This window comes from Centroberyx affinis, unplaced genomic scaffold, assembly GCF_046629955.1.
Source record: "Centroberyx affinis isolate AG114_WGS23_722 - 3 ecotype Tasmania unplaced genomic scaffold, CSIRO-AGI_Caff_v1 ptg004862l_1, whole genome shotgun sequence".
In the NCBI taxonomy this organism is placed as follows: domain Eukaryota; kingdom Metazoa; phylum Chordata; class Actinopteri; order Beryciformes; family Berycidae; genus Centroberyx; species Centroberyx affinis.
Window position 1 is genome coordinate 2,105 of NW_027282378.1, and position 72,089 is coordinate 74,193.

At 42.1% G+C, this 72,089-nt stretch overlaps 2 protein-coding genes across 2 annotated transcripts; one reads left to right on the top strand and one right to left on the bottom strand.

Annotated features, from left to right (window-relative positions):
• Positions 1–915: 915 nt before the first annotated feature.
• On the top strand, positions 916–59,429 carry LOC139666197 (contactin-associated protein-like 2; the record flags this gene model as incomplete). The annotated part of the gene is made up of 13 exons (XM_071545328.1): positions 916–987; positions 3,435–3,582; positions 11,922–11,974; positions 12,763–12,913; positions 13,762–13,946; positions 17,207–17,350; positions 18,890–19,151; positions 38,479–38,628; positions 48,748–48,910; positions 54,392–54,498; positions 56,811–56,930; positions 58,014–58,129; positions 59,345–59,429. Coding segments are annotated over exons 1-13 (1,756 nt in total), but the record flags the coding sequence as incomplete, so codon positions are not given.
• Positions 26,954–30,645, bottom strand: LOC139666198 (collagen alpha-1(X) chain-like). Its single transcript, XM_071545329.1, has 5 exons — positions 30,363–30,645; positions 29,488–29,613; positions 28,159–28,221; positions 27,339–27,467; positions 26,954–27,231 (listed from the first exon to the last, which is right to left on the bottom strand). The coding sequence occupies exons 1-5, from the start codon at positions 30,643–30,645 to the stop codon at positions 26,954–26,956; spliced, it is 879 nt and encodes a 292-aa protein (XP_071401430.1).
• Positions 59,430–72,089: the final 12,660 nt, after the last annotated feature.

Here is a 72,089-nt window from a genome sequence, read left to right on the forward strand (position 1 = left end):
TCCTCCTCTCCTCTTCCCTCCCCTTCCCTCTGCCCTCCGCTCTGCATAGCGATGCCTTTGAATTGAGCTGTTCATTCAGCCAAGCACAGATAAGTGCAGAATAGCGGGATGAACACAATAGAGAAATAAAAGAAGGAAGTTGGCAGAGGGGGGAGATGGGTTTTTTGGATGGAGACGAAAACTGGTTTTGTTCTCTCTCTCTCTCTCTCTCTCTCTCTCTCTCTCTCTCTCTCTCTCTCCCCCCCCCTCTCTATCTCTCTCTTTTATACCTTGACAAGGGCAAGGAGAGAAAACTGTTGGCTGGACAAAAAGAAGTGAAATCTTCCGCATGCAGTCAGCCGAATCCTCAGTAGATATATTCAGTGTTTTTTTTGTTTTTTTTTATTATTTTATTTCTGACAATAGAATGAGCTTAAGGGGGATACTGGGTTTTAAAGTTGCAGAAAGGTTTAAAAGGCAAGAAGGACGGGTGGTGGTGTGTGTCTGTGTGTGTGTGTGTGTGTGCGTGTGTGTGTGTGTGTGTGCAGATGTGTGTTTGTGTGTTTGTGCGCCTTAAATCCTAAGCCAGTACCACAGGCATTTTGGATATAGAATAGTAGAGGACAGACATGGAATAGAGAGCACAGGACAGGCAAGAGGATTGAGCCAAATACAACCGGAATAGAGGAGAGAGAGATGAGATGAGGAAGAGACAGAAAACAACAGCTCCACAGGGTGGTGCTAGCCCAGAGCGTTAATAGCGCTTGTGAATGGAAAGTTGGCAATTCAAATCTTGGACCCGCAAAGAAAATATGGGGGAGGAATTTAACTAAAGCGCATTTTATACTTTAATGAAAACAGCGTTTCTGCACGTAAACTGACGCTATTTGACACGCGGAGTCGCGCACTCTGATTGGTTGATCAGAGTGGGCGATCATGACGGCATCCAACTCTTCAAGCTCCAACTGCTCCAACACATCCCAGCTGCGTTGCTATAATCGCGTCCGTGTTCGTTTTTACCGGTGATTGTCCTCACGTCTGCTTTCCTGTTCCTCTCTCTCCCTCTTCTTCTATGTTTCATTTTGGTGCGATATGATTTTTTTAAAAACACTGCCACCCTCTGTACGGGATTTCAACAACATGCTACGTACACATCAACGCAGAAGTATAAAAACTTAAATGAAAGTGCTGCCACATTGTTTACATTCGTGATTTACATTACTTACTTACTTTACGTTTACATTATGTTCGACAGTAAAATGCACTTAAGAAATGCTCTCCCCACGCTCAAAAACTACCACTGATAATGATATTAGCTGCTATAGGAAAAGTTGTGTATTGCTCTGTTTTCTCACAAGCAGTTTTTATTGCTGTCCGTGTATTTTTCACATGCTGAGTTGGGTGAATGAGTTGCCTCTCTCTCCCTCCCTCAAAAAGCAGCAGCTACTGTTCAGGTGCCCTTGAGTGAGGCACTTAACCCCCAACTCCAGCGGAGCTTCCGACAGCACTGTGCACTGAGTACCGGACTTCTCCCAGATGACAACATGTACAACTGTCTGAACATGAAGCGGGGCTCTAATGAAAAAAAGTGCATGTGTGCTCACTTAACCTTTCCTGGATAAATCAAGATGGAAAAAGAGAGAGGGGAAGGGAGGCGCAGAGGAGGTGTCCACTCCCTTGCTCCAGTGCAGCTCCAGTAGGTGTGAGCCTGGTGTGAACCGTTGACCATCTTCTCCTTTGTAGATAGCATATCTTCAGGGGTACATGCTTGGGTCACTGAAGAGTCAGCTCAAAGCCGGCTGAGTACTTCTTTTTTTCCCTCCCCACTCATCTACTGCCCACCCCTGCCCACTTCAGCACTTATCTAGGATAACACAGGGCGGTGGTGTGTGTATGTGTGTGTGTATGTGTGTGTGTGTGTTTGAGGAGTGAGAATAGTTGAAGGAGCGCGGCAAGGTGGATTAGTGAGTGGGTAGTGGTTCTGTCTGTCACTTGCCAGGTCAAGAGAGAGGAGATGAGAGGAAAGGAGAGGAGAGGAGAGGAAAGGGGAGGTGAGGAAAGGAGAGGAGAGGAGAGGAGGAGGGGTTACATAAACTAGTGCACTTGCTGGGAAAACTGTCGATGCTGTTTTTCCAACTAGCACCAACTCCATGCTATGCTGTGAAACAGATGTCGACTCCATTCCATCTCTCTTTCCCACCTTGTGACTAATAGGAGAAAAATACACATATCCCAAAGAAAATGTTTAGCAGGCGCTGGAGTCTAGTAGCTTACAAGGAATGCTTAAGCAATGCCTCCAACTATATTTTCAACTATTTCACAATGTTTCAGCCCTGTGTCTTTATCAGGTGTCTGCTGTAGCTAATGCTGATGTACTTTGGGATTGTATAGTGTAATTTGTAATCTGAGTTCTATGCCAGGAGGTGATGTCATTGATCGGCAGAAGCAGTACCAAGATGAAAACCTAGGGTTGAAAGGTTGCAAAATAGCTGAGCATTGCAAGCAGTGTGTGTGTGTGTGTGTGTGTGTGGGCGTCTCCTTTGTCACGACTCTCTTCCCCACCACCCCACGGACACGCAGTCAGTCGAGACCTTTACATTGATGTCTCAAGTTTCTCAAGTATTCATCCTATGAGAGTGCACCACCTCTCAGTAAAGAACAGGAGAATACGACTGGAATAATTTTTTTTCTCAAAAGAGGGCATGGCAGAAAATCCCGCTCAAGTACTCACATCAGCATCATAAAAGTCCGATTTTTAATTCACTGTGTAACAGTGAATCTCTGCTGTGTTGTCGCTCCTGCCCCAAGATGGATTGTTGTTCATATCTTGCTCTCTGAAGGTGCAAGGAATGCAGGAAGCTGACAGTTGGATATTTTGCCTCATATTCTTTTTTGGAAGTGAAATCCAGATAACAGTGTGGTTAAGTAAAAAAGCAAAACAGGCATTGGACCTTTTTACTGAGACATGCTGTGTTCAGATGAGTGTATGCCTGAGAAATTTAGCTCACTGTGTCGGCCCTTAGACTTTTGACTGTATTGTTTTCTAGAGGTTGGGATTTCAGAACCCACACAGTCTCTAATCTGCTATAGTTCAGTGTGATCCTCTAGTCTACTGTAGCACTGTAGGTGCAGAACACAGCGCTAATATGACTAATATTACATGTACGTGTATAATAGATTCTGCAATTTCCTCTTCAAATCCCCTGCAGTGAGCTCGTCTTATAACAGGCGCATTAAATATGTAGACTCATAATTATTTTGTATGTTTAGTGTGTGTACACCTGTAGGGCAGGATGTGGTGAGCGGAACAAATACTCATGCTCCAAGTCCCAGGGTTTGTTTCACTGCAGGCTTGTGGCTTTTGCAGTATTTAACTTCATTGTGTGTGTGTGTGCGTGTGTGTGTGTGTGTGTGTGTGTGTGTGTCTGTGTGTGTGTGTTCGTTTGTGTCTGCAGGCCTTCTCAGGGAACTCCAACTCGGAGAGTGCGGTTCGCCATGAGCTGCAGCAGGGAATCGTAGCCCGCTTCCTGAGGCTAGTCCCACTGGACTGGAGTGAGGAGGGACGCATTGGTCTGCGCATTGAAGTCTACGGCTGCTCCTACTGTGAGTGCACACACACACACACACACACACACACACACACACACACACACACACACACACACACAGACAAACACGGTCTCGCAAATTTGGCCCACTTGCTACATTTCTATTCTTCTATCTCTCTTTTTATTTCTCTTTCACATACACACACACAGCCTCACTTGTAATCTTCAGACATTAATTATTAAAACAATCATATCACAAGATTAAGATAGTGCTATTCATTTACATATTAATAATTTTAGCCACTCAGTGGCTTGTGTCAAAAAGTAGTCGATGATATTAGCCCTCCACACACACACACACACACACACACACACACACACACACACTCACACTCAGCCTGTTCATACTGTAAAAATATTACAATTACGGATCCATAGGGAGAGTCTAATGATGGTTTGTCAGCTCCAATCAAGTCACGGTGGGTATTCCATCATTATGAGCTAATTTTATATAGGAATCAAATGAAGATGGAAGTGATGTGCAAACATGCATAGACGTACACATGCACACACACAGGCAAACACATAAACACACAATGTGTGCATAAATATACAGTACACACTCATAGATAGGCAGACACATACACACACACTGTCTCTCATTCTCTAACGAATGTATCATCCAGGGAACTGACTCTCTTGCAGCCTCTTAGCTCTCATCCTATTAAAGGCTGCCAAATTGATTTTGATAACAATTTTCAATTAAGGCTCTGCATAAATTACTGTTATAAGTGACACACGTACATCTTTCATTCCAGAGATGCAATTACACTGCGTGTGTGGATATGTCTGTGTTTATGTATGTGTGTCTGTGTGTTGTGTCTGTCTTTGAGCAGTCTCAGTGTGTGCATGCGAGTGTGTGTGTGTGTGTGTGTGTGTGTACATGAGCATATTGCATTCCAGTCAGTCCTGAGCCCTTTGATTATATTTCCCTTGTCTCATTTCTCTCCCATGTTGAAAGAAAATCAAGCCAGTGGAGATAAGGACTTACAACAAGATGTGGCGCACGCAGCACACACACACCAACCCACACACGCGCGCGCTCGCACACACACACACCCACACTGACCGCAACAAAAACACAGACATCCAGCCTACATCCAAGTCTATACACAATACCCCTCCCCTCACACACAAACACTACTGCACTAACAAACAAACTTTGACTGGGAACTGATTATTTCACCATGATACACTGATCACTTTTGTGTTTAGATAATGTCAGCTTGTTACTGTAGCCAGTTCATTTTCATCAGCCACTGTGGCCAATTGAGGACATACGCTGTCTGACGTGTTTCCTCTTTTAGTTCAAATTGAGACATGAGGCAAGGACAAATCTTCAACTAGCTTGTGAAAACTAGTAGTAGTGGTACCAGTATGCTCTCCAACATTGTTTTTGCTTTCCTTACATGTGCGTGTCAGAGAGCTCAGTCTGAATTGAGAAAACTGAATTTGAGAGTATTTGAATGCAGAAGCATTACAGAACCCCTAGTGGCCATGTTGGGAGACCACAGTCTAGTCCGACATGCTGCTGTCAACACTCGAACACTATGGTCAACTTTTGTTGTATGGTTTAGAGGTCCGCAACCCGACCCGAACCCGACGGGACCCGAGACTGTATGTCGGGTATTGGCCGTGTAGGGCTTGGTTTTTAAATGAATAATTCAGGCTCGGGTCAGGTCGGGTCGGGCTCGGTTGTTTTATTTTTTAATGCGTGGAAAAAAACACAATGTTTTATGCTCCTGGCTTTCTCCTGAAGCTCTGTGTCACACAGGCTGGGCACACACAGCCCGCCCCCCCCCCTCCGTCTGCTGAGCGCTGTGAAGCGCCACTCTCTCTCTCTCCACTCCTTTCCGCTCTGTCACTTCTGGTGCTGAAAGACGCGCAGCGGCTACAGTACCAAAATTTTTGTTTTACTATTTCATTTTCTGTTTTACAAATGATAAAGGGAAAATCAAGTCCTTTATAAATGTTGTAGTATCTGCCGTTTCTGACCAGGAAAACATTTGTGGATTTTGAAATGAAAATCAAATCACCATTTGTTTTTAATTTTTTAATTTCTGTTACTGAAAAGAAAATAGAATGACCAAAAAATAGACAGACCACGAGGCTATGACTTTTAAATGGGAACATTTTGATTTCCGGTTTCAGGTCGGGTTTGGGCTTCAAATGTTGCATTAGAGTCGGGCTGAGTTTCGGGTCAGGCCTGAACGTTGTGGATTCGGGCTGGGCTCAGGCTTAACTTCCAGGCCCGTGCAGACCTCTAGTATGGTTGCCTGCTCAAATTAGGCAGACAAAACGGCCAAGAAGAAGGCATTTTGTAGACTTCCAAAAATTGGCGCACATGAAAGAGAAAACAATTATCAGAAAAAACAAGATGACGATGGATACTCTCAATCAATCAGGCAGGTAGCAGTCAGTACAGGGTGTCAGATCATTTCATATCCGGTGAGTAATTTTCACTAAGAATAGCTTTCTAAATATTTAAATATAAGGCCAGTAAGAGTTAAGAGTCAACAAGAAATGTTACTCAATTTTAGAGAAAGAAATGTCTGAATGATTGCTAGCATACACAACAGCAGAGTTGGCTGTCACGTAAGGTCACTTGTAAACATAATTTGTCTGTGACAGCAAGATGGACACATAAAGAAGTAACTTAACTGAAACACTTGTTGAAGTGTTGACAGTTACATTTACCCATAGAACTGGTAAAGTGGATTGAAGCTAAATTGTCTAGCTAACACTGGCATGCCTTTGTTAGACTTTCAGCTAAGCTAGCAGCACGCTCACTTTGATAGCTAATGTTAGCTTGTTGAAAGCAGAGCAGCACAACAAATATTTACCCTTGCTGACAAAATATTATTCCACTCCCGATCACCACATTTGGTTGTCTGGCCCATCCAGATGTGAAAACCCAGTATGCCTGCAAACTTTTAGCGGCTTTCAGGTCCTCCATGGTGCAAGGGCTCAGGCCATTAAAGACTAGGTAGTTAATGATGTCAGGTTATGTAATACATGCATAAATTGTAACATTTTCAGACCATTCAGCTTTTGGGATGTGTTTTCAAACCGGGAGGCAATCAAATGGCTGCCTCTGGCTCCACGAGGTCTCGTTATCCAACATTTTCTGACGAGAAGTTCTCCAGACCTCCTTTAGTTTGAGACAGAGGTCTGGCAATGTGAGATTAGTGGTCTTCCAACAGGGTGTCATGCATGGGTGCTATGGTATTTAGAACACTCCTGTAAAAGGGCTTATTCAAATACAATCTATGCTGACAGTAATCCCCTTCCAAACGTGTCCTATAGGAGATTTGTGCAGTGAAAATGTCATCTCTTCAGGTGAATTTATTCATTGTTGTCCATGTATTTTTCACATGCTGCAATGCAGATTTATTTATTTTTTATTTTTTTCAAATTTGTGCACTGGGATGACAGGTGCCATGTAATTAAAAAAGTCAAAACTGGATATTCAAGGTTTCTGCAGGATACCAACAATGTATTTGTGTGCAGATTACATAAATCTCTATTTTTCTTCCATATAAATTTCCCTTTCAGCCCTCACATTTACTGTAGAGAGAGAGAGAGAGAGAGAGAGAGAGAGAGAGAGAAGGTAAACTCCAAAATCCCCCAACACACACAGCGGCAGCGTTAGCCTAAATCTTAGAGAATTCTAGGAAAATCTGGGCAGACAGTGATTTGTACTCTCTCCTGCCTCAGTAATAACAACCACTGCTGAAGTGCCCTTGAGCAAGGCACTTAACCCCCAACTGCTGCAGTGGAGCTGCTCAGCGGTCAGCAGGAGGTGGCGGTTATAATGCCCAGGTGTGAATGTATGGAAGCAGTTTGGAAAAGAGCAAGTTTCCTTAATTTCCATGGTATTCTGCCATTCAAAGAAAGAGATAGGCCGATGGGTAGATAGTGTCTGAGGTAAAAAGCAATACTGTTAACAGAGTGCTGTGCTGTTCCTGGGCCATTTTAGAGTAATGACAGAGCAAGATGGCTCGACCCGCTGTGTTTATGTTTCTGACAAATATGAATATTGCTTGCCACGCCTTGACGTGTGTCAGACGAGACACGTAATAAATACACAATCAGGCAAACACATGCTTACGATTACTCTCAGGGAAACCAGTGATAGAACACAAACACTCACACAGACACACACACACACCTACACACTCACTCCCCTTGGCCTGGTGCATCATCATTCAGAGTTGTCTGTCAGCTGTGTTTGAAAGCCCGCAGTGCTTTCTCATGATTATGCTGTCACTGCTCCTATCTTCGCCATTCACTCAGAAAATGAGAACTCATATATCCATCTATTCATCCGCCCATCCCTCACTCGCCAACTCTCCAACTCTCTTACAATCAACTTTGCCTAAATTTTTATCCATGCTTCCCATGCGGAAAGATAAGGGAGGGAGGAAGTACAGTGTTCGAGAAAGACAGAGGAAAGAGGCGGCGAGATAAAGACGCAACGAGGAAGGAGGAAGAAAGAGGATGAGAGCAATAAAGAGAAGTAGTAGGAGGAGGAGGAGAAGGAGGCAGATAAATATAGATGTTATGTTCCCAGTGTAATCACCAAATATGTAGGTTTCAGACGCTAATTCTGGGTTTTGAAAACGTATGATAATTAGATGCAATACCATATTATGACTCATCCAGAACTGTGTAATATAAGACTGTGTGTGTGTGTATGTGTGTGCGTGTCTGCTTGTGTGTGTGTGTGTGTGTGTGTGTGTGTATGCGTGTGTGTGTGTGTCAGAGATAGAGGCTATGAAGGAGTCGTGATCCACCGTGCTGTGGCATTAACATGCTCATTTCCATTTTGATTAACACAGGATCAACAGAAAATCAATTATTTCATAGATGAGGAAGGAAACAGAAGAGTCAGTGTGTGAGAAAAAGGGGGAGAGAGACTTAAAGGGGAGTGAGAAAGAAAGAAAGAGAGAGGGTGTGCAAATTAAATTTTCTATACAAATGCAATCACCCGCATACAAGTAGATTTTCAAAAGAACGCAAGCGTATCATAATATCTGACTTCAACCTGTGGCCTATTTATACTGACAGTATGCTTTGTAAATCTGTTGTCAAAATAATCTATCACCATAATCATCTGTTGAGTCTAAGAAATGTATTTATGTAGATTTTCTTTGTGGATATCATCTGTTGCTGTAGCGAGACCAGAGATGAAACAGTACGAAAACCAAAACAACAACTTTGCAGCTTTAAGCCTCAGGGGGGCTGCAAGTGGGGGGAAAACATGCCATACAATATGCTTGAGAGAGTGAGACGTTCTCCCTTTTGTCTTTGATTCAAGTTAAGACACATACACACACACACACACACACACACAGACAACAAACACACACCCTTGCCCTCTTACAATACAGTCAAAAGAAATAAACTTTACAGTCAAGCAATTTTCCAAAATGCTCACTATAGACTCAAACGCAACATAACATGTGTAATACGTCAGGTTTTTTTTCATGTCAAGTGGAGAATGATTATGAATATGATGTGATCATTATCAGTTCAATCACAAACTTTATTGTCAACTGCAATCACATCAGTTTGAAAAGATTTAATGCACTATGTTTTTCATTATCTTAAAGCCATTTTGATCTAAAATATCTTATAGACAAATATAACTAGTGAAGTTTTGATTTGTTTTGAGCACTGCATAATTCCATTTGTGTTATTTCATAGCTTTGATGTCTTTACTATTATTCTAAAATGTGAAAAATAGTAAAAATAAAGAAAAATGTATATGTCCAAACTTTTGACTGGTAGTGTAGCAAAAGTTTACACCTTACTGTACCGAAGTTATAAAAAATTACAGAAGTCACACACACAAGATATTGATGAAAATGGGTATAAATATTTCTACTGACATTATATTATTATGTTGAAGCCATAAAAATGTTCACCTATGCAGCTAACACCCCCACCACAGAGCAGCATGGTACGTCCCATCTGTTGACATTATGTGCTGACATCCAGTTCTAGCTTACAGCCTCTGATGAGTAATAGCTGGGACTCTCCCTGAGTTGGAGATGCTAGTTATTCTCTGTCACGCAGTGCTCCACATCTAGCCTCCCTCCCTCCCGGTCCATCTCTGTCCCTCTCCGTCGCTTCACATCTCTGGTGGAAAAACGCCATCTGGGTCAGGCTCTCGTCCGAGAAATCTCAGCCATCTTGAGTGTGCGCCGTCACAGCTGTCCTGGCTGGAGACCAAAAAGTCATACTCCTCCCTCTCTCTCTCTCTCTCTCTCTCTCTCTCTCTCTCTCTCTCTCTCTCTCTCTCACTCTCTCTGCTGGTGGTAGAAAAGCCCTCCATCCTCCATGAAGTTTCCCTCCTGACAGCGAGCACTCGGCGGAGCTGGCAGCCCCCTTTCTGTGTAGCACACCTAGATCTGCAATATCTCACAAAACAATTGGAAAAATGTCATCTACCACCACTGTTTGGACCATAAACATGACAGAAGGAGATGATGAGAGGGAGAGGGGGGGGGGGGGAGAGAGAGAGAGAGAGAGAGAGTGATAGAAGAAGGGGAAAGAGGGGAAGCTGTAGAGAAGAGAAAGAAAAGAGAAGGGAGGGACAGCAAGGGGGAGTGATGGAGAGAGACATAAGAAGGAGGGAGAGGAAGAAGAGAGAGGGAGAGAGCAAGAGAAGGAGGTAAGGGAGTGAAAGAGATGGAAAGACATGTATTTCTACCTGTGAGAGGCAGCGTGGGATCATTTCAGAAGCACTGAAGTTAGAACAAAGGGAGTAGATGTAATTTCCTCCCTCCCCTCCTCTTTCGAGTTTTATCATGAAAGGACAGGTTCTGTGTGTGTGTGTGTGTGTGTGTGTGTGTGTGTGTGTGTGTGTGTGAGTGCGTGCGGTGCGTGCGTGCGTGCGTGTGTACTGTATAGGCTTGTATGTGAGAAAGCAACAGAGCATGAAAGAGTGAGAGACAGTGTGTCTGTGCATGTGTGTGTGTCTGTGTATAAGATGATCCGATCATTCCCAAGTTCTCTCATCTGACCCTCTCCTGTACACGTTTCTCCTCTGCCCACTCTAACCAATCTCACACACACACACACACACACACACACACTCCTCTCCACTAACCACTCGAACAGTTGGGGTGATAATACTGAGATTGAGGAGCGACTCAAGCACTGTATTTTATTTCTCCTCTTTAGATCTCCTGTAGCCTACATGCTCCACTCTCCACTCTTCCCTCCTCCTTTTTAAGATGAAAGGTTTCATTCTCAATTGCTGCATATCCAGTTTAGCCAAAAAAGATTTTACTGATGAAAACTAGCTGTCTGTCTGTGAAGCTGACCAACAGCGTAAAGTATCAGTATATCAATTGTATATTTACAATTTACAAGAATTCCCAACATCTAAGTTACGCTGATGACAACATCACATAAACAACATAAGTAAAGAAGACCCAAGGCAACCTGCTTAGGCCTATACATTAATTTAGATTCACTATAGCATATGTAGGCATAGAATAGCAACTTCTAGCTAATGTAGCCTGCATTAGCAGAACAGGAGATAGCCAATTCTGATATTGGCCATTTACTTACATTCCTGAATCATTTATGCATAGCTTTCCAACCTGTGTTTCTACTGTTTTCTCAACGTTAGATTCTTGCCATGATATTTTTAGCATGGCAATATAACATATAAGTACATAAGTTATCACTACCAGCCTATGGCTTGCTAGTTTAATGTTCCTAAATCTATTCATAGATTGATAAATGACATAATGTTCCTAGTTTTACATGAAAATGTGATGTTGACATTTTTGTTTTTTTCATAATAGGTATCTACACATTTAAAAAAATATGTTAAATAATGACAAATATCAAATCATTATTTTGTGCAAAATGATGAATATACCATGCCATTATTATTATTATTAAAATAAAACATTGATTCTAATACGGGTCATTTCTGATCCAGTCTTGACAGAGAGCTTCCAGTAGCCTGTGCATCAAAGGGTTAAAATAATGGATATGTCACTTTGGGATGAGAGTCTTGATTTATTTTCCTTTTGTATTGATTTTTATCTTCCATCTTCTCCACACCCTCCAGTTCGCTTCGCTGGCCAACCTGCACATGACTTCTCCTTATCTGCAATCTCAATTTATCACTAATCCCTCTCCCGCTTGCTCTCTCTCTCTCTCTCTGTCTCTCACTGTCACCATCTCTCTTTTTCTCACTCACTCTCTTTCTGTCTGTCTTTCTCTTTTGCTCTCTTTTCATTCTCTCCCTGTTTGTGTGTCTCTATCTCTGGCTTTCGCTCTGTTTCTCCTACTGTCTTTCTTTCTTAGGGGCGGACGTGATCAACTTTGATGGACAGGGTGTAATCTCATATCGTTTTAAGGTACTGCATTTGCTATTTTGATATGTATTTTTATAGACTATAATTATAGACAGTATAATCAGTTTTAATTAGGTCTCTTATGCAGTTGGTGAGAGCTTCAAAATAGACAAATAGCAGGAAGCCTTCACCACTTTCACAGGCATGAGAAATAATATGATTAATTTCAGTATTTAGTATATATAGAGTATATAGATCCAGCATGAAACTTTTAATTGCTTCTATTTCTAAGTCCTTACAGTTGAAGCTAAAGGTTATTTTTTAATAACTTACAAGGTGAAAATTGAAAAGTTGATCTCTATTTTTCTCTGTCAAAGTTAAACAGCAAACATTTAACGACAAGGCCTGCATCTTCTACATAAAGGCACAAGCACACAAATATGGTATTAAATGGAATTAAAAATGATGTTCGTCAGTTGGCAAATCACCAATGATACAGTATTTCATTCTTAAACTTATGTGTCAAGACAGTTGACTTTTACACACATTTTCACACATATTGCTAGAATTGTTTAAATGCTATCAGATAGTCCTTGTATTGTGTCACATTTCACAAGTCAGAGGATTATCAAACTTGCGAAACACATGACTTCATAGATTATTGATCTTTGTAATCAGAGCTTTAAAATGGTATATTACATAATAGGCATCAATAATTTATTTAGTTTGAATCATAAGTTTTTGTAGAATCAAACAGTTCATTTTGATCAAACCTTTTCTGCTTGAGAATGGGTCTCCTGTGAAGTGAAATGAGCCTGCAGGGTTCATGGCGTTTGGTCACACTTGTGCAGGTGAAGAAGATGAAGATCATTAAGGACGTGATCGCGCTGAAGTTCAAGACGTCGGAGAGCGAGGGCATCATCCTCCACGGGGAGGGCCAGCAGGGAGACTACATCACCCTGGAGCTCCGCAAGGCCAAGCTGCTGCTGCAGATTAACCTGGGTGGGCAACGCACATGCACACACACACACACACACACACACACACGGTTGGAAAATGCTCAGCCACAGAGGACAGAGATCAATGAGCAACGCCCATGTTTGAGCTATTTTTAATGTACAGTGACGGAATGACAATCAGATTAAAGTGAAGAATCTTTAATTTCAAAAGATTTTCAGTCATATCGGATGAGCAGGACAAATCTTCAGCTCATTTGGTCCTGGTCCCCCTTTTCAGTGTGCCAAAAGTATTTGGACAGATGGATATTATAATCTATTATATAATGTAGTCTTTTTCACAGAAATTCTTACTGTGCAATGACTTCTAGACATCTGAAGGCCATAAACATCACAATACAATCTAGTTTTCATGTTCTCTTTTAATCGTTTTTGTATTTCATTCTGTCTAAAATAAATCAGCTGTGACTCCACTTGGCTTTAAATTACTCTGAGGCACAACCATGTACTACATGTACATGGTTGTGGCAAATAAGATCAAGGGTCTGAAATAAAGCTAGTAAGTAAACAAGGATCTGAGTGATCAGTCCACCTCTGAATCATCATGCCTCTGTGACAGAGCTTCAAGATTGAAATGTATACAGCTTAAGCATGTTTTTTTTTCTCCCTACTATTTATTTCCTATTAAAAACATTCCTTCATATATCGTATATCGTTATTATGTTTTTTCATTTCTTTTATTTGTTTGAATAGGTCAAGCACAGATAATGTTAACACCTATATCAATTACAGCATCTGATGTGTTCTCTGTGTTTCCGGAAACAGCCACTCGATGGACACTGACTGAAATATCCTAATATTATTGTGATTATTCATATTATTTGTTAATTACAGGCAGTAACCAGTATGGCTCCATCCTGGGCCATACCTCTGTGACTACTGGCAGCCTATTGGACGACCACCACTGGCACTCAGTGGTGATCGAACGCTACCGTCGCAACGTCAACTTCACCTTGGACAGACACACTCAGCACTTCAGGACCAACGGAGAGTTCGACCACCTCGATCTGGACTACGAGGTGAGGGGCAAAATGGATTTACTGTACACACACACACCGGGGATGTGAGGAGCACAGAAAAGCAGGCAGCTGAAAACACACAAATCCAGACACACACACGCACAAAAAGGAGGTGATAGGGAAATATGCACAAGCACATATAAGCATGTTTGCATTTCTTTCTTTATACTCCATCCATCTGTCTGTTTCTGTCTTTCTGCCTCTCTCTTCTGCTGGTTCCACTTGCAGTTTTGCGATCTCATTCTAAAGATCAGATTTCAGCAGATCATTATCTCTGTATGTCCACACTTGACCTGAAAACGGCTCTACATTGCTTGGATGCTCAAGCGTGGCCGGATTGCGTCTAGACTATGCAGAATTCAGCTCACAGTGCAAGCCTGACCGTGTCGATATGTGGGATTTAAAGATCCGATAGCAGTGTGAGCACAATCTGATGTTTCTGTGTCCTGACCTGTCACTCCGTGCGTCCCGGCGTGATCGGACAATAATAGCCGCATTAAGATGACAAGTGTGACCGCAGCCTCTGTTCCTCTTTCACACTTGCACCTACTGCCTCTGTAATGACTTGCTGCGCTGTCTGCATCCGTGCCTTATACCCTCCAACTCTCGCCAACTATGAGTCAGTTTGGTACACTAATTAACTGTTAGCCTTGCAAGCGCCCGACGCTTGCCTCTCCCGCTTTACCCCCCTCACTTCCACCTCCTGCCTGCTCCCCTTTCCATTGCCTTTACTCTGTGCTTGTTACAAAGCCATAATGTCATAGCATAGCACACCTTTCCTCTCCCCCGCTGTCTGCTGCCATTATTATCATGCTGCTGATCTTTTTAGCACTGCATTACCGCACAGTATGTACTAGCTGCTGTTGTTGTCTCTGCTGCTGCTGCTTCTTCTGCTGCTTCCTCATCATCTTCTTCTTCTTCTTCTTCTTCTTCTTCTTCTTCTTCTTCTTCTTCTTCTTCTTCTGCTTCTCCAACCACTTCATTTTCCTCTACTCTCCTTATTCGACTTCTTCAATCTCTTCTTTGTGTTGCTGTTTTTCTTCAACCTCTTGTCGTTATAGTATTTCATTATCTTCCCTTATATTCTTTTTTTTTTTTTTCAACACCCTCCGATCTCTGCTGGTAGCTTGGTCTCCAGTGTCTCTGAATTGTGCATTGTTACAACACAGGAAATTATATATTGGTTTTACACTGTGCTATAATACTAATCCATAAAAAACACATAATTAATGTCCCTCAGTAATGGAATGCAACGCGTGCAGCTAATAATACTTAAAGTAGGAAATTGATTTTGGAACATATAATTGGTATCGTATGCACTTTTGAGTGTGTGTGTGTGTGTGTGTGTGCTTTCATGCATGTTCGTGTATGTACTGTGTGTGCATGTGCAACCATTTACATGTGTGAGTATACATGTGTGTGCGCGCGTACGTGCATATCGATATGTGTTTGTGTGTCAGTGTGTGACCTTTAGCAGGTATTGCTGATATGGCTGATCTGTTCCAATGTTAAGTGGGATACAGAGAAATGGAGCAGGACAAACCACACTCCAATTAAACTGAAGCTGTTGAATTTGTGGTGAACCCTGGAGGGATATTGGCAGTAGTGTTATTGCCTGACTGAGTCTCTCTACAGATAGCGTAACTGCAACCGGCTTTTACTCAGAGCTTACCACCCAACTCCATCTCGTCTGCCTCCTGTGCGCTTGTGTGCATGTGTGCACGGGTGTGTGTCTTCTGCTCCCAGTTAAGCCTATAGACCGAGTATCCGGGTCTATCCTTGGCAGTAATTATTAAGACTAGTGAAGCATCACCACAGACACATACTGTATACACACACACACACACAGAGACACACATCTACTGATAATTGCACTCCATCCTCCGCCATCTCTGCTTCCCTCAGAGCTGGTCTGAAACAGAAAACTGAACACATGTACTACTGTAAAGAAACCGCTTTACATTTTTATTAATTCCACACCCTTCAGTACACCAGATGCCTATTTATTAACATACCATCTCCTCTCCTCTCCTCTCAACACTTCTGTTTCCCTCAAACCTCCTGTCAAAACAAGTTTATTTATATAGCCTTTTATCATAAACATGTCTCAAAGGGCTTTACATACCATATAATATACTTGTCATATACCATAATACATCACTATATACCATGCTAGATCATGTACTACATCATATGCATATAGTACATCTAATACACTCATGCCGAAGGGAAAATTAGAGTCTTCAGTTTACCTGACTTGCATGTGTTTGGACTGTGGGAGGAAACCAGAGCACCCAGAGGAAGGAAAGGAACCCCTTCCTTTGATCCCTTGACCCCATGCCTGCTTGTTCTTCCAGGTCACCTTAGCACTGTCTTCATCATTGCTGCAGTCCTAACTTGTGATGCCAACCGGATACTGTAGCTTAACCAGTGTTTCCTGAAGAATTATTTGTCGACGCGGGGGTTGGTGCTAATTGTCCCCCACAGTGAAACCAGGGGAGGGTCCCGGTCTGTCTGTCCGTCTATTCATCCATTTGTCCGTCACGCACAATATCTCCGAAGCCACTGATTGGATTTTGATGAAACTAAAGGGAATGATGTGTGTCATTGCTCAGCTCTGACTTTTTCAAAATTACACTGATTGGCCTAACGGGGGAGTGACAATGTTTGTTTAACTGTCTATACCTACAATACCTCAGATGCCACTGATCAGATTTTCACTAAACTTAAGGGAATGATGCCTTTCATTGCTCCATTCTGGCATTTTTAAACATGCTACAACATTTGTTTACTTGTTACTGATTGGCCCAAGGGCTGCCTGCATCATTCGTGGGGGACGACATGTTTACTTGTTTGGGTTTTGAAATCTATCTTGGCTCCTGGACCAATTCCAGGATCAGTTCCAATGGCTCTTGTTTGGATATTTCTATCATGATATATGGATAATTATGCTGCAATTGCAATTGGTATCACTATTTTTGGGAAGATGGCTGAACAATCATTTTTACATTTTTCAAGCTGTTTGCAATTTTCCAGCTGCAGGGGGAGGAGCTAAATGAATGCAACGGAAGCAATGTTTAATCAAGTAATATTTGGAATTTACTTTAGTTCATTTCAAGTTGTTTTATTCTATGTTCCTATGTATCTCTCTCTTTCCTGATCTGCTCTCTTTTTTCCTCTTGCTCTTGTTTCTGTCCTCTCTCAACCTCACTCTCCCTTTTTTGCTCTCTGTCTCTCTCACTGTCTTTCTCTCTCTCTAGTTGAGTTTCGGGGGGATGCCATACAGTGGGAAGCCAGTGGGTGGAGGAAGGAAGAACTTTAAAGGTTGCATGGAGAGCATCAACTACAATGGAGACAACATCACTGACCTGGCCCGACGCAAGAAACTGGACACCTCCAGCTTTGTAAGGAAAATGCATGTGCGCGCACACACACACAACTCACATGCAAACACAAAACTCTATACAGTTGGAAACACACCCACACACACATGCGCGTGCACACACAGACACACTCAAAAGGGCCTCCTCATTATTGTCACACTGTAACCGTATATCTGACCTAAGTGTAGGGGCAAATTCTGCCCTACACCAGCATAGTCTAACAGATTCATAATTAATCAGATACGACTGACCTATCGCTGACCTCTCCACGTGTTTGCCTCACTGTTTGCATGCTCCCCTTTGATATCCTGGCTGCCATTTCACTACAACTTATAAAGAAAGAATTCCACTGCAACTTGGGTTGACTTGGGAACAGTTTGTGTTTTCAACCATCTCAACACCAGAAGCAGCATATTAAATGCCTTGCTTCTCTTCTTCAAATGCACAGTGCTCTGAAACTGCTGGATGGAACTTCAGCACATTAAGTATTTTGCCAACCCTAAAATCAGTTAAAGAACCACCTTTGATATAGTCTGTAAAGTCTTGCAGCTCTCGTCTCTCCCAGCTCCTCTTACTCCTCAGCAGTAAACAGCCAGTGTATCTCCTTGGGTCTCTGTTGAACTGATTGAACAAATGGAGGCACTAATCAAGTTCATTAAAGCAGCACCTCTAATTCTCTCTGATGACTCACGCAGCCATTCAGTCCTAATCAAAACAGATCCGCTCTCAAGCTGAGGACACACACACACACACACACACACACACACACACACACACATACATGCAGATGCATGGGCAAACACAAACACACGGACACATACGCAAACATGCATATACAAACACTGTTCCGCTAGATTGTACATGCATACTCATGCATACAAGCATACACACACACACAAAACACAATCCACAGTCATCTATAGTTGGTAATAGGGCAGCTCAATATTGTGAGTTTGTTAATGATTTGATTAAGAGCACAAGGTTGGGAAAGCTCAATGGTAATTAGTGCTAAAAGTCCACATTACTATTTATTTTCTACCAGCACACAAACAACACAACACACTCAGACTCAGATCAGGTAGTCAACTCAACCAACCCAAAACTGCAGTATGTGAGTATCCCCAGTAGTAAACGTTGAATGCGCCTGTAAACACACTCACTATGATACGCATGTTACTCATGTCAGTTTTCAAATGTGGTTTCAAAGCGTGCTTGAGCCAAAGAAATATTTTTGTAATGTGTACAGGCAGACTCTGGCTTTGAATCTGGCTTTGGTCTGGGACATCTGAAGGTAAGCAGGCAAGGGCTGGATTCAAAGCCACATTTGGCCTGTTTACCTGCGCTACAGAAAATATATCTCTTGGCCTATCTTTAAAGCCTGGTGCGAAAACTCACGATTTTCAGCAGTGCAATGGGGCCCCTGAATCAATTAAACAACTTCACACGCATGCCGCATTCCAGGGATTTGTTTGTTTTCGTCTTTTCTCTTTGAAGACCTACTGATGACTTTCCAATCTCTGTCTATGTGTGTGCCTTTCTGTGTATCTGTCTCTAACACAGCGCAACCTGTCCTTCTCCTGTGTGGAGACCCACACCTTCCCGGTCTTCTTCAATGCCACCAGCTTCCTGCAGCTGCCAGGTCGGGCCAATCACAACGCAGTATCTGTGGGCTTCCAGTTCCGTACCTGGAACCCCGACGGGCTTCTCCTCTTCAGTAACCTTGACGACGGGACGCTGGAGATCTCACTCGAGGACGGCAAGGTTACAGTTCATATCAATGTGACGAGGGCGACCAAAAACAACCGTATTGACATATCATCAGGTAGGCCAGTGAGCGGATGCGTCCACACAAACACATACATGTGAATTTCATGTGTTGTTATTTACCTCAAACCAAGTTCAGCCAGGGCAACGTGAGACGCTTCACTCCTCTATACCTGGCTGCTATGAAACTTCGTCATGGTGTGGTCAGTGCTGGCGCGTGCCAATCAGGCACCCTGGGCAAAACTATAAATGGCGCCCATCCACACGTTCTCACGTTTTATCAACTATATCATATAGGTTTGCCAACTATATACAAACTCAAAAACTAATAATAATATGATGCCCATTGTTGTTGCCACACAATGATGCACAGCATCAATCAGTTTTCTCTCTCTCTCTCTCTCTCTCTCTCTCAAACACACACACACAACGTTAACATGCAAAACTAGAAAAATAGGATCATCTACCATGAAAATTTACACTTTATTCTTGACATGACAGTATTTTCTTGCCAAATTGCCATATGCTTTCACCATTACGCAATGCAAAATACCAAAAACTACGTCTCCCTCGCACCATTATGCAGTGCCAAATGCGCAACGTGCATGTTCCGTTAACCATCATCACACATTGCCAGTTGCTAAATACACAACCTCCAACCAAGAAAACAACTAACCCTAATCCTAACCCTAACTACTGTAAATATGTATGAAAATATAACTTCAACTAATCTTATTCACATGCAAATGAGTTTTGATGATGTTACACAAAGGTAGAACTTTTTCTTCGTCTATTAGTTTGCATGAATATATATATATATAGATATATATATATATACATATATATATACATACATACATATATGTTTGCTAACAGTCAAGTTGCTGGAACAGCTGAACGTTACTGTATTCTCCATAGAAGAGAAGAAGGAAGCTGATCAACTTGGGAGCCTGAGATCACATTCAAATAAGTTTATTAGGTGAATGTGCCATGGGTGTATAAAGAATCTGTACTTGTTTGGTGACATTTCATCCAAACAAATAAGGTTTGGTAAAGGGTTTCTGAAGTGAAAGCCCTGAGGGGATGGCTGCCTGGCCGCCTGCCTGTCTGACTGGCTGGCTGCTGGGGTGTGGGTTCATGATACACCTTGAGATCAAAGCAATTGATTGATAATGGATCAATAAGTCAAGGACACGTTCTGAAATTTCCACTTGAAAAAGTCAGGAATTTTATTCAATTCTTTTTGCCATCTTGACGATTGATTGTGTTCAGAATGTAGTCACTTCCTTCACTGTAGAGCTTCAGCTGCAGGGAGCCTGCTGTCCAACATACACACAGATGAACCCAAAGTGATTATAACACGTCCTTTCAAAACAATAACACTCACACTGCAATCGCACCTGCCTAGATCTCATTTTCTGATTATCCATTGCCTGAAACTTGTGTATATTGCTGTATTAGATATGTTATTTTAATTATTATTATATATTATTATTATAGTTATTTTTATTTTGCCAAGTAGACCGCTCAAATACTCTGACCGTTCTTGTCATATTAGATTTACTGTAAATACGAACTACCGACTGGGAAAAAAACATTACATCAACCTCCTACAAGTAGGATATTTTTTTGCAGGCTCTGATATATCTCACCTGGCATCATAAATTATGTAAGTCTGTCAACACAAGCAGTAACCATAGCATTGAATCCACTGATGTCGGCAGTCCAAAGTAATAAAAATCCAAATTATCAGTTATATTCACACTAATTCAATCAACCATACTCATGAAAAGTGAGCAATATCTGCTGCAGTTTGTTTATGGCTGATTTAAAATTCATGAATACAAATGATTTTGGACAAGTGCGTTCCAAGGAGTAAAACATATGAATGCTTTCAAGCTGAAATATTCTGCTTGGACCGGACCATTATAACTATAACACAGCTGTTTAAAGACGTGTGCCTGCAGTGTGAATGCTATTGTGCTGAAAGGACATGTTGGGTTTAACTGTTGGAATATGCATTGGTCCTGTGTGTGTGTGTGTGTGTGTGTGTGTTGGAGAGCAGCTCTAGGAAACTAGGACAATGAGGCCCAGGTTGAAACTAACCGGAATGATCCTTTAATGGCCCCTGTCATTCCACTTCTCTCCCCTTCATTCTTCCCTTTCTCCCTCCTCTCTTTTTCTGCCCCATGCCTCTTTTTTCTTTCCTATCTCCCTGTCTTCTCTTCCTCTCTTTCTCTCTATTTCTTCTCCCTTAGACACACTAATATATTCTGTCCACTGCTGCTTTAATAGGCCATTATGCCCAGGGGTAGGGATTATTACAGAGTTACCCTCTAGGCTAATTGGGCTCGAGCCTGCGATTACATCAGTATTTCTAGAATACACATGCACACAAACACACACACATACACACACACACACACACACACACACACACACAAACACATGTTCGGTCCTTTGATTCCATTATTACTATCTCTAAGAAAGAAAGACACACTGGCTTCAATAGATGTCACAGTGTGAGCTCCATAGACTTGTAATGAGAAGCTTAGTCCCTCTTAATGGCAAATAGACTGGAGATTGAGAGATGTGCGCACACACGCACACACAAATTAGAGATAGACTGAGAGAGAGAGAGAGAAGGGCGGGGAAAAGAGAGGCTCCTAAAGAGATCACATAACACTTTTTTGTTTTCCCAGTGGGGTTAATTTGTTAATCAGCTATTTGGTGAACCTTATTCAGACTCATGAGCAGGCAAAACCTGCCTAAACTACCCACCTCTTTATTTCCAGCATAGCGTTTCCCAACCTTTTTAGGCCAACATGAATATGTATGACATACATTTAAAGTATACTGTATATCACACTAAGTAGTATCAAGCTGATGTAAATTATACAACAGGTAGTTCCGACCAAGCGATCTGATTGGTCAACTAGACATTTAGAACGTGCTCAAATCAGCATGACAGCACACCTAGCCGTGCTCATCACTAAATATTACTCCGCCATATTATCATACAATATATTTAAATATAACGCTACGCTAACTCTGTTCAGCCTTGATGTTACCAGACGCTCTGGTATCCTCCATCAGCTGTGCCGGTGAGTCGGTGACACGGCGCTACTAGCTTAAAAATACATGCATCACTTCAGTGATGCTTACGGACCGAGGCGCCGCATCACTGTCGTGACAATAATGACGGTAACGCACACCCTCTCGTGTAATATTGCTTAATTATATGAAGGTAGAGTCTTTTAAGGGACAAAAAGCACAAATTAATGCTTTTCTGAAAATATGATTTTTAATAATAATTGTTTTTTTTATATAGTTGTTGTTTGCTTAATGAAGACCCCAGTCACTGCTTATGAGCATTGTTCACCAATTACCGGCATTTGTAATTCCCAAAAAGGATTCTCTTCCAAACCCGGCCGGGTGATGTCAGACAGAGCAAAACAGAGAGAAAAGGCAGAGGAGGGGAGAAGAAGTGGAGGGAGGGAGGGATGTAATGAGGAAAGGCTCCATATCTCTCCTAGTGGCCAATGACCTGAATATCTCTTCATAACCTCATTCTCTATCGCCACGGTAACCCTGGGGGCACCAGGTCATTAAAGTTAACGGCCTATTCTGATTGGAGACAGAGGGACCGTTTTGATCTTGGTTGCCACTAGGCACACGCACGCACACACACACACACACACACACACATACACAAACACACACACACACACACACACACACACACACACACACACACACACACAAACAAATCCACCCATGCACACACACAAATATTCAGACAAACCCAAACCGTGTGTCTGGTATGTCTTATTATGTGTGTTTTTGTGTGTGTGTGTGTGTGTGTGTGTGTGTGTGAGAGGGAGAGCGAGAGAGAGAGAGATTGCCCTGTGGCTGTTCCTGACCCACGTAAACACACTCTCCTCTCCCATGGAGAGAGAACTTCTATCATTTCACCCACTTCCTCCACTCACGCAGAGAGATAGAGGGAGAAGGAGAAGATGAGGCCGCTGAGAGAAGGCTCTAGATAAGACTATGGGTGTCTTCTAAATGGTGTGTGTATATGTGTGTGTGGTGGGTGTGTGTGTTAATAGAGGGTACTTAGTTGTGAATCCTGAGGGGACTCTGATCTAATTTTCCCATCACTTTCCTTTTACTTACTCATTAACTCTCCAACTCTCTCTCTCTCTCGCTCTCTCTCTCGCCCCCTCTCTCTCTCCCTCTCTCTCTCTCTCATCACTCATTTGTCAGAATTATAAAATAGCTTTGTTACAGCAGGGGCAGCAAAGTGTTGCCTTGATGTCTGTACAGCAGACCAAAGCATGTTTTGATGTGGCCAAATATCAATCAAACCCATATTATCCACATTACCTACCATGAAATGATAGTTTGGTCCAATAAACCAAAGCCTGCGTTATTGGAAATGTCCTTCTTCTACCTGTGTGTGTGTGTGTGTGTGTGTGTGTGTGTGCGTGTGTGTCTGTGTGTGTGTGTGTGTGTGTGTGTGTGTGTGTGGAGGATGCTATTCCCTAATCACCCTCTCTATTAATTATCGAACTATCGAGCACTAACATTGTTTCCATGGAAACAATGCTCACTGTTTTCACCGCCTTTGCAGAGATAGAGAAATCGAATTTCCAAAGAGATTTTCACGCAGCAAAATATTGACATATGCTTGTTTTTTTTCCTTCATTTTGCAAATGTACCCTTGTGTGGTTATTGATGCCAAAAGAGATGTAGGTAATGATAATTAATCTTGATAACTGAAAGAAAATGTGAGAAAAATGAAATAGAGCTCTCCACACCTACACCCTTGTCCGCTACTTGACAATGACAAGCAATAGGCAGGCAGGATAGACTTAAATGAAGTTGAGGATTGAAGCGAGGTAAATTTAGAAGCGCTTGTTCCCAGAGGAAAATAAAACGGTTAATCACCACTCCAACGAATTGTACTCCCTGTCACCATTCAGTCCAGTATCTAAACACAAACACCATATGTATTTTTCCTGTCATTATTGCTTCCTTTTTCTATTTTATCTTCACCGTTCACTATTGTTTTTATATCTTGCTCTTCATGCTGCATATTAGTATCAATACCACTGTTTTATTATTATTTGTTTTTTTCTTTCTTTACAAAAAACAGGTAGTTGTCACACATGAGTATCTCTTTAATTTGCTTTGCTCTCCTGCGTGCTCTCTCTCTCTCTCTCTCTCTCTCTCTCTCCTCTCTCTCTCTCTGCTCTCTCTCTCTCTCTCTCTCTCTCTCTCTCTCTCATACTCTCATTTATTCTTTTCTTCCTTTTTTCCTGTAAATTACCCTGTTTGATAGCACTGGGGAAACGTCTCATCCCCCAAAACCTTTCTCCGTCAAAAAAAGTGAGGCTCAAGGCAAAATAGGACAAAGCCACAGGCAGCATAAATCGTTTGATTCAACCAGTTCTAAAGCGGAGATGTTTTGCTATGTTAATGCTGTGTGTGTGTGTGTGTGTGTGTGTGTGTGTGGGCGCGTGCCTATCAACCCAGCTAGCAGTAATAACATCAGTTCCTCCGAGATGCAGAATTACTATCACACACTCACACACACACACACACACACAGACACACACACACAGTTACTCGCACAGTCAGAATGGGAAGCATAAGGCATTACAATAATGGAAAGGCCTCAGGCACAGATTTGAGGGAAAAACACACTACAGCCACCCCTGATTATAATGTTATATTGTCTCATTCCCCTGGGTGTGTGTGTGTGCACGTGTGTATCTGTCTGTGTGTGTTCCTGTTTCCGTGTGTGTATATTTGTGTTTGTGTGTGTGCGTGTGTGTGTAGGCGAGGTATAATGTGGTATTCTTGGGCTTCGCGCGGTTGGCATATTGCCATCTGTGAGGACGTGCAAAGCTCTTGAAACTGCCTCTGAGGACCAAATATTTAGGAGCAGAGGAGACGGGGAGGAGAAATTCATGAGAGCCAGAGGGCCCCATAAATTTATAGCAGACAAAATTAATTTATACATACAGGATCAATATGTAATAGGACCAAGACAGAAACAGGGGGAAACAGAATGTGGGGAGAGGAGAGGAAAGGAAAGGAAAGGAAAGGAAAGGAAAGGAGAGGTGAGGAGACGAGAGGAAATCAAAGGAAAGGAGAGAGCAGAAAGGGGAGGAAAGGAGAGGAGATAGCAGAAAGAAGAGGAGAGGGAAGGAGTGGAAAGGAAAGGTAGGGAGAGGAGAGGAAAGGAGAGGGGCAGAATAGTGAGGTTACAGAAATTATATTGTGACATTCCTATGTTCTCCAAGGAGATGATAAAGTCAAATAGTCACAAAAATCAGGGACATTTGCACACAAAACAGCCCACAATCATTATTCTTCACTCTGCCTAGTAAATTCTGATGAGGCTACCTTACTGTATGATATGATGATAATTTCTTATCTTTTATTTTCTTAAGCATGTAATCTGTTGCTGAGATTTTGGTCAGCATTCGCCGAGCATCCTCCCACCCATATTTTCCTTTTTATCAGAGGAACTCATCACTAACTGAGCCCACATTACCATTTCATGGTGTCTTTAATAGATTATGGCATAGTCAGCCTTTTACTGGCTTTGGTTAAGATCCCGAGAAGTCTGACAAAACATTACTTTGTCTCTTACTCTTGGTTTTACCGTTATCAATTAATACTGATTAAAGGTTTAACAAGCTATAGCAATTTCACTTCATTTGGCCCTTTGCGAATAGAGCATTATTACAAATACAAAATACAAATTGGCTTACACACACACGTATGCGCACACACACACACTTACACATATTTTCACTCTGCAAAATGCATTAACGTTGGCTTTTGTGTAGGCATAAAGCTTTGCTGTTATTTTTTCTCTCTCAGTGCTCAATTTTCTGTGGCTAGAAGAGAAAAAGGTTCAAACTCAACTAAAATGAAGTGGATCATTGGAACTAGACTGGCTTTTGAACTCAATCTGACCTTCATCCCTTCCTTTTTTACAGTTTTTCTCTCCCCTCTTTCACTCTCCCTACCTCTTCTGTATTCCTTCACTCATCTTCCAAGTTTTAATTGTATTTATTTATTTACCTAATCTCACTCCATCTCTCTCTCTCTCTCACTCTCACTCTCACTCTCTCTCTCACTCTCTCTCCCTCAAAATTGGATCAGTCAGACGCTGACTGTCTTTTATCCATCATTGATCCCTGAGGCAAATATGGCTGAAATCAATGGAAATACAATGCGCGCACACTCACACATAAACAGATAAACACACACACACACTGGCTCTGAAACCAGCAGGATGTCTCTAGGTCTAGCTTGGTAGGGAGCCAGACGGTCTTGAACCTGAGGCGCTCGCTTTCCACTCTCTGATACCACTGATCCCCTCCATGCCTCGTCTAGACAGATACAGTCATGACTTCAACAGATCGGACACGCACAGCCAACTTTATCAAGCTTAAAAACATAACATTTCAATTGTCAAGTCCTTCATTAGAATCCTCATTTTGCAGGCAGTCTATTTACCATTTTATTTCACTTGGTGTTCACAAAGCTGAAATATTTTAAAGCGAATTTAAAGTAGATGCCCTTCTTTTGACATTAAATTTGGATGCAATAATTCAGTCAGCATACGCTTTACCTCAGAGGAAGAGTGAAAAAGTCAGATAGGTGGCTGGGCTATCAGAATGTGCCAGTAGTACCACAATGCCATTGAATTGAAAACAGATATTAGTGTTAGCAATTTCTTTTACTGAAAGGTGAAGATGGTCAACTGATACATCTAAATTGTCATAGCAGCATGTTATGAATTATTTTAAATCACAGGCAGCACAGCTGCTGCCCTCACAAAGGGAAGAGCAGGAAGCCACTGAAGCTCGAGCGATTATGAACATCATCATAGATGGCATTGTTTGCGGAAACACGCATGTAGACCACATCCCCCACTGCCAGTTCTAGGGTGAGAGCACTAGATACGGATGTATAACCATTAGCTCCCTCAGAAACATGCATAACTCTACGATCATTGTGGTGAAGGTTTACACCCAGCCACTGTGTATTACGGTGTTCAAAAGCAGTGAATCTGAAGTAGTAGACTCCTCTGACCGGGGCTGTGAAGATGCCTGAGGAGAAAATCCAGAGGAGGTCAGTGCTGTGAGTTCATCATTAGCGCTACTAAGGACATCCTGAGGAGTGTTGCATTCAGTATATGTAAATGTGTGGTTAGTACCTGTATTTGGGTTGTAGGCCTGACCAATGTTGGTGAGGACTTTACTGTAGATCAATGTGATTTCAATATTGAAGGGTCCTATTGGTCCTGCATCAGTTAGACCTGCAGAGAAAGCTACCTTAGGTCTATCTGTAAACACAAAGAAGGAAAACAAATGAAAATCTTAAAGAGTTCATATTAAGCTGCATTTTGTTGTATATTCATAAAACTGAGTATGTTTGTTGTGGGTATGTAAGTAAGTATTTTGGAGTGGAGTAAAATAAAATAAAAATAAAATGAAATTATTCAAGCACAATCCATAATTTTCTTAGAATGGACATTGGCCTATTTTCAAGACTCTTGCTCAAGTCATCGATCTATGTCATTGATCAGTCAGACTCATTTTAAGTGTCAAATACAGTTAATGAATAGGGATTTGTGTGACAGTGCTGCAGAGAGGTATCGACAAATTACAATACAACAATACACAGCATATACTCACATCAACAACTGGAACTTACATACAGTATAAAGGGACAGTGCAAGACATACAATAGATTGCAGACTGATATAAAATTAAGCTGCATCCTTTGAAGTCAGCCATCATATATTCAACTGTGATTTATTTGAGCATAGCAAGTCAAATCACTGTCACTGCTGCTTGACAGTAATAAACTATGTAACTAAGGAGCTTTGAATGTGGGACAAAAACAATATCAAGACAAAGCATTTTTCAAACTTTATTAGAAATGTTAAATATCATACTTGAGCGACATATGACCATGTTCTAGACAAGAACAATTGCTATAGTGCCAAATTTTTTCTAATTTTTTATAGTTACCTGCATTCTCTTGCTTCAGCTCTTCCACCTCTTTCTCACTGGCACTAAGTCTGGCTTGCAAGGCTGTGAATAGAGAAGGCATCATGTTTTTTACATTTTACAGTATAGGTCATGTATATTCAGCAAATATCAAATATTTGAACCATGCCATGTCAATTCTGTCATTGTACTCATTCAGTACTTGTATGGATTAAATAAGAATTCTAAAATATCTTTAAGACAGATCATTAGATAATCAAGAAATGCTGTGCCTCAGAGGGCAGTTTGCACTCGACCATAGGGAGATATCTTAGTTAGGGAAGAGGGACCCAATTTACAGCTGGCAGAAACTGTGGGTAGAAATGTCATCACCACAGGCTCTGCTCTCTACCGGCCCGCCAGCCTAACATACCAGAAATGGACAATTCTCCTCCAGCCTCCCCAGCAAGAAACTCAATGTTTGATAGCAGTGTGGGATGACACTGGACAGTTGCTATAGAAATTGACCAACATATGAAGATGTAAAGCAGCAGATGGCAAAGCAAGAGCGGGCGAGGGGCTGGCCGCAATGCCAAAGAGAAGTAGAACTTTCCTACTAGAGAGCGGTAGAAGACGATTCCTTCTGCAGCAAAGGAAAAGTAAGTTGGGGCTGTATAGTAACATGACCTCTGGTGACCCTACAGCTGCCATGTTTGTTTTTGTTGACAATAGACAGACTTGCTGTCTCTCCAGCTACTCACCTGCTTTGTATCCTACATGCAAAAACTGAGATCTGATCACAACGAGGACCCATATAAATACCAGGTGTAAATGCAAGAGTGTGTTCGGATTGTTCATTATCCAGATAGCACATCTACGTAGATGCATTTTCTGGCTTTTGTCCATGCATGTACTGTATGACTCACATAGGCCATAGGACAATAGACTGGTGCTGTATATGGAAACTTCAACCTTAACATTATGGCAGATTATAACCTCAACACATTGGCAGATTTGCTCTGTCATTAACCATTAACCTAATATTAATATGTTAAAAAAGCAGGGTAATTCTTCCATTTGGTTGACTGGTTAAATCTTAAACTGCATTTCCACTCTCACAGGCTGTCACTCTGGCGTCAAGGGCTAATATGGAGGAAAAAGAAATATCAAAATAGTCAGTCCAGATACAAAATATTGACTTGTTAACGCTAAGAAGAAGTTGATTCCCAGAGTTGAGTTACTTCAGGAATCACTTGTTGAGGATAGGCTGGCTAGTCGGGCTCATGAATACGTAAAAAACAAAGTTAAATGTAATCATGAACATTTAAAATTTTCAAATTAATCTTCTGTTTTGATATAGCTGACTGTTACCTGCATTCTCTGTCTCCATCTTTTCCATCTTGTTCGTCTGGAGCTGAAGTTCAGTCTTAGTGACACTCAGCTCCGGTTTCTGCTTCTCCACCTCCTTCTCACTGGTTGTCACTCTGGAAGCCAGAGCTGAAATTACAAGTTAGCCGATTATATGAACTTATTGGGTGGAATATTCATATTGATTATCCCACCCATTTACACTATCACATATCTGTCTGCAGGTGCTGTTTTTTTTTTTTTTTTTTTTTTTTTTTATTACTGGTCAACATTGGTCATGACAACTCTGAGGTAACAAGGCAAGCTAACCTAAAACTTAATTCAGTATAGCGCTCAATTTCACTGTACTCTCAGGTTTCCATGTGATGAGAAGCTCTTTGAAGAAAGGATGACTTCCTGACCTGTTACTATGGTGACACTGAGTTAGAAACGGAGCACAACTAAACACAAGGTCTGACAGTGCATGTGACAATTAACCCTTTAACACTCACCAGTGGAAAAAGCGAAGGAAAAAAATATTTTAATTTCAATTCCCATCACTAGCAACCTACAACAATTTTTTTTTTTTTTTTTGATACTTACTATAGGAGTCTACGGTACGGTTGAGATGTCGGTTTATGGTAAAATGTAATGTCTGTTCTACTGGAGAAACATCATGGTTTGTCCTTTGATTGACAAATCCTTGTTTTATGCCTAATCTTTGAGGGGGGGTTTTGGGGTCTCTCCCTGTCAAGCTTTTTATCATGTACCCAACTAGTTTTAAACATGCCCCAATGCAAACTGAGTGAATCAAATAAAGCACTATAAACACATTGATCCAATATGAGATGGTTGTCTTTAAGCCAACTCCATCATCAGATATAACATATTTTCTTTACCTGCGTTCTCTCTCTGCAGATCAGCCACTTTGTCTTTCTGGCACTGCAGTTCAGTCTTGGTGACAGTCAGCTCCACCTTCTGCTCCATTGCCATGTTCCTCAACTCCTTCAGCTCAGCCCAGATATCAGGGGTGGTGTTGGTCTGCCCATTTGTCTGTTTGTGCATCGGCCGGAACCATTTTCCCTCAACTGCACTTTCTTTGACCTTTCCACTCTCTGCCTGAGCCCATGCCCCAGACAGACACAACAGACTGAACACCAGCAGAGCTACAGCACCCCTCATTCTGAAATCTCACCTTGTCACAAATTTTGCAGTGTGTTGGTAGATATAAAGAGGGAGAGACTCTCCTCCCTCTTTAAGTCTAACCAATGAACACAGTGAAAGAATGTGTGAGAATTTGCCATAATTTTGGACTAGATCTTCTGGCAAAGACTGTGGGAGAGCCGCATCTGCTTTTGGGTTGGAGGTCACTCTATCAAATAAATTGTGTTTTGTTTGCCACTAAACTTTAACTAGGCAATCTATGAAGTCAAACGCTCTTAGGTTAAAAATGACTCGTCTGCTGTCTGAGTATCTATGTATAACTTTGTGCACTTTGACACTCTGTACTTCTGTGCGATTGGTAGGAGGTGGGCTGTATCATGTGGTAGGGTGATATCTGGTGTTACCTGTGTGGCACCTATGTGTGCCAGTGCATGTGTAAATGCATGTTTGCCTTTGTTTCTTTGTGTGTGTGTGTGTTTGTGTGTGAGAGAGAGTGAGATAGGGAAAGGGTCAGTGGTCAGTGCTCACTGGAGGCTTCAACAGCACCGATTGATAAGTGAAATAATAAAATCATATTGAATAGGACCTTTCTGTTTTTCCATCATTCATTACCATTTAAATGGTAAAAACAGATGGTTCCATCTTTCCCTTTTGATTGGTCAGCAGCCAACTGTACACCAGAAACCCTTCCTCTTCGAAAGTCTAGCCTTATTAACGTGGATTTATGCCTCTAAACATGGGCTGTTACAATCCTAAACCTGTGACAACTATTGTATAATTACTTGTTTTACTAATCTAATTAGGTTGCTTGGATTAAGGTCATATACTATATGGAACAGTGATGCAGTGAATAAGCCATATGAAGTACTGGACATACTCCTTGAACACCATACTCCAACTAAGCCTGTTCACTGGAGTTTTCAGTTTTCAAGTTATGGCACTTACCCAGCATTTTTATGGGCATATTCTTTGTTTACATCAAGCCTTCATGCCTGGAGTCTCACATCTGGATAAATTGTGGGAAAGTTATTTTAGAGCAGCAAAACCAGGGAGCAGTATGACTGCAGTTTATGACAGAGCCATTTAGGACAGTAGCCTTTTAGGTGAGCAAGTGTTTGTGTATTTAATCAGTAGTTGCAGCTTGAAACATTGAACCTTTTTCTGCTATGTATGTTAGTTGCTTGATCAAATTAAGTTAAGGTAAAGTAAGCAAGGGCAATAATTAGAATATTGTGTACATGAAATGTAGTAATAGACAAATGGGTGCAAATTTTATGTACATACTCTTGAACTGTTACATGCTAAGAAAATTAAATGTATTCACACCTAGGGAGCTGCACAGTAGAAAAAGAAACCCAAAACAAATCACTTGCAGCTCCACTGGATCACAGGGGGTGAAGGGCCTTGCTTGAGGCTGCAGGGAAAGGAGAGCACCACTTCTTCTATTCACCTGCTGTAGTTTCCCAGTCAGTCTAGTGGTTCTCAGCACTTAACTTTGGGTCCCTTGCAGACCTCTTTAACCTTGAGGCTACTGTTAGTCTGCTGTTGTTTTTGGTTTGTTGTTTTGTTTGTTTGCAGTCCATTTCCTGCACACTCAAATGAGTTCCTTTGGATTTGCATTCTTGTTCTTTTTTATGTTAAAATCTCACGTAAATCTCACATAAAATCTCACGTAAATCTCAAGTATTCACGTTAATTTTGCACTGTGGTAGGAAGATACATTTTATTTCTGAAATGATAACTAATGTATACATTTTAATCATTATGTAGCAGTGTGGGGGGGAGAAGTTCCTGTCACGAGGTTTTGATGGAGTGGGAGAAAAAGAAATACCTGTGTTACAATACAATACAAATGTGCTTTATTGTTTAGTGAAGATGTCAACATATACCTGAAAGTCACATTGACATTTGACAATTCTTTCAGACAAAAAGCATCAAGGGTGCTTCTCTCACATAGGGAAAAGCAGGAAACCACTGAAGGTGTTTAGCGTACTGGAATCATCATAAAGCGCACAGTTTGGCTGGAGACGCATAGAGACCACACCTCCCTGCTCCAGCTGTAGTATTAAAGCATTAGATATGGAAGAATGACCCTCGTCAGCTACCTCAGAATTGTGCAAATTCTCTGGCCATTATGGTAGAATTTACCGCCATCCATTGTCCCTTGCGGTTGTGGAAGGCAGTGAATCTGAAGTAGTAGACTCCTTTTACTGTGCTGTGAAAATACCTGCAATAGAGAAAAAACAGAGAGCAGGTCATCTTGGTCTGACTCTCAGACAATATTTCTGATGCGAGTGGTCGTACCTTGTAATTGAGCTGTAGGCCTGGCCAATATTCGTGAAGACTTTACTGTAGATCAATGGAGGTTTCAGTATTGAAAGGTCCAACCTTTCCTGAATTGGTCAATCCAGCAGAGAAAGCCAGCTTTGGTCTGTCTGTAAACGCAGAATGAAGCATATATGAGACACAAAACAGAGCCAGGAATTTGAACAACTAGTCAGGTTTCAAGGATAAGACAGTAAACTGTAAGATTTTGATTAAATTAAACATGATACTCAGTCAGTTATATTTAGATAATTGTACCCTTCTACAGTAGTCAGTCTACAGTTAAATGTTAAAATGTTGACATAAGACAATGAACATAAAGAAACCACTATGTATTTTTGTTCTCTCATTTGCAATGAATTACCTGCAATCTCTGTCTTGAGCTCTTCCATCCTTGCTCTTCTGGAGCTGCAGTTCAGTCTTAGTGGCACTCAGCTCCTCTCCCAGAGCTGTCACGCCTTCTTCTGCTCCTGCACCTCCTTCTCACTGGCTGTCACTCTGGAAACCAGGGCTGACACTTCTGCTGCTTGTACTACAAGTATGGAAGCCAAAGATTTCTCAATCGCTCTTCTAAGCTTTTCTAAAATTACCAAATGCTTGTTTTGTATTACCAACCAGCGTTCTGTCTCTCAGTCTCTTCCACCTTGTTCTTCTGGAGCTGCAGTTCAGTCTTGGTAGCGCCCAGCTCCTCTCTAATTGCTGTCATCTTGTTTCAGTGGCTGTCAGTCTGGAAGCCAGCACTGAATATCAGGGAAGCTAAGGAGCAATGACTTACTGTATAAGTAAAGCTATCTCTAAATATATAATCAATAATATTTTGAAATCTGAAATATAGTCACAAAATGGTGGAAAATACAAAATGGCCCTAATAATAATTAAAAGTTATTCATCCACTAGGCAATATAATTGTTACAACTAAATCCAATGGTTGCTAAGAAACACATCCATATGAGTGGTAATTTTTGGTTACCACATTAATATTTAACTGCAGTGTGGTCTCAGGTGTGCGTTTATCAGGTATTTTACAATGGCTTTGATTGTGACTCAGCCAACAGAACTGAGCACTCAACTTTTTTATAATGATGATTTTATGACTGTTTCCTTTTCATTTACCTGAAGTAATGATTAGATTAACCTCACTCAGGTTTAGTGTAAACAGCATGTAAAATCTTTCCTTTACCTGAGTTCTCTTTCTCCAGATCAGTCACTTTGTCTTTCTGGGTGTGCAGCTCAGCCTTTGCGATCCTCAGCTCCACTCTCTGCTCCACCACCATGTCTCTCAGAGCTCTCAGCTCTGCCCACATATCATTGCTAGTCTGGCCGCTCGTCTGTTTGTGCGTCGGCCCTCTCCCCTCTCCCTCAGGTAAACCTTCGTCAACACCCCCGCAGTCTCCTTGAGCCCATGTCCCAGACAGACAGAACAGCAGCACCAGCAGAGTAGGCCTCATTGTGAAACCTCAGCTCTTCAGAAATACTCCTCAGAAATCAAATGAAATCAAATTATTTATCACGTACATTTACTCCTGGCAAAAAGTATCAGAGCGACCGCAGGTATGTGTTCCAGTGGTAAAAGATAACGCTTATCATGTGTCTGGAACAAAGTTGAGAGAGGAAGGCGGTCCCTGACCATATTTGTGTAGGTGGATCAAAGTATCCAGAGCTGTTTATATTGCATAGTTTTGGTGACTTTTAAGAGAAGAATTTTATGAGATTGATTTGGATAAAAATACATGTTTCTGTTTTTATGTAGGTGGCCACTTAGGGTGGCGGTGACAGAATCACTGTATGCCATTTCATCTGCATAGATTAATTCAAACAAATAGCCCAAGTGGCTAATAGACAGGTTAACAAGTCCAAATGAACAACTGGGTTAGCCTAGAAACTGCTAAAGGTTACAGTAGCCTACAGTTCCTACATCCAATGCTGTGCAGTGGGCAGTCGAATTCAGTCCAACAGTTTAATGTAACAGATTAACAAAATGCCACAACAGTTATTAATGATATACAAATGCTCAGTAGCTTTCAATAGTATGAAACCTAAACCTTAAAAAACATATCTTTTTCAACATGAAATCAAAACATATGTATCTTCATATGTGAAAATGTTCGTCCGATAGATGTGTAACTATGTTTACTCGGAAGCATCCAACTTTAACAAGCAGCCAAAGGAGCCATAAACTTTAGGATTTTCATTTGTTGAACATTAACCTGTTGCTGTTAACTTGTAAAGCTCCTCAACAAAGGCAGTTTCACTGGCGTTGCCTCCTTTTGCTGTTCAGCCACTTTCAGGTGGCTGTTACCATGTGGGCGATGTCTCATCTTCCTCACTTTCACAAACAGACCTGGTTTCGTTGGTCTATGAAGTTAATAAGTCTCATGTTAAGAAAGGTTTCTAACTGTAGGCTACACGCAGCAGCCATTTCAAAGTAGGGGTGTAAAATGACACAAGTGCACCCGCAGTGCAATTTCTTCACCATTTTTTTTTTGTTTCACTGAAAACAGAACAAAGTGTGACTGGTCCGCCAATCACTTTGTTATCAGGCTCCTGCATATGAATGACAACTCCAAAGGCAGCAATGAAATAAAGTCTTATCTACTCAAATCTGAATGGTTCTCCTTTCCCTTCCTCAACTCTCCTTCATTATCTGTGTTCTGTTTGTCTGTAGAAGACAGCTAGCTGGCATGTGCGTGTTTGAGTTTGTGTCTGTGCAAGTGTTGGTGTGTGTGTGTGACAGACAGAGAGGGAGAGAGTCTGTACAACATGTGTAGTGTGTGAGAGATTGTGTGTGTGTATGTGTGCTTGTCTTTCTGCAGGCACTTGTGTCTGTTTTTGTGTGTGTGTGCGGACTCAATAACACTGCCATCACTGATAAGCTCATCATTCAAAGCTATTGCAGGTGATGTAAAACAGATGAGGGGACACAAGGTTACACAGTGTCTATTTTCCATTACATTCAAGAGGTTATAGAGAGGGAAGGGATGGAGCAGAGCGCTTGATAGTAATTACATCAACCCAATATACACTCCCTGCATTGGATCCGTCATTCGCTCAGAAATGTGATTATCAGTGAAGGAGCACATTAAAGTGGGTTTACACCAAAATTGACTTTTTGGTTGTTATTCTGCAAAAGCAGACATTATCCTATAATTTCCCAAGATGTTTCCTGTTGTTTTTAGCTGTTTTCAGTTCATGAGTTCTCAAGATCAAGGAAAATTCAATCCTACGCAATGTTATGGCCTGAAATAGATGAACATTTTATGCATAATCATATTCACAAGCCTATATTATTGTGTGTGTGTTGTGTGTGTTGTGTGTGTTTGTGTGTATTTAAGTAGGATCGCCCCGAGCAGGGCCACAGCGATCACACCCCTCAGCAGGTGGTCATCTTGGCTGTTAGTTTCTCCGGGCACACACACACACACATACACACACACACACACACACACGGTCACCCTGCTGATGGTGATTAATTAGAGTAGACCCCCTGCAGACATGAAAGCTCTGGTCTCCAAATGTATGCTGGGAAGAAACCCACAATGTAAAAGGGCTGGTGGGTCTAGTAGCCATTGAAGACATGTGAAAACTATACCACACACACACACACACACACAAAGTCAAGTGTATTGGCACATATTGCACGTTAATGTGCATGTGTATCGACTTGCAGGCAGATGCATGAGTACAGCGCCCGGCTGAGACCGATTCGCACGTGACCGCACCTTGAACTTTCACTACAGTGTCCTCGCTATCGACAGGTTACGGTCACACAGCCAGCGAAGCGCAGAGCTGAGCCAAATTGAAAAGAGCGACACCACAGCAGATGGTCACACGACCGGAGAGTAGAGATAGGAGGGGGGGGGAAAGGAGAAAGAGAAACAATAAGACGGGAGGAACAAAGGGAAACGAGAAAAGAAATACTGAGGAAGAAATGAAGACAGTGATGGAAAAGAAAGGCACAGGGAGGGAGGAGGGAGGAAGGGAGAGGGAAGGAAGGATGAATAGAGATTGGTGTCAGTGAGAGGTGATGTATAGAGGAGAGGGTGATGAGAGTGAGCTGGCTTCTCTCTCGGCTCTGGTAGTAATGTCCCTTTCCCAAACATCACTCATATTTAATGGAGCACAGCTACAAGGAGAGAGACAGACATAGAGAGAGAGAAAGAGAGCACAAAACTTACATGCACACACACATGCACACATGCACACATGCCCACAACACAAAACATTACTGACATACACACACAGAGCGCACAAAGCTTCCATGCACAGATAGAGAACACACACACACACTGGCACTCAGACGCAAACAGGGTTCTTCCACAGTTAATGAAGTTGAGACACGGGGGCCTTGGGACTGGAAGCTACTCCGCTGCACTCAGCTTGGAAAAGGATGGAGAAATGGAGAGAGACAGGAAAAAGGAGATCTGAAGACGGATTAGGGAGCGTTGGCATACATATGAGAACGCACGTACACATGAGAAGAAATGAGGCCGAGAGGGGTCGATGATCCCCAGCTGAGCATTTCCCCCTCGCTGTCTGAATCCACATTTCCTCGCAGAGATGGAGGCATAAGAGAAAGAAAAACATGAGCAAAAAAAGAAAAACAAAGAAACAGGAGTACAATCACTGTTGAGAAAAAAAAAAACATGCACGAAAAGGTACAAAGCAAACAGAGAGAGATAGCCAGACATGACAGACAGAAACTTTGCTTCTCACCTCCACCACCCACACCCCACTCACCCATGATGAGTCACCCATTCGTCATGCTCCCTGAATCCCATGCAGGTCCTTGAAATTAGCACTAGCTGCCATCCAATTTCCGGCACATTGCCCATGTCTGGTAAATAAGTCAATTCTACCTTTTCACAATCAGTCTTTCAACCAGTCTTTTCAGTTCTAATACAGTAAGTACTTTGGGTACAAAGACACTAATTGGCTGATGAAAATGCGGATCCACTTGCCAGTTTGGCCAGCTGACCCAAAAGTTATTTTCATGTCCTGCTCCTGTTTCATGTGCCCTCTTCCCTATAGTCCAGAATAGTTTTACTTCCTATAATAGAGTTCATCTATACCCAGCATGCTGAGTCAGCCTTGCATTTTTTGTGTTTACCTAAACATCAAATCAGCAGCTACAGTCATCACATGATGTGTTGGATCTCTTTGCATTTCTTTCTTCGTAATTAATTCAATTTTCATAGTCCTCGGATCTATGAATGTGTGTGCCGCTGCATTTTTATTAGACTCACATTCAAAGTACTTTTTTGTAGAAGTCAATTTTGTGAGTCATATTGAAATTATTTCTTTTACAAGAGTCAGTCAACTTAAATTATTGGAGTCACATTGGAAGTACTTCTTTTCCAGGAGTCAGTCAAACTCAAGCATCGTACTTGCTAAGGAGCATTACTCTTCTGCAGCATACTGTATATACGTTTTGGACCTGAATGCCTGATACCAAATATCAGAGATAACAAAGACAGTGGTGTGTGTCGGTGTGTTTTCTGATGACTTTTCTATTTCCTCCTCCTCCAGGTTCGGGCCTCAACGACGGCCAGTGGCACTCGGTACGTTTGGTGGCCAAGGAGAACTTTGCTATGCTGACGATAGATGGCGATGAGGCATCCGCTGTGCGCACCACCTCGCCCCTCACCATCACCACGGGAGGAACCTATCACCTGGGAGGTAAGGGCAATGTGAAGCCAACAACACCCCATGTCACCACCCATTTAAGAGGTGTAGGACAGGTCAAACCAACACACCCCTCTCCACCAGAACTACCATTCATCTAGGGGATAAGGGACGGGTCAAACCAATACTCTCCGTACCAGCACCACCCATCTAGGAAGTGAACAACAGGTTCTCGTGAAAAATATGAAAATGTAAAAAAAAAAAAATAGCAGGTTTAGGTCTGATACATACTGTATCCCAGAGTTTTGGTCTAAGTCTGGTTCAGTCTTTCTGGCCCTCTTGTTCTTTTCTCGCGAATTCGCGAAGATTTTTTATTGTGATGCATATCCAATTTTCAGTGGATGTTTTCACTTATTTTTCCTTATTTTTCACTTACTTTATTTATTGTAGCTGTTTACGTGGCATTTTATTCCGTAAGTAAGTTAAATGAGCCCAGGACCCATGAAACCTATAAAAAATGCATGTCCATTGATCCGGTTTTACTTGAGAGTTCTTGTTTCACTCTCCTGAAAGGTTGACTTTTTGAAGGTACAAGGTTTTCATCAACAGCAGCTGACAAAGAATTCCTACAAAAAGTTATCGTATAAATATATATTTTAGGGAATTGGAGGAGCCAAAAGTTACGCGATGAAACAGCCCCAAGGACTACTGATTTGAACTGTAGCAGCAGAGGAGGTCTGGGCCCTGTGTGTGTGTGTGTGTGTGCACGCGTGTGTGCTATTAGCAGGATAAATATGTCTGCAGATCATTTGTCTCACTAGAAATCCATATCCCAGTGGCCAGAGTTTAGGAAGTTGCTCACTTAGCAAGGGTCTAGACACAACATAGACCGCAGAAACACACACACACAGACGTGAACACACACACACACACGGCAGCCACACAATCTGTCTGAATTAGGAAGACGCCAGGTTAATGATGCCAGACACCACTGTCCGTCTGTTGGAAGATGGTCCGTATCTAAGTGTGTGTGTGTGTGTGTGTGTGTGTGTGAGAGAGAGAGAGAGAGAGAGAGAGAGAGTTGGGAGTGTGGCACCTGTATGGAATTACAGTAACTGAGAGAGATAGTGTGGGCTCTTATAGCTCCATCAGGCCTCTCCTTCACTCTCTCCATCCATGCACAATCTCCTCTGTCCTCTATCAGAAACCATTTCCACGTCAAAAAATAAGGATCAGAGAACCCACACACACGCACATTATTTTGTTCTTATTGTGTAAAAACACCCTCAGGTCAAATTTGATCTTTTTCTTTACTCCTTTATTTATGAAATCCAACTTCACATGGCCTTGATATGCTGTCTGCGTCCCGCCACTCTGGAGCTCCTAAAAAACATTCAAAACCCGCTGTGTTATTTTAAAATGTGATATCAGTGAGGAAAATAAGTCTCTTTCATCTATTTCATCAAGTAGATTTTTTTTGGAAACTAGGATGTTTTCATTCAACAGGAAATCGAGTCCATTCACCAACCGCCATCTCCCTGCCACCCCAACCTCCTCCTGTCGCATAAATATCTATTCCTCTCTCCCTCCTCCCAGCCTCTCTTTTCTCATTTCTCTTTCCTCTCCTCCTCTTTCTCACCCTCAAGTCTCCATTTTGATCCAATTGGTGATTTATTGATTTTGGTAAGCCGAGTTGTGAATCAATAGTGGCTGAGAGGAGAGGAGCTCTGTAATGTCTTTACCCCTTGAAGAGGGCAGGAGAGAGAGAGAGAGAGAGAGGAAGAGAGAGACAGAGGGGAAGACGGATAGAAGATGCGGGAAGGAACAAGTGAGCAATGTTATGAGCACAGCAGAGAGAGAGAGAAATGAAAACAGCGAATGAGCGGAGCAGTGTTTTTAAGCAAGCAAATGTGAAAGATGGCGGGTGAATGAGCGAGAGCAAGACACGAGGGAGGAAGAGAGGAAGCTAGCTTTAACGGGAGGCTTTCCTCCGCTGTCAGCTAGCTTGACTCCTAATTCATCATCTCATATTTTTATCTCTTAACTGGGCCATGATGGAGATAGAGAGGGAAGGATGATAATGAGAATTACAGTCCCAGGGGCAACACCTGCACGTCAGCAGAAACAACACACACACACACACATTCACATGTCTATATTCACATACATACATGCATGCACACATGTACACATTATACTCATGACACCATGCATGCATACATACAAACACATATACAAAATTACTGTACAAGCCACATGCTTAAATATCTGCATCTACATAAAAATATTCCTTCAAATACACTTTCTGTTTTCTCTCACGCATCTATGCGCTTGCATAGATGCACAGGCTTACACACAGTTACAACCACACACGAAAAACTTGTGTGTATGTGTGTGTGCTTGTACACACACACATACACACACACACATACAAATATGCACTGTAGGGAAATAGCATGACTTTATTCTTTCAGAGGGTTTCTTCCCTACCGGCAGAGATAGCATGTGGGCTGAACTGGCAGCAACTGTGACTGGGGTTTTCCTCGTTAATTTTACATGACATAATGAATGCTGAGGAGCAGAGAGCCTGGTGGTAAACACAAGTTTGCGGGCTGCAGGGGATACAAAACTGCTGATTATTACTATGGCGAGGAATACAAAACGATATTTAGGCCACAGCTTTGCAGGCGAGGCGAGATGTTTTTTCAAAGAGCATGTTTGGAACTATTTTAATCGATTAATATGTTGTCATGACTTTGATTAGAATTTCCTCACCGAGAAGCTGCTTCTGCTTTTCGCGGTTGTTTTTAGCTTCCAAATGTATTTTTAGTTTGTTCTCAGCTTTCTGACATTTGGGTTTGATTTTACTTGAATGGATAACAGATTCAGAATACTGATCAGTATGCCAATTTCATGACCTGATTTCTTTTGTTCTTCAGTGCCTTCTCTCTCCATTAGAGAGGAACAGACGGCCTCAAGCCATCTAGATCTGTGTGTGTGTGTGTGGGGGTGTGTGTGTGTGTGTGTGTGTGTGTGTGTGTGTATGTGTACTTGTCTGCACATTGAATGTGTGGGTGTTTTTGAACAGTCAAAACGCTCCCAAATTCATAAGCACACACACTCACACACATGCACTCTGCCCACAAGTCAGACAGAATATCCAGAGCATTTATTCAAAACACTCCATCTCATCACATTGGGAAGCTAATTTCCATCCCACCATAGAGGTAACAGAATAATATAGTGAGTGTACAAAAGATAGTTTAGCCTCTGGCTTGCCCTCAATTACTCTCTCTGATCACACAGCTTGATGAGTCAGAGGGGCCAAGCGCATTAAGCTGCCCTAAACCTCTCTAACAGTATTCCATCAGCAGTTTCTATTCCATAGGACTGAGACAGTTCTCTCTGTGCGCCACAATTGACAGAAAGCAAAAAACTCTTCATTATCACGGACAGTCAACTGTTCTCTGATGAAGAGATTTGTGTATTTCCATCCATCTCTCATCTCTCATCATCTAAATGTTTTAAGGCCTCACTCTACTCTGTTTCCATTGGCAACACTTGTTGATCGGTGACCACAGACTGGAACAGACTGCAGGATAAGGAAAGCAATACTGCTGCCAGCATATAATCATAGTATAATTAATAATAATTTGTATTTATAATACATTCATTTTAGCAGTAGGAATATGTGTGTTGCATTGCGATTGAAATAATTTCTATCTTGTGTTAGGTTGTCCTCTCTCCAGACATCCAACTGTAATGCAAGTAATAGACATAATATAATATTTGCTCTGCAACAATAGGGAACTGTTTGCTAGTATACCTTTGATGTAACCATCTCATGTGCTATTTAAGGTGAGTGTCAATGTAGAAACTGTGCTTAGATGTCAGAGGAAAGAGGGTTTGACTATTTGTCCATTTCTATATCACTGCATATTCTTCATTTTATTTCCCCACTGTGGCTTGGTGTTTGTTAAGCATTGCCAATTGCCACATTAAACCAAATCAAGACTAATTAGCATTATATTGAAGCCACACACATATGCAGGGACATACATTTGCACACACCTACACACACACCTACTCACACACCTACTCACACACGCACACACGCACGCACACACACACACGCACGCTCAGAAGCACACACTAATTAGTGTTTTAGTAATACTTGACAAACACATAATAGGCTTTGACAGAGAAAGGGACAGTGCACCTGGGCAATGAGTAATTTTTACCATTATGGCATGCAAACAAACAAACACACACACACACACACTTACACACACAGGAGGTATTATATGAGATAATTACCAGTCTGTGTTTAATCAAGCAGAAAGTGACTCACTGTGTGTGTGGGGGTGAAATGACAGACTGGACCTGAGGACAGTGAGCAGTGATCACAGCATTTAAAACGGATAGAATGGACTGGCAAGTTCAGCACAACTGCCACCTCTGGGACATGGTTACTTTTAGCGTTCTCCAAGCCAAATATACCAATTACGTCAATGGAAATGCTATATTTTGTTCAGACTTTTTTCCTTTTATTTTATTTTAGCTAATTGTTTTTTTTTTTACATATAGTTTTGTCAATTCAAATGAAACTTGAAATCATTATTGAAGAAAAGTGAAACTGCCACTGGGATGTTATTCCAAGATTATCAATAGTTCAGTGGCAGCCATCGAAACTGTACCAGCCAAACGACTATTGAACAATGCTGATTTAGATAGAAATGTCCTCTCTTTTCTAATTCTGTAGCAGTAATGGTGACACACATCACTGCCTAAACCCAAGGTTATAGAGTTATAGACGATTCTACTTTAGATGCAAGCAGAAGGACGGGGCTTGGCTCTGAGCCTCCTTACCCTCAACCCTGCTCCCTTCCTTTATTCTTCTCCTCATCTCTCTCCTCCTCATCTCCTCTTCACTTTTCTTCTGTCCCCCTCCCCTCTTTCCTTCTCTTCAATTCTCTCAATTCATCCTCTCCTCTCTTCTCTTTTTCTTTCCCCTTGTCTTCTCCCCCTTCCTCTCATCCCTCTTATCCTCTTTACCCCGGTCGAGCCCCCCTCCCCTTCGCCTCCTCTCCTCTCATCTCCACCCCTCTATCCTCGTGAGCGTCTGCTTTTAGAAGCAGTCTCCTGAACCCAAAGCCTATTTTACGGGGAGTAGTTTCTTACTCCTGACGATGCGCTTAGAGAAATTAGTAAGTGACTGACACGAGACAGCTGTAGATTGAATTTCTCAAGAGGCTAGACAGACACACACACACACACACACCTGCATGCCAACACACAGGTACACAAACATACGCACTTGCACACACACAAGACCATAAAGTCTCGCTCTTTTCTGTGCGGCAACAGGGGACGAAAGGATATAGCAAAGAGAGAATAGTCAATTATGGGAAGCTTCACCCTGAAGAAAGCTCTGCGCTGAAATGTTGGTGTTTGATGTGTGGCACAATTGAGAAAGGAGTGTGCAGCTTTCTCACTTATTAGTCTTTACAAGCTCCACTTCCTTACCAAATTTATAACCGTGATTGTGCTGAGTTGTGCCACAAAGTGTAACACCTTTTCTTAGTTGGCTCATTCTTTTTTCGTCATTTTTGGAAAGGAGCATAAAATAATGATTTGCTGAAATATACTTTTCTGTCACATCGTTTTTCTGTTACATCTTATGCACATGTGCACAGGTGCAATTAATTACTGTATTTGAATTCTGCACAGGTGCAGAAAAAATATCTAATGCAGATACAGGTGGGACATTTGCCTCTGTAGAATCTCATGATAGCTTTCTTGTTTTTTTCATGGTGTAGCAGTCTTTGACAGTTTTTGACTTGGCTTCTCCAATACAAGTTACACTATGATGTGGCATCTTTTTTATCTCTTAAAAGAAACTGCCAACATGCTACTTTTATTCAAATGGCCTATTCTATAATCAAATGTATATATCATACTTTCATTACACCACTGCTCCAATGTGCAATTTTTCAATGAGCTAGATAAAAAAAAAAAAAAAAAAGACAAATATATCATTACAACGGTATTGTGTGGATTCATACCACAATACTTTAATATATGGTATACCTCCCAGTCCTGCCTCTACACAGTCTGACCCATTCCTCTCCTTAAAGCTTGTGATGAATTAGACATGAGACTCTGAAGCCCACATTTATCAAAGAGCAGCCTGGGATCAGTGTAAATGTGTGTATTTGTGCGTGTGTGTGTGTGTGTGCGCGTGCATATGTGTTTGTGTGCACATCTGGCATGTACAGCATTGTCCTCGATGCATGTGCATGGATGTTTGAGCATGCATGTTCCTTTTGAACATGCTCTATATATCCGAAGATGTGTATTCCAGTTTTGGGAAATGATGTAACTGAATGAGTCTCGTAACAGTTTATGTAACATTTTGATCGAAAAATGTCTTGTACTTGAATCAATCATTGGACAATATCTCAGGGAGAGGTGGCAGCAGTTAATCAATAGGTGAGCACAATTTTTTCTTGGTAGCTGTATGCGTGTGCGTGTGTGTGTGTGTGACTGCTACAGGAAAGTGGCCCATCTGCTTTTGCCCTCTTTGCTCTCTGATTGATTTATCCACAACAGACTAGAAGCCTGAAGTCTATATATATACACAATGTCACATTTATTAGTGTAAGAATGCACTGAATCATGTCTGGACACAGACTTTGGATTTACTGAGAATACACAACATTTTTTGTCTCTTCTGAAAAAAAAAAGAGTCGCATCTTCAAAATATTAAGTCAATATGTCTATGCTCCTGTTACTTTTTGGCTGATTTCCAACCTACCTCCTCTAGCAGCAGATCCTATAGATGCCCCTGGATGTGGGAGGATATGAGAAGCAGTGTATTGAAGCCTGGGATCCAGCCACGCCAGTTTGATGGTGTGCGGGTGGCAGAGAGCTGGCACAGGTGCCGGTGTTCCAGTGCGTACTGAAGGGGAGCTCCTTAGGGCACAGCAGGGAGGCTGTGATACACTGCCAGCAGGACTGCAGGGGAATCATGCCTGCTCCTATTCCAGATCCTGAGGGATTATGGGAGACAGAGTTTTTTGCTTTTATTGCAAATTAAAGCGACACAACGTAATTGCATTCGGTAAAAAGGAAAAGATGGTCACCCACCCTTAGCTTGGATTTAAGCTATGGGGGTGTGATAGCCTGAGGAGGCACAGGTGTATGATCACCTTTATGCTTTCGCCCAGTGTTTGTTTCTGTCGGACTTCACCTCATTAATTCTGTGTATTTTCCTCTGTTTGACAGTACATTGCATTGCATTACAAGTTCCTGAAGCAATGATGACAACATTTTTAGGTAGCACTGAAGGAAGTGATCAGGGTAAATAAAATGTGCATAGCATGGAGGGCTGTAAGATGCAAAAGAATAATGACAAATTCCATCAGACATGGTTGGTCATGGTTTTAGAGAGGCATTAAAGCACAGTGCAGTGCCTTGACCAATTTAAATGACTATAACAGTAGGGATGTTTATTTAGCCAAGGAATGTTTACTGAACACACACATTATTACTCAGTAACGCCCAGATATTAATTCATAGCATATAACAAACTGACACACTGAGCTGATTGATGGTTGATGGGAGATGAGGCTGGGAGGTTATGTAGGCGTTTGGGTTCTTATTCAGGACAGCTAGATTTAAAGTCACGCTGAAATGAAAAATGACTTTGCTTTTTTAGCTCATTCTTAGCTCATCATACCATACACCTATTTGACAATGCATGCCAAAAAAAAGACAAAAATGTAATTTTATTGTATCAAAATCTCATTAGATAGATAGATAGATAGATAGATACTTTATTAATCCCAGAGGAAATTTAGGCAGCCAGTATCTTAAATACGGCACACAATTAAATACACACAATAAACATTTAACAATACACACAATAAAAATTGACCTGTGTAAAATTAATTGCACTGTACATAAGCATAAGATACTAAAAACTTTAAACTACTTTAAACTACAACGACCTGTACATATGGAGATTGTTCATGCAGTAGATAAATAAATAATTCCACAATGCAAAAAAAGATTGTGCAATGACAGTAAATAAAGTGACTTAAAGTGCATAGTAAGCAGGGCTAAAAACACCAGTGTAATACAGCAAAAGCACAGAGCAGAGACATAGAGCAGAGCATCAGGCCCAGTACTCAATTTCCCCCCCACCCCTGTTGGGAAGAGTTGAAGAGCCTAATGGCTCTGGGGACAAAAGGTCTCCTGAGTCTGTCCATTAAGCAGCTCTGTGACAGCAACCTGCCACTGAACATACTCTACATTACTTTTACTACTACTGGAAAATGATTACTGGAAAATAGAATCATATACCAGGAGGCGTACATACAAATTCCAACCAATAAAACCATCACAAATTTTTAACAATCCCGCCCCTACAACAGCAAAAAAAATTGCCTCTCTCTCCCTAACTGATATCCCATTGGTTTACTCTTTTGAATGATCCTTCCACACAATATTTCCTCTTTCAACAGCAAATACATCATATTAAGGAAGCAAGATGCTCTCAATTTATTGTGAATGTAAAATGCATGTATTGCACATAGTATTGGATGTGAAGAGACAAATGGGCTCCGTTTATTCAAACCTGATTGATGTTGAAATGCTAATCCGAAACGTATTTATCAAGTCGAACATGCCTAAGACTCAATCTAATATGCAGAAAAAAAATATAATTGCATGTATTAAATATTTTCAAAATTATTAGTAAGCAGCAGGAAGTTCAGGTAATTTTGGAAATTTCAGTAACACTGGTTTGGTGGTTTAGTAAGAATAAGAGAGCAACAGAACCCGCTGTCATCTTCCACAGCCTAGCAACATGCAACTATCTACCCATCCATCCATCGTTCCACGGCTTCTTCCATTCATTCTGCCAAACTGTCAGGAAGGCAGTGTTTCCCTTGCATTCATATGCTATCCACAGGACACAAAGAGCTGCCAGCCAGCTGTAGTCTGCTCTATTTCTCATCCTCTCTCTCTCTCTCTCTCCCTCCCTTCTCTCTCTGTCTCTCTCCCACTTCGGGGGATAGACAGCAGACAGGTGGAGGGGGAGAGGAGACAGATGGCAAGGATGACAGGAGAAACTTTTTTTGGGGGGGAAAAATGAAAATCACAAGAGGAGATGTGAGGCAGTGGATAAGCACACACACACACACACACAGCACAAACACACACAAGCACACGCATGCACACACATAATTTACTATTCTGCTGCTTTGTTTGCTGGAAAACAACAGAACTTTGCTGCGTGTCTTCCAGCCCACAAACTCCAGGTGTGCAGGTACGCACGCACGCACACACACACACACACACACACACACACACACACACACACACACAGTGCATAATGCCCTCTATAATAAGCCTTTTTGTTGCCTTGGCCTTGAGGCTGATAGCCATGCCAGAGAGTGTGACAGCCTATAACATCCATATGATGGAGATGTCATTGAGAGGCAGTGTTTTATGAGTGACCTGTGTGCTTATGGCACAGATTGAATCCTAAGCTCTCTTGTCTCCTAGACTGCATATAATGACACTTGCAGGTACGCACACATACACAGGCTTTTGTCCTACCCTTGTCCCTGTTGCAGTCAAGGCCCAGTGCCATCTCTGGACGGCCCATTGACTCTTGTATCTCATAAAGGTATATAGTACCGCCTATAAAGTCCTCTAGTCTATTGCGGCCTTAGCTCTTGTATTAAGGCTAATGGGCCTTGTGGATAAGCTCTAAAACAAGAGGACTGGTGAAGGTTCATGGCTGTGAAGTGACAATAACCAAGGACTAGCCCAGTATGTTGTTCCTTGTCAAGGATTATGTCGTTGTTGGGTTTGATGTCTGCTTTTGCAGATGGTCTTCTTCTCTCTATGTGTTTTATATCATGGATCAAAGGAATCCATCTTTCCGTGTTTATTGCCTTCTACCCCCACTGTCATTCCTTAAGCCCTCCCACTCTCTGTTGCTCCGAGGGAGCCGCTCTACATCCCTTTCTTTCTGCTCCTTCTCTAGTTCAGTTCATATCAATTCAATTCAGTTTCAGACATGACTCTCAATGATTTGTGATGTGAAAAATTGTACTAAAGCTTAGTTACATGGTTTTGTTCTTTTCTTTTCTGGTTCAGGGTATTTCCTACAGACGTTGTTCCCTCCATCCCAGCGTTCCTTCCAAGGCTGCATGCAAGCAATCCTATTGGACGATCAACCCGCCGATTTGCATGCAGTGGAGAAAGGCATTGTGGGAGCTTTTGAGAATGTCAGCCTCGACATGTGTGCAATCATAGACAGGTAAGAGTAATAATGCTCACACACACACACACACACATACACACACGCACATAGTCATGCAGAAACGCGGATACACATACACACATATGTGGAACAATAAAACAATGAAAGTCATAAATCAAATTGTTTTTAAATTGGTAGTTTCATATAAACAAGGCTATTATGTGGAGTCTCTGAATTGTTATCCAAAGATTTATTGCTGAGGGCCTTGGTTGTTGTGTGCGTGGCTGCAGTCATATGTTAGGTGTGAGGGGTTTTTTGTTTGCACATGTCATATTGATAAATGGATATAATTGATGTGGTGGATTCACAGTAAGGAGATGTGTGTAAACACTACATTACTTTCATTAAAGAGAGAAAGAAAAGAATCGGTGCCATCCTCGAAACCACTGCACGATCTCAATCACACTTCGCACATGAGCCACACATCTCCCCTCTATTTCATTGCCAAATATAACAGTCGGGGCTTCTGCACAGCACGTCCCACGTAGCTGATTGGAAATATTCATTACAAGTTGTTGACATTTCAATTCATTGATATTTCCATATTATAGGCCAGACAAACACATTGGGACGGATTTGCCATAGATGGAATCATCCATCCCTTGAGCTTCATTTGAGAGCCTCTTTACGGCGAATCGGATGCCTGTATGCATACCGTTTAAGCAGCATGGGCTAGTTTAACCATCATGGATTAAGCGTAGTCCTAAATTAAACAAGACTTCAGCGGTTTTCAGTCATGCCTTTGGCCCGTGAATAAGATTGCTGTGGTCATTAGTCATGCCCCTGGATCTAACCTTTAAGGTGAAAGAGACTGGGAAGCTACAGTAATTAGGAGGAGGTTGACCTTGTTCTGATTGGACCACCGTCTTCCTGAATTGAGCAATTTGTTTTCAGGTCAGGTTTGTCGATAACGCTTTCCTACATCAATATCTCTGCTCAGAGAAGTAGACACCAACTGCCACTGCTTGAATTAGATAGATCAATGTTGTCCTCTCTCCAAGAAAGGTCTAGCTTGCTGGGATACTAAAGTTTAGAACGAGGCTTAAACCAAAGTTTTCCAAAGTTTTTGAAGCCAGTCTATTGGTGCCAGTCTTCTGTTACCATTTGTTTGCATTCACAATTTTCAGTGCTATGTGGAATGAAATAATTTATTTAATTCCCCATTCACGTGCACCAACATTGGTGACAAATGCTAAAGGTCATGGCCAAACAACTCCTTTGAACATCCTAAGATGCATGTTGATTGGTTGGTTGGCAATAGGATAGCCTTCATCGAGAGTGAATCAGCACTAAATCACATTTGAGCTGTAAACATGGTTATATGGCTTCTATATACGGCTTCTATATACAGTAGTAAGTAGCATTAACCCAGTACTTAATTTAAACATTTCTCAAATTAAGTCCTGCATCCACTTCTAGGGGCAGAAACTCATTGTTGCGCTGCTCTCTATGGGTGGAAACTTTCCAGCGTGTTGCACTTCTGGCCGCACCTCAATCAGCGGTGTCAAGGCATGTATTTCGCCTGGCAGCCTCAAATGCTTTGCGATCAGAAAATCGCCCCCAACTAGAGATGGGTGATCCGTTATCACAGACACACACCCCTGTTTACTGTCACTCTCTGCCCCACTTTTTCCCATCTTTCAAAGTTGTGTACTAGACGGAGACTGGCTGAAAACAGTGTGTTTACACAGTCTTTGAATCCTGAAGCTTCCCTTTGATGCTGTCCTGATGCCACTAAGTTAGAGTTACTGATCATAAATGTATGAACTGTTTTATTCTGAGTAAAGAAGCAAAACGGTCACAGATGAGTGCAGATGTTATTCAGCTGCAGCCTTTTAAATTCGCAAGACATTTTAGTGGCAGCATCATGTCATAGCCTGCCTCAAGAAATACCAATACCATATATACCAGTAGACCAAACCAATACTAACCAGTGACCTGTAACCAGTCCAGAAACATGCTGATCTGTACCACAGTTTATCCTACCGTGCTGCATGTTATTTCACTGCATCTCAAAGTCTATTCAAGAAGACATGACAAATGGGCATTGTAAATAGTAAACTTTGCTAACAAAGTATTTTTTTAAATAATATATACAGCATGTTAGTTAATTACAACTACGATATCATTCATGTTGTCCCAGTTAACAAATCCTACCCTTGCTGCATGCAGTATTGCCCATCTCTATTACCTCAAAATGTTGTATCTGAACCCTGCAGTACTTGAGGTGGGCCCTGTACTGCCATGGAAGATGAATGGGTGCAGTGTTACCATCTAACTAATCTGAATGTCTTTGAAGGCAGTCCAATAGCCCTGTCTGACCTCCTTTTGATCAATGCCGTTCCACTGTGGGATTCTGTTTAGGCTGAGATGGTAGATGAAGCAAACACACACGCACACACACACACACGCACGCACACACACACAAACACTTACTTGCTCTCTCACGCTGACACACTGAGTAAAATACACCCAGGATCCAAGCGGGAATGCAAATTCATATATTACACACTGACACTATCACACTGCATGGGAACACACAAACTTAAACACCAAAAACACACACAATGACACATAAAAGCATACACACACACACTCCATTTCAGAGATTGCTGTATATGTGTTCACCATTCTCTTGGTAGAATTACCTCTATTCTCAAACAAAGCCCGGAGTACAGAGTCGGTGCACTTCAGTGCACACAGCTTGCTGAACAAATGCCTTTGTGCTCGTCAATCGTAGCCCATTGTGAAAGCACAATGTCATTTTATCTACCCTTGTTAGCCTGCTGAAGGTACAAAAGATTGTGACACACTTGACACACAGGCATATGTGAAATGCTTTTCTGAATCAGTTCAATTACAGTGCATGCAATTATGTGCTCAAAAAATCAAGGTTTTATATAGTCTGCTCACTTTTATATTATACCGTTTTCATTGGAACCTTCTCCTAAAAGTAAAACGCTGTCACACCCACTGGAACTTTTACATTTACAGTTTCCAGGTGTTTACAGGTGCAGGTTTGTACACAGCATGACAGATCTTGCTTCTAAAAGCCATTTTTAGCATGGCAGCCAGGCACATGTGCACTAGAGCTATCCAAAGCATCTTCTACTGCATTAGTCAACACAGTTAGAGCCAAGATATCCTCAGTTAGGTGGTGAATTATTTTACAAATGTCATTTTTTTTTCTACACAAAGCTATGGCACCTACATCTCTCCCTCGCTGCACACACACACACACACACACACACACACATTACTGCTTGCTCGCGTGCACACACACTTACATAAACCCCCCTCCCACCCCCACCCCCCGCTCTCTCCCCCAAAAAATATTTCTGTTCTCCTGCTCACAGTTTTTTTTCCTGCCATAGCATATATTTTCTTAGTTTTGGAGCCGGCTTGTTTTGACAGCTACAGCATCTGAGCGTCTGCGCAACAGCACCGTGAGAGGGTTAATGTATTACAGAGAGTGTCGGCACACAACTCACAAAGCACACACACACACACAGAAACCACGTACACATTAAGTACACACACGCACAAATGTACTGCACACAAACATGCACTTATGAGTATTAATATACACAAACATGAAAATATGCACACACCCACACTCAGACAAACTCTCTCTCTCCTTGTACAACACGAACAAGCCTGCAGATGCATGTCAGCTTTGTTGTTAAGTCTGACAACAGTGATCATCTTTTCTCCGCCCAGAGAGGGAATGTTTCTACTGCCTAAGTGCCTTCACCCCCAAAGGACTAAAGAACACAGCATTTTAAAGGACCCCCTCGGCTCTAATGAGTCAATGTTTTTTTTTTGTTTTTTTCTCCAGCTGGCTTTCCTTTTAGCAGCGCTATGATTCATTCAAACGAGCTGCCTCAGATATTTGTGATCACATAGCTTATGTTTGTATATGTGTACCTTACATTGTGTGTGTGTGTGTGTGTGTGTGTGTGTGTGTAAAACCCAGCTCCAGCAGTCGAATGCTTTGGGAGCCATCCCCACCAGGCCTGCAGGCAAATCGTACCTCATATCTTTGATGTATTCAGGATTTGAGATGGTTTTCATATTTCAACAAGAAAAAACAGTGATGTGCAAACTGCTCCGGTTCTACTTAAGTAGGCACGCCGCTAGCTGTTCGCCAATATCACACGTTAAATAGCTAAAGGCGCCAAACTGGGGGACTATCTGATTACTGTATGCCCTCTATCGAAATATTTACACTTACTGTAGGGTGGAATGATTATTACATGGCTGAGATACTGCTGTTGTCAGGTGAAAGCTTTATGCCTCGAGTTCTCTTTTTTGTTTTTTTCATCTGAATTGACATTTTCATGGGCCGTTTTGTGCTAATGTCGAATGCGTGTACAAGCTATTAGGGGCACTTACTCTATTTTCGTGAAGTACACTGATGAGGTGAATCCAGGTAAAAGCCATTATCCCTTATTGATCTCCCTTATTAAATCAGTTCCAATTACAAAGGAGGAGCTGGAGATAAAGGGAAGCAGACTAGTTCGAGAAGGATTTTGAAGCTTTGAGATGTGGATTGTGCAAAAGGTGCCACAACTCAACTGATGGTCAGCCCATGTCACTAGTCCAGTGTGAAAGCGGTATTAGTGAGCTTTCACTATTGTCTCCCATATTCAGAACGTCACACAGATATTCACTTTGGCAGAGAGGTGGGACACTTATTCCCTATGCGACCTGACTGCTTCTAAATCAATACGACATTTCAGTATGTAGCCTAGATTTTAGGGCTGCAACTAACGATTATTTTCATTGTCGATTAATCTGTCGATTATTTTCTCGATTAATCGATTAGTTGTTTGGTCTATAAAATGTCAGAAAATGGTGAAAGATGTCGATCAGTGTTTCCCAAAGCCCAAGATGATGTCCTCAAATGTCTTGTTTTGTCCACAACCCAAAGATATTCTGTTTACTGTCATAGAGGAGTAAAGAAACCAGAAAATATTCACATTTAAGAAGCTGGAATCAGAGAATTTTGCCTTATTTTTCTTAAAAAATTACTCAAACCGATTATTCGATTATCAAAATAGTTGGTGATTAATTTAATAGTTGACAACTAATCGATTAATCGATTAATCGTTGCAGCTCTACTAGATTTCCTACAGCTATCTGTGATGTGAGAATGTGTTGCTCATTCTCACTCTCCAACTGGGCTTGTTCTCCATTTTCTAGACTCCCAGAATCACACGCCTTCAATCACATTCCCTGGGTGCTTTGCTTCATGTCGGGTGATTTTTTTTGTCTCCACACAGTGTAAAGTGTTACTCCTGACATATCCCTGTTGCATAGCCATGCAGTGGGGTAGAATTATATCATTAGCTGCAGGCATAGAAAGAACTTCAAATTTTCCTGTTTCTAAAGGCAATACATGCCTTGAGAAGGTTTAAAATGATTCTCTTTTCTCTCTCTCTCGGTCTCTGTGTGCCTCTTCCTCCCTCCCTGCAGGTGTATGCCTAATCATTGTGAACATGGGGGCCGGTGTAAACAGACGTGGGACAGTTTCAGCTGTACCTGTGATGGGACAGGCTACACAGGCGCCACCTGCCACACTTGTAAGTACAGTATGTGTGTGTGTGTCCATGCGTTTTTTGTGGTGTATCAGTAACAGCGCTGTATTCTGCTCCTTGTGTGTTTGTTTGACTCGGTCCGCCTCAATTCCCCTTTGAGTGATTAAGCTGTTTCTCCATCCAAAGCCACAATACTCAGCAGAGGGACAGATGAACTTTGAAGTGTTCAGAGGCCGGGCATCCTGACAGTGTTGTGTGTTTTGTTCTGAGGTCTGAGGAGAGGCAACCAGACAAAGAGCACCAGCACACAAAGAGAAGAGAGTCAGAGAGAGAGAGAGAGAGAGAGAGAGAGAGAGAGGCTTAAAAATTGAGAATGCCATCCCTCCTTCCTCTCTCCCGTGCCACAAATATTGTTGTCTTTAGAAAACACACAAACTGAGAGAGAGGCACTAGTGTTCATGTTCATCCTAATAAATCAAACTGAACTGACCTGAGAGAGAAAGAAAGACAGAAAGGAAAGGCAGTCCAAGGGGAGCTCTTCAGAAATTCCCAAATCTTACATTTCTCCTTTCCACGCTGCCGCCAGCATTTCCTTTATTCTTTTTGTTCCTCTCTGACTCTGCCTGTGTGTTTTAGAGGAGTGTGTGTGTGTGTGTGTTTGTGTTTGTGTGCGTGTGTGTGTGTGTATGCATTTGTATAGTCATGCATGCACATTTCTATCTGTCTCTTTTTCTCTATGTGTCTGATGAAGGACTAATTCACCCACCAGACATAATTGAAGGTGCAGCGGAGGTTAGAGAGGCAGGCTTGTGACTGGAAGGTCGCTGGATCAAATCCCCAGACTAGCTGGGAAAATGTGGGTGGGGAAAGTGAATGAGTAACGCTCTCCCCTCCCTCAACAACCACTACTGCAGTGCCCTTAAGCAAGGCAATGAACCCCAAGACTGTGGTTGTACTGGTGTGAACATGAAGCAGGGTTCAGTGCTTTCCCAGGATAAATGAAGGATAAAACACAGTCAAAAAAATATGACACCTTCCCTTAGAAAGTTAAATTTAGTTTCAGGTCCATGTCTGTCATAATTTTGGTTGTAGTTGTCGTGTAGTAAAGCTGTTTTCCACTGTTCATCAGTTTTATTTGGATATTTTATCATGATAAAGCACTTATTCTAAATATTGTCCCTGTCCTTGTTTGTGTTTTGGAAGTAAATCTGGCAAAATTATGATGATCTTTTAATATCATATTTTTTCTAGCAGTGCTGGCCTTTTAATCTTTCTGTAATAGCGCACCACTGTTGAATAAATTATAGGGAAAACACTGGTAAACCCACTTAATTTGTGTCACGGCCTTTGACCCGTGGCGTTTGAACCAGAAATACTGCTCTAACAATTCTCTTGAATTCTGTGCGGATCATTCTGAGATAATTCAGGAGTGTCAGTTCCAGTAAATGCCCCTTTCCATGAAGTAGATGGCCTCTCAGAAAGCAAGTGCATCGCTAAAAAAAATCCCCAAAGGAGCAGAGGGATATAACAGGGAAAAAGACATATAGTACTAAAATGAGGAGAGAGAAAAAGAATACGGAGTAATGATGAACTGAAGCCAGACAGACTAAGAGGGAGAGAAAAAGAGGGAGAGTTTTGTAGCGATGTTCTTCTAAAACCAGTGTTAAGCCGGTGAACATTCTCGCCTCAATCAAGAAAGTTTCACTCAAAGTCACTCTCTCACAAATTTCTTCGAAGCGTAATTCATTTCCCCTCCCCTCTCTTTCTGCGTCTGTGTGTGGATCAACACAAACACAACATCAATATGTTGTCAGTTAGATTGCCGGAGTGTGTGGGCCAAGACACCACTTCTTGACAGGCATTGAATTGAGACTGACAACCACATCCAAAGTGCCGGCTGGTGGGAGAGGAAATGTAAATAAAGAAATAAATAAGACGACTTCGAACAGCGATGATGTTATTTCAGATCCGCCCGGCATTCTGAAATGTAATTAAACTTTGGTCCTTCAAAAATCAGAAGTGATCACGACATGTTCAAAATGGGTATATGGAATACAGGCGCAGACACAGATGCACACACACACAACACACACACACACACACACACACACACACACACACACACACACACACACACAACACACACACAAATGTCCTTCAAACTTCGAACTTAAAGAGCTAAGTCTGTGTATTTGTTTTTCTAAAAGAGAGAATAAGAGACATTGGCACACATAAATTACTTGGGTTCCTCTTACTTCTTTGCCTCCTTCCTTCTCTCTCTCTCTCTGTCACCCCCCCCCCCCCCCACACACACACACACACACACACCCCTCCTCACCCCCTCACCCCCTCTCCAGCTATCTATGAGCCATCATGCGAGGCCTATAAGCACTTGGGCAGATCCTCTGACACCTACTGGATCGACCCTGACGGCAGCGGACCCCTTGGCCCCTTCAAAGTCAACTGCAACATGACAGGTATGTGTGGGAGTGTGTGTACCCATAATTCCATCTGTGTGTGTGCGCGTGTGTGTGTGTGTGTGTGTGTGTGTGTGTGTGTGTGTGTGTGTGTGTGACTCCGTCTAGCCCCAGTGATCTGTGAGGGAAGAAAACTCTCCAGCCTTCCTCCTTCTTAACCTCAGACACTGGCTGCGCTTAACCTGCTATACCTGGGGTTTCCATGGCAACGCAGCCACAGCTACTGACATTTAACTCGGAACATACACACACCACGGACACGCATGCACACACATACACACCACAAACACATATACATTACAGACGCGCGAGTGCTCCACTGGTCTGAGAGCCACTTTTGTCACGCGCACTCACACACACACATCCTCCCCCACACACACACACTCACACACACACACACACACACAGCAGAATGAGTGAATAGTCTGGGACAGCAGACAGAGCAGGCAGAGCAAAGGCGAGACTTTTAATGAAATGTCACTGCACTCTGTTGGCTAGCCCCTTAGTCACGCTGAACACACACACACTCACACCTCAGAACTGTTAGAGTTTTTCTCTCTCACACACATACGCACACGCATCAGAGATCTGAAACACACACACACACACACACACACACGCACACATTCCCTGATTGACAGTGTGAATGAGCGAGGCAATGTCTGAGTGACTGGCTCGTGCTTTAACATCATAGAAGGTGTCTATTAAACTCTAGAGTCTCATAGCTGTAGCCTAGATTACACAGGAGGAACTTCACTGCCATGACAGCCAGTCTGTGTGTGTGTGTGTGTGTGTGTGTGTGTGTGTGTGTGTGTGTGTGAGTGTGTGTGTGTGGGTGTGAATGTATGTGTAAGTGTAGAACTTTTTTACAATTTACCATGTAACTGAACATCACATCTTGTCTCTAACTGCCTTGAGTTATGCAGTTGAAGATGCTTTGAATAATTCTAGTTCTCATCTACTTGGTTGCCATGCTAAGAATGGCTTTTAGAAACAAGAGCTTGTGTGTGTGTGTGTGTGTGTGTGTGTGTGTGTGTGTGTGTGTGTGTGTGTGTGTGTGTGTGTGTGTGTGTGTGTGTGTAGAGGACAAGGTGTGGACCACAGTGATGAACAACCTGCCAGCCCAGACTACAGTGACTGGCTCCAGCAGAGAGAGACGCACCGTCCTACAGGTCAACTACAGCGCCTCTATGGACCAGGTAACACATACACACACACACACACACACATTCATTATACATACCAAGTCAGCTTAATGATGCAGCATCACATTTGCATTTTATATTTTAGGCATCTAGCTGAAACTCATCCAGGCCAACTTCTAATGAGTGCAACAAGAACATGGCACTAACAACATCAAGGTTAGGGTTTGTTTCCCACTGGGGGCCCATTGCTGAAGGAGCTTTGGATAAAAGCATCCACCACATGCACAGGCACAAATATACATCTGTAAACATACATACAAATATACACACAAATTGCTGCTAAAAGAAGAAGTGGAGAACAGGGACAACTTTTTTCAGAGGGCATATTTCTGCCCCCTGGTCTGTTTTTTAGGGACATTTTGATCCTTTTTAGGGGTGATTTTATTGAACTGTGGAATAATATATTTGCATTGCCCATTGGCTGGTAAGAGCTCAATTTGTATCCACTTCTTTCCCACTGCTGAAACTGACGACGAGCCTTACAGAAGAGGATGGTGCCATTTTCTCCTCTCTCAATTTCCAACCAGTCCAAACATTTTTAATTCATTGACAACAGCCGGAGGTGTCAATTTATCCATCGAGTTTTGATAAACCGCCACCAACAGATAGTCCTATTCTCTTTCTTCATATGAACCTGGTGCTTTTAAGCGACGTGCTGTCTGTGGAACGCAACAATATTTTTCTTCCTGCTCTGACCACAACAGCCTTCTATACTACCTACTTTTTTTCAAATGAACAATGACAACGTTGTGTAACATAATGAGTGCTGCGCCTTACGGCACTTACCTGTTGTCCAGTGTGGTTCTGGTTCACATGACAAACCGAATCCACGCTCAAAATACCTGAATCTGAGTGTGGTTATAGAATGCGGTTGTCACTCTCCTTCAAAAGTGAACTGTGTGTGATGTTAACAGGATTAAGCACTCCAATGAGGAGTGATACCACATTTAGCTGCAGTGTGTACATAGCCACTACATTCCATAAGATGACATGAACTGAACGGCATATCCTCCCGTAATTATGCTATCAAATTTGTATGAATCGCTTGATCCATTTTCAGCTCCTCTAAACCAAGGGAGGCAAAATTAACACAGCATTACAGTACACTTTGTTCCATTTTGCAGCTCAATAGGTTGTTCTTACACGAAATCGACCTGTCTGGCTGAGTAAGATTAAATGAAAATATATATCCGTGTTTGTGTTTTCCAGGTGACAGCCATCACCACCAGTGCAGAACACTGTCAGCAGCATATCTCCTACAGCTGCCGCATGTCCAGACTGCTCAACACTCCAGGTAAAGGCTGAGCACAGTATCTCTTATCCGCCACTGACTTGCAGTCTAAAGTACTGCGACATGGAGATTAAAGTCTGGGGGTTTTTTTGGCTGCTGTTTCAAAATGGCTGTTTCAACACAGAGCTCAACAAAGTGATAGAATGTTATATATTCATAATTTGATGTGAAATTCGACAACAAAAAAAGACTCTCTCTCACGAGTCTCAATAGTCAGGCTTGACTGTGTAGGTCTCGCAATATATATGATATGCAACTATGCTATAAAAAGTATCACACTACCTCTCTCTCTCTCTCTCTCTCTCTCTCTCTCTCTCTCTCTCTCTCACCACACTCTGCTACTGGCTTATATTAAAGGCACGGTAAAGGGAATATTATGTTTGAACTTCACACTGACCTGTTGTCTTCATCCTGTCCTTACCCAGCATTAGAACTATGGAAGGTTACATTAATTTACTTTGTTGAAATAGAGAGTGAGTTTTGGCCCGGTTGGTTTCATTTTGGAATAGATTAATTTGGATTACACTGATTTGTTTGGACTCGATTGGTTTGGCTGTGATGTGATTGAGCTAAGCCGGGTAGGGTTCTTTGTTAGTTTGGTTTGGATTAGTTGGGCCGGGCTGCAGTGGGGTTGAGTTGTGTTTGGTTCAGTTAGGTTTGTTTTGGATTAGATTAATGTGATTGTGATCTGCTTTAGTGTAGTTTAAAGAAGGTTTTGAATTGTTTTCATGCAGTAAATAGAGACAGAGGTGGGTGTGCAGTGTGACAGAAGAGAGACAAAGGGAACAGCACTCGAGTCTCTTTTGTTCTGTCTTTGTCAAAGCTTGGTATTTAGTCTGTCGCGTCCAAGGGAGACATCTGTGTGTGTGTGTGTGTGCGTGTCTGTGTGTGTGTGTCTGTGTCTTGATATTTTCCATGGTCATGTGAGTTTTTCTCTATGAGAGTAAGAAGCTAGTTGTCAGTGTCAGAACCACCTTCTGTCATTTTTCTCTGCTCCCTCCAGCCAACACACACCACACACCACACACCACACACCACACACACACACGCACACACACACACACACACACACACCCGCACACTCACACAGAGAGACCCACCATAGGGGATAGCTTCATAAAGACGAGGAACTCTTCGCAATTAGAGAGGGAGTGAGAGGAAGAGGGAGAGAGAGAGTGTGAGGGAGGGATAGAGGAAGAAGGGTATATTAGTTGTGTATGTGTGCGTGTGTGTGTGTGTGCGTGTGCGTGTGCGTGTGCGTGTGTGTCTGTGTGTGTGTGTGTGTGTGTGTGTGTGTGTGTGCCCATCCATGGTGCTTGATTGATTGAGTGGGCATATTGCAATAGCTGGTTAGTAACAGTTGGGTATTAGTGCAGCAGACCAAAACTTTGCAATTAACCTCCACTGCACTAAAAGATGGCACCCATACACCTACAAACAGTTGCGCACACACACACACACACACACACACACACACACACACTCCCACACCCACTCCTCCAGACACACACATACACACACACACCCCACAGTCAGTCCTTCATTAACCAGTTTACTCCTAATGCACTACTGTACCTTGGAAGTTGGGGAAATCCAATTACCAATCGAGGATGACTGAGAAAGGGCCAGGGAAAAATCATTTACCCAAAAATATGCTTCATAAATTAGCTGTCAGCTTTCATCAAATTATACTGTCAACCACATTTACAGTGTGAACCACACACGCGCACACACACACACCCACGGCTACACACACAGACACACACTCGCTGCTATCCACTCCTCCTCTCATTCAGATCTCATCTATTACACTGGGGCTGGCATTTTGGAGCTAAACGAACCGTTAAATGGGAACTGTATTCTGCCTGCAATGACTCCCCTAATTTGGAACTTGGACAGTAATTTTCCTAATTGTTTGACCCTCTCTTTACCTCTTTCGCATATTCCCCCCCTTTATCGCTCTTTCTCACCTCTCTCTATCCGCCCTCTCTCTCTCTCTCTCTCTCACACACACACATATAGACGTACTGTATATGCGCACACACCCACACACATCAGCGCACACACACTGCACTTCTCTCTGTCCGCCATCCTCTCACTCACACGATGGGAGAAGAAATAATGACCCAACTAGATGCTGATGCATGCATCAACACACACACACACACACACACACACACACTCACACAATGTATCTCATTCCTCACTTTCGCCATCTCGAAGTCTAACCTTGCATTATTCCCTCCTCTTTAAAGCTCTTCTGCCCCCCTCCCTCTCTCTCTCTCTCTCTCTCTCTCTCTCTCTCTCTCTCTCTCTCTCCATGTCTCTCTCTCTCTCTCTATGTCTCTCTCTCCCTCTCTACTCACTGAGAGACTATGTGAACACTACTTCCATTAGTGCTGGGATCACAGCTTTGAGAGGAGAATTAGCACCCTTCACTAATGATTTAGCCTCATGCCTTGCACAGTGACAAACGCGGTAAACAACCTGTGCCACAACAGCTCACACACGGACGCACACGTGCAGATGCGAACACAAACCGATAAAAACACACACACACACGCTCTCTTTCTTCTCTTTTGTCTCAAACACACACACACACACAGTGCCATACAGCGGTTGTGATGGAGGTTGCTTTTGAGTGTGTCATGTGCCATTTTCACCACGGTTTCACAGGATGAGGCAATGCTGTGTTCCAGCCTTGATGTCCGTCTCCAGCAGGGAGTAGCCTTGAAAGTCCCAGAGCATCCAACCTAAAAAAAAAACAAAGCATTTGTCATCCATCTGCTGCCGCTTTTGCTCTCTCTTTTCTTTTGGGAAAGTACATTATGTGTCTGTGGATCCTGTGCCGTGCTTTGACAGTACTCCATTTTGAGAACCCATCACAGCTTCTTCTCCTCTCTAACAAAGTTTCCATTTTTGGCACACTGTTGAGCTTCCTGGCAGCCGAGCTCTCGGCAGACTGGAAACCCTGTCATGAATGAAGTCTGAGTGGACTTATCGAAAATAAGAGCTCCTAATATATTCCAGTAAAAGACTTATCTTTTATCCTAGACCATGTTTATTTTCTAATGTGTTTTTAAACTTTGTGTGAGGGGAAAAATGTGTGTGTCAGCAATGGAATTATTATAACTCAAACATATCCAAAATTTGAGTAAAATAATGAGTGGATACAATGCTCACATTTCAGTTATTTATTGGGGCACAAAGCACATACTACTGTAACTCAATTTTTTGAGCTTTTTTGTTTTATTTGGACCCGCCAAGAAAGGGTTTGTACCCCATTGTGGATCGCAACCTCTAGTTCGAGAAACTCTGCTGTACACTGTGATAAATGGAAAATCGGTTGAAACAATGAACGTGAGCCCAGTGGTTCATGATGCCCTCGTTTTGTTCAGTTAAACTGCAGTTGTGTTGTTCTCTCATTTGAACTACTAACAGCTGGAAACACAAACACAACAACCATCTGTAGTATGTTTCCTCTCTGAACAAAACCATTGATCCTGCTCTCTCTCTCTTCTCTCTCAGACACACACACACACACACACACACACACACACACACACACACGCTTGCTTTCAAACATAGATCCTCCTTTTCTGTTAACACACACTGGCAAAATGCATATTCTTTCTCTCTGTCTTCCTTGGACTTGCCTGAAGCGATTGATAGAATCATTTATAGCATCCAGGCTAATGAAGAGAGAAATGTATTCATCAAAGAAATGAGCTCATGAATCTAGTGAACCGTGGTTTGTTAAGATTTAAGTGTATAATATGTACATTGTTTAGGGGCCACAGATACACACAGGCACTCCGGGTATTTGGCTAAATGCAATAAAGCCTAAATCATAATTTTAAAAAAAATCTTATACAATCTTGAAGCGATAATATAATTCCAATAGTTTATGATATACGTTTAATTAATTGAAGATTAATTGAAAAATTACATTTTAACTATCACCATACATCTATTTGACAATTTCTGCAAAAAGAAAAATATATATATATATAAAAAAAAAAAGTTTTTCTTTTTCTTGTATTTTTCGAAATATAAATCTCATTCCTTTTCCTTCCTGGAAAACAGAAAATCTTTAGTTATGACTTCATGGTGCAGGAGGCGTACATTCACACCAATAAAACCAATAAAATCACAACAGATTTTTGAGCAATGCCGCCCCTAAAAAATGGTACTGCCTTTCTCTTCCTAACTGATCTCCCATTGGTTTACACTTTTGAATGATCCCTGCCCGTGTTATGTCCCGCCCCAATATCCTGTTTCAACAGAAAATACATCACATTAAGGAAGCAAGATGCTCTCAAAATGCGGCTTCATTGTGACTTTAAATGTCTTTGCCACATGTTAAAAGTAAGAGTAATACTAACAGTAAAATTCAATTAGACATAATGTTTATGTTTTGAGAAAATTACCTCATATTTATTCGGCAACTCGAGGATGCATATTAAGCCTTGCAAAGAAAAGCTTTCCCTTACTGTCAACAAAACATCATCCAATTAATCAGCGGTGATGTCAAAAAGTCATAATGGTTAGTGTATTTTTTTTTTTTTTCAAATAATCAAGTCATTAGGCAATTGACAAGAATGCAATTATGTTATTGTCTCAAAATTGTATTACATTATCGGTTTTTGTTATGTTAGCAGCATCATTGGCTGTTATTACATTATAGGCCTCTACAAGGCAGGTAAGTAGGTAAGTAAAGTAGGTAAGCACAGATGGATAGATAGAAGAGAAGGAAATAGAGAGAATGGGATTTAGGAGACACAACTTGCAGAGAGAATGAGAGAGAGGGAGAGAAAGAGGGCGAGAGATGAGTGTGGTTCAGGATAATGAGGCTGTGTGTATGCACGGTGTTGTTTCAGTCTAATCCTTGGACACTTCTGGTCTCAATTATGGCCTCGCAAGTCACAGACAGCCAACCGTAATATCCCCCCACACACACACACACAGACATACACACACACACACACACACACAAACACTCAGACACAGGTTTTTGCGTCACACACTGACTATATTGTGCAGCATTGGTTAACCACTTGTTTATTTTTTTCTCTCGTTTGTGGTTTTTGATGTTCGTCATTAACCTTTACAAATGCAGCAGCGGCAGACAAATGCTCCTTTTCCCCTCCCTCTCTCTTTTCTCTCTCTCTCTCTCTCTCTCTCTCTCTCTCTCTCTCTCTCCCAAGCTCTCCTCCGTCTGTCTAAGAAAAAAGCAGTTGCCCAGGAGTGTTGCACTGCTGTGAAATGCGAACAAAGTGACATCCAGCTTAACTGCAAAAGTTCCTCCCTAATTATTTTTTTGTTAAAGAAGATGTTCCCCTTTAACTAATCTATAACGAGTGCTGCTGACTCCTCTGCTCTGTGGCCTCTTTGTCAACACCTGCTGCATTTTTTTCTTCTTTTTTCAGTTGTTTCGAAACTCAAGGAGATAGCGAGAGCATCTTCAGCAGGAACTTCGTCACAGGCATCCAACTCTTTGGGATTATGTCATTATTTATTTTAAATATTCCATTATATTTCGTGTGTTGGCCCTTTTTATTACCCCATTGTGCCCACACACTGCCCAATTGTGTCACGTCTTTCATTACCCGACTAATGTTCTGGTTACAATGTCATTAATTTGTGAAAGCACTCGAGGCAAGAAGCAAGGCAGAGGGCCGAGAGAGAACAAGACGCTAATACAGTGAAAGACAAGAGAAAGGAGAGCTATCACCAGTGTCCTCGGGCCTCAGGCGTCTCTCTCTCATTCTCTCTCTCTCTCTCTCTCTCTCTTTCTCCCTCCCTCTCTCTCCTTTTTCTTACCCCCTGTAGACAAGGCGCTAATTAACATTAAATTATCCTCTCTTTCTTTCCCTGCTTTGAATGGGCACCGAACAGAAGTCGTCTTCTTTCAAGGTTGCAGGCAGCCTTTTTTTTTTTTTTTTTTTTTGCGGGATGGGGTGGGGGTTCACTCACTTGATGAGAGCCGCTCAAGGCGGCCGTGTAAAGTTAGGCTTTTTATAGCACAGCAAATTAACAGATGGAAAACATCGATGGAATTACCCAGAACCTTTTCTTCAGCCTGTCAGATAGGCTGAAACGGGAGACAGTTAGAGACATCCATACTGGTGGTAGTAGAGGGTCGGCTAATGGGAGATGGCAGGGGATGGGTGGGTGTGTGTGTGTGTTTGTGTGTGGAGATGCTGGGGGATGGATGGGTGGGTGAGTTTTGTGAGAGAGAGAGAAAGAGAGAGAGGTGTTTAGTGAGAGAGACTCGCTATGAGAAATAGAGCAACAAAGTGCAAGCCGTCAAGACAGAAGCCCAAATCATTTACATCCCATAATGTGTGCTCTCTGGCTGGCTGTTGCCGCGGTGATGCGTCATTGCCCGGGATAATGCTGTCATATGTTGTGTTGACAGAGTCGTGTGTCTTATAGCGCCCTGTGTCTGTCTACCTGAGTGCGACACTTACAGCTTATAGCCACACGGGCGCCGTGTCGAAGGAAAAGAGTATAAGACTTTACAGTACATTAAGTTGGAGTAATAAGGTGTTTGCAAGGGCAACTTCCCTCTCTCTCTCTCTGTTTTCCCTCTTTTGTTTTCAGTTATCCTCTTTGTCTCTCTGTCTTCCTTCCTCTATGTGTGTGTCTTTTTCTCTCAGTCACACAAACTCGCCCAGTCCCTGAGAACTCCCATGGGTGGAGGAAGTTTTGTATGCATACGGGAGCTTCCATTTGAGTGTGTGTGTCTGTGTGTGTGTGAGTGTGTGTGTTTCATCCAGTGCGAGCACCAGACTGCTCTAGATGATTGAGGACAACACCAGCTGTTCTAGTGAAGCTCTTGGTGCTATGTGTGTGTGTGTGTGTGAGGCAGTCTGTTTGTGTGTGTGCTCTTTGTATGCACTGTGTTGTGTGTATGTGTGTTTGTATGTTTTTCAAAGCCTCTGTTTCGCTTTCTCTCTGTCAGTGTCTCTGTTTGTGTGTGTTTGTGTGTGTGTGTGTGTGTGTGTGTGTGTGTGTGTGTGTGTGTGTGTCTGTGTGTGTGTGTGTGTGTGTGTGTTCATTGGCATTGCCAGGGAGTGAGCTGTCCATGCCTGATGCCCACTGGCTGCAGTGATCCATGATGTCCCCCAGCATGTCAAATACTCCCTGCTCCCAATCTGCCCAGAGTTGAGCAGACTGCACAAACTGTTTTGGTACAAGTAGTGGAACCATCTTGAAATTTACTTGAGAAAAATAAAGTTTAGTTGATAAAACCTAATTACTTACTTTTTACACATCGCCACAGTTATTAATGATAATCGAAGACTGGAATCGATTGGATAACCAAAACCTCCTTTTTAAGTCAGTGGAGTTGATGGAACAAGGCTGGAATGAGCCGATAGTGTACCCGGGGCTACTGACCACCCAGGACCCCAAGCTGAGCGAGGGCCCCTAATGTCTGGGCTAAAATGCCTTTTGTGATCCTCAAGTGTATATTTGTAAAAATTGTATTCTTTTATTTGACACTGCTCTGGTTTTGAAATAAGGTTTGGTTGAATTCTCCAGAACGGCATACAAATAAAACTTTCTCCAAAATATGATACAGCAATTTTTGTGTTGTGCTATCCGATTCAAACTGGAACAAGCAGGAATAAAGTTTGGCAGTTTTTTCTTGTGTAGACTAAAACAAAATGGGCCTTCTTATGGCAGCCGATTAGCGCTATAATACCCAAAACCCATAATTTTAATTAGGAATGTGTCCAATAATTGATCAGTAAATGAATGTGTGGATTTGTGTTTGAGTTAAGGATGGGCAGACACAGATGTTTTCATAGTTGGAATAATAGTGGTGTGTGGCTGAGAGGAAAGTGGAGCGGGGCCAGAGTCAACACCTATGCACAGGGCCCATAATTCCTAGCTACGCCCCTATAGTTGTTAAAGGGGCTACTTGTAGAATACTACATCAACAAGCAAGACGGTCGCCATGACGATTGGCAGCTTCTGCCGGTCTCTACACTACATTTCACATTGTTTGCACAAAGGGAGATTGCTTTATACCTTACTGCAAGCATGAATTAATAAAAGTCAAGTCAAAGTTTACAGCACAGAACAGGGAGGGCGCTGTTCTTCCAGTGCAAACGGAGCTAAGGCTTTCAGAGTTCCTCTCAATGGCAGATGGATGAAGGAGTGAAAGGCTGATGGAAAAATCACTTCCAACATGATTATCCTCTGCAGTAAACCAAAAGAGAAAATAAACATACACAGAGTTTATTGGAGATGTGGTCAGAAAGTAAGTAACACTAGTACTAACAATATCACTGCTGTGAGATAGAGTTCAACCATGGTCTCATTTGTTTACAGTAAAATCTACAATTAAGTATCACAATTAATTTGACAATGCTACATTAATGTTTAAAAATGCAACACGTTGCACCTTTAATTAAAAGCTTATAGGTTTTTGTTTCAGAGCAGGTTGAAACAGAGAATGTACTCCACCATTTCCTCTCTTTGCTCTTTCCAGCCAAATTTAGACATCAGTCAATATAAAGAGCCTACAAGGAGTCCATTATCCATGTAAAAAAGGCAGCACTAAGCGCATAACATTGTGAACAATTTGCTAATGGTTTTATTACTGCCACTGTGTGCATTACAATGCAACGTAAGACATTAAACTTGTTAATGGTCCACTGGGACTAAAGTAGAGACAGTCGCTGTGAATTATAGGAGAGTTAACAGTATTTTTTTCTCCTTCATATTCTAGTTGAGAGAGTACAAGCTGCAGAGAGCTACAGCTACACAAAGAGTAGAGACTCAAAAAATCGACTGAATCTTCTAGCAGCAGGGCGTTCCTATCCATCACCTCTCCTAAATCACGCATACACACACATCATGCAAACACACATGCAACAGCCAATCCATGAAGTTACACAAACATGCATTCACACACACACATGCATAGTCACACATGCACTTGTATACAGTAGTTATGCTTCTATTTTATTTCCATCCAGTATCATTATTTTCTCTTTCTGCCTCCTTCCCTCTTCTCCTTTTCCCTGTCATCTATTTTCTTCTCTATCATCTATTTATTCTTCATTTTTTCTCATCTGCTCACTGAAATGCTCAGTGCTGAAGGGCAGGCCCTAGGCACTCCACACACAAAGGCGCTACGCACACAAACACGCCACGCACACACACACACACACACACACACACACAAACACAAACACAGACACACACACACACGCATTAATGCACTGACAGCATCCAACAAATCTGACTAACAACATGCATTATAGCCTTGGCTTCATGTCATTAAGGAAGAATTGTCGATCCAGCATAAATGAAACCGATGTGTGTGTTGGCGATGGTGTGTATGTGTACAAGTGTGGGAGGCTGTGTGTGAGTGTGTGTGTTTGTGTGTGTGTGTGTGTGTGTGTGCAATGCGGACTGTATGTGTTCCATAATTCCTCCTGGGATGCTCTCGGTGTCAGTTTGCCCCGCGGGGATGCCCATGTTGCTGATATCATTGGGTTTGAGGTTGTCATCAGGCAGCAAGATTAAACTGAACCCTCCAGAGAGGAAGAGCTCCACACGGTTAGCATCTGAGGTGGCGACAGGCAGGAATTCTGATATAACAATGCTGAGTGGCGATTCAATAATATTAATGTGAGAGTTTATTGATCCCCTTAGAAAAATCCCATTTTCCGTATGCTCTAGGGATTCAGTGTGTTGCTGTGAGGAATACACTGAGTTTTGGGGAGATTGGCCAGTTGGTCAGTTTACCTGTTAAGTGATGAGAACATAGACGCCAAAATCATACATGTGCCCCCGATCATCTGTTCCGTGTGTGTTGAGTGACTTGCCAATGGCTTGACCTTAATAATAAATAGTTGTTATGTTTTTTTTATTAAATGACCTGTAGATGTAGCCAGGCTTATTTTTGGAACAGTTTCAGGTGAGCAGCCATGTATTAATCTGCTGCGCAGTGATTCTTTGCTGCACACCGTCTCTCATCACCCACCATCTATAGAAACAAGTCAAACTCCAACTGAACAGAGATATTTAAAGTAAGCCCATAGAGGATTAAAACAGTTATTTTTTTATCATATTCCCTATGAATTTTTGCAATCTCCTGAACAAATCTGCCAGACTGTTGACATCTGATTTTAGGGTTAGAATAGAAAACACTTCAGTCAGATTCAGATTCAGATCCTATATCTTTGATAAGCAGAGGCAAGTACTTTAATATGCTACCTCTGTACAATATGTAAACACAATAGGAATTGTTCTAAAGCCATTGCAGCAGTCAGATGGTGTATGTGTGTTTGTGCTTTCAAACTTACCAACTGAGAACAAAGCAACCACCTGGAGTTTAGTTTATGTATAGCATATTTGGGCTTAATCCATTGTGTATTTATTTGAGAGCGAGACAGACATGTCCATGTATTTTTCTTTGTTTGTTTATTTATTTTCTGTGTGTGTGTTATTTGGGATTTGATTTGCCGCTGCTGTTCAGTACATGACAGCAGAGGAAAGTGGTTCCAGAAACATCTTTCTCCCTTTTTTTTTTTTTCAAAGAGCAGAGATTGACAGGACAACAACAAGCACAACTGGAATCTGTGGCTGACTCGCCAAGACCCAAAAGCACCCCAAATACACAGACAGCTTATCAATTCAGCCCTGCATGGTGTGGAGAGAGAGAAAAGGCCAGAGAAGAGAGGAGAAGAGAAGAGAGGAGAAGAGAAGAGAAGAGAAGGGAAGAGAAGAGAAGAGAGGGAGGGACGGAGGGAGGGAGGGAAGAAAACGTTGCATCTTGCAGGAGCGTAGCGGTGAGGAGAGGGAAGAAATAGAGAGAAGGGGGCGTGCAAGACAGAGATTGATGTAGAGTGACAGAAAGGGAGGGAAACAAGTGAAAGAGGAAGAAGAGAGAGAGGGAGGAAGGGGGGTTAGAGGGAGAAGCAGATTAGTTTGTTTTCTGCCTCTCTCTCCCGCTCTGACATTGAAAGATATGTCGGTGGTAATGTCCCAGAAAGCCTTGAATAACACAGCAAACCAATACATATCCCCCTTAATGGGATTTCAGAGCTGTACTCGCTCCCTATCACGTGCACACACACACACACACACACACACGCACGCACCCAAACAAGCACATACACATAAACGATATGCCATATGGCCTCCGCCTGGCGGAAAGATAAAAGGCAAATGGAAAAATAGAAACAGGTCGCTGGAGAAGTAATTATAATATTGTCTTCTCATTTATGACGAGCTGAGGGGTTGATCTCAATTATGACGCTTTCTGAGCCAATCCTCGGCGCCCCATTCGTCCTCCCCAAGGTTGCCGGGGACGACGGATGCACGGTGAGCCGCGGCGTACGATCACTGACTCATCATCAAGCACAGCGGTTTCGCTGATGGATCGCGCGAGCAAGAGGAGTGCGCTCCATTATGAAGGCATGCGTCCGCGCATATACACACGCATGCAAATCGTCTCCATCTCTCTTCGGCCGTCTCTCCCTCACACACACTCACACACATTAGGAACGATGAAGTATTTTCAGTGTCATTAGTGTTTATGCGTGCAGCAGCGTGTCTGCATGTATAAGTGCGTGGTTTACGGGCTTGTGTGCATGTGTGTGTGTGTGTGTGTGTGTGTGTGTGTGTGTGTGTGCATAGCGATCACTGGAGGCAGTTTTAGCACAGTTCTCGGATTACAGCGGGATATTGGGGCACAGAGAGATTAGACCAATTGGAAAAACAACAGGAGAAAAAACAGAGGAAATATCACTCACTGGCGCTAATGAAGCAGCACAGGGAGGAAAGTTGATTATCCGACTTGACCTTGAGGGGGTTTATAACTAACCCAGGGAAAGTTAGGGAGGAAGTTGGAGAAGATACAGAGATTTACAGCTGTTATGTAGAGCGGAGGGAATGGATGTGCATCTGACTGTGTGTGTGTGTCTGTGTCTGTGTCTGTGTGTGTCTGTGTGTGTCTATGTGTCAGTCAGTGTGTACCTATCTGCTATTATGTGTGTGTCTTCCTGTGTGGCTGTGTGTATGTGTCAATGTTAATGGTTGTGTCATTTCGTGTGTGTTAGTGTGTTTGAATCAGTTTATGTCTGTGCATATCAGTGTGTCTAGATCAGTGTGTGTCTGCGTCTTTGTCTGTGCGTTTCTATGTCCGTAAGTGTCAGTGTGTGTCTCTGTCAGCCTGTGTGTGTTTCTCTATCAGTGTGTGTGTGTGTGTGTGCATGTGTTTGTGTCAGTGTGTGTTGTTGTGTGTGGCACAACATGATGACGCATCTCCGTGGAGCATTTTTTGTCTTCTCTCTCACACAGGGAGAATAAACAAACTAATGAATATTTATGATGTTTGTCTTATCGGAGGTAATGTTGATGTACCATGTGCCATTCTCTTGTAATTACTCGGTCCCAGTTGTGTGAGTGTGCCTGTGTGTGTGTGTCTATGTGCGTATCCTGCATGTGTGTTTGTGCGCACAACCTTACGTGCTTGAATGCTTGTGCGTGTGATATTCTCTAAGGTGTCAACGAATGACAGCTCTGTGTTTAACATGACATATTTGAGTCATAGATGAAGGTCCCTTAATTAATTTCATACTTTGATTGTCTGAAGTCAGAAATGCGGTTATTAGGGAGTGTGAGCCAAGAGGCATA

Coding starts and splice junctions, on each gene's coding strand:
- LOC139666198 (XM_071545329.1), bottom strand. CDS start 30,645: ATGAGGGGTGCTGTAGCTCTGCTGGTGTTCAGTCTGTTGTGTCTGTCT. Junction 28,222..29,487: donor GATGGAGACAGAGAATGCAG/GTAACAGTCAGC, acceptor CTCTATTCACAG/CCTTGCAAGCCAGACTTAGT. Junction 27,468..28,158: donor GCTGAAGCAAGAGAATGCAG/GTAACTATAAAA, acceptor TTGTGTTTACAG/ATAGACCTAAGGTAGCTTTC.